The following is a 72,089-nucleotide window of genomic DNA, read 5'->3' as shown; positions in this document are numbered from 1 at the left end:
GAGCTCATCTGTAAACACACCATTAAAAATAAAAAAATAAATAAATTGTCTGCAACAAAAAGACAGATGGAAAAAGTGAATGAATGTGCCATTAACAAACTTAGCTTTGGAAATTTTGGGAAATGCTCTAGGCTAAAAATGGAGTCTCCACAGAGGAAATACAAAAAACTTCCTGCCCTCAAAGCAAAGTTGCTGCAAATAAATCTGATAATGTTGATAACTGTCAACCTGTTCTCTTTAGCAACACATATTTATGCAACTTCCTGTAAAATATAAAAAGAAAAGAGTACTCTGCACTTCCTGTAGTGGAGGCTTCTAAAACTAATTCATCTTTACACCTATTTTGGAGTATGCTTGATATGCTTATCTGCCCTCTTCCTTCCTCCCTTCTCAGTTCTCCTCTGCATAATGACACCTTTACATCCTAATGACTCCTGCTCCTCTTCTGCTTTACTTCCTAGTGTGACACAGCACACAGATATACCACACTATCACCCCCATGATTCAGAAGGCCTACTAAATGACATACAGTAAAACCTTGGTTTGCCAGCAGAACTCGTTCCAGAAATATGCTTGTAATCCAAAGCACTTGTACATCAAAGCATTTTTTTTTAGAGGGTATAAGCGAGAGTCACCTCTAAGTGTAGCAATAAGTTGCTAAATGTTGTACCTTCATTAACCACTTCCAGCCCGGTCAATGGTCAATTGACGTCCGGGAAGTGGTTGTGAAATCCTGACTGGACTTCTATTGACGTCCTGCAGGATTTCATGCCGGCGCGCGCCCGGCGATCGGGATGCGGGGTGTCAGTCTGACACCCTGCATCTTTGATCTCGGTAAAGAGCCTCCGGCGGAGGCTCTTTACCACGTGATCAGCCGTGTCCAATCACGGCTGATCACGATGTAAACAGGAAGAGCAGTTGACAGCTTTTCCTTACTCGCGTCTGACAGACGAGAGTAGAGGAGAGCCGATCAGCGGCTCTCCTGACAAGGGGGGGTTCGCGCTGATTGTTTATGAGCGCAGTCACCCTCGGATCGCCACACTGGACCACCAGGGAGTGCCCCCCGGTGCTCAATAGAGCACAGATTAATAAAAAAAACACAATAAATCAAATAAAACAAAATTGAATACAATCAATGCCAATCAGTGCCCATCAGTGCCACCTCATCGGTGCCCATCAGTGCCACCTCATCGGTGCCCATCAGTGCCCATAATTAAAGAAGAAAACATACTTATTTACAAAAAAAAATTACAAAAAAAAAATATAAAAAAAAATTAATTTTGTTCAACAATTTGCCATTTTTAGTTGTTGCGCAAAAAATAAAAAATAAATCGCAGAGGTGATCAAATACCACCAAAAGAAAGCTCTATTTGTGCAAACAAAATTATAAAAATTTCATTTGGGTACAGTGTAGCATGACTGCGCAATTGTCATTCAAATTGCGACAGTGCTGAAAGCTGAAAATTGGCTTGGGCGGGAAGGTGCGTAAGTGCCTGGTATGGAAGTGGTTACATGTAACCATATTGCTACACTTAGAGGCTCCTCATCTTTTTTTATACTCAGTTGTGACATGACGCTACTCTTATATCAAGGCACAATGTATTAAAACATGCAAAACGCTCTCAAACCAAGTTACTCTCAAACCAAGGTTTTACTCAACTAATGACAAATGTAAATAAAATACATTCCATTTTGAATTCGCTGTTCAAGAACTATGGTCTTCTGAATGAAAATAAAAATATGGCATTTGGGCAAACACTAACTAGGAGATGAGCTTTTGCAGTGCCTTGCCAATGTCACTCATGACTCCAGTCTACAAATACTGCACTACGAAAGCCTGATACAATATTCATTTTCCACCCCTTTTCACACAATTCAGTGCCTGAACAGCCAAGAATCAGACCAGAGTTCTCTACTTTTAAAGTGGTTCTAAAGTCTAAGCAGTTTTCACCTTAATGCATTCTAAGGTGAAAGGAAGGGAATAGTGGAGAGTGCTGGTGGGGGGACTTCAGAACAGGAAAGAATGGACCATTGTGTGAAACACCTTAATGTGGTGGATGGGTTGGGGAGTGAACCTACCTTTATGTAAATAACTTTCTCAAAAAACACACATAGGATTTAAGGACTGTTACAGCAGCAGAATGGTTGAGTTTACAAAATAGAGGCAGGTATGGAAAGTTTCACTGTTAATCTTTGCTTTGTATAGCGTAATTTTAAAAAGCAATTGCAGGAAAATAAAATCGGTGATCTGCTAAAATTGTTGGAAAACACTGCAACTGAGCGAAAATTTGAAAGCTTGGTTAACCGTAAAGTAATACCAACATTTTTTTTTTTACTTAAGGTGGATTTAAACCAGATTCATGAAATTTGAGCTTGGCACATATATCCGCAGTGTTTTGTTATCTCTCTTCAAAGCACTATGTGCCATAGCTTTCCACCCTGCTCTGTTCCTTCTGCTATCAGCCTGATAACTCCTGACAAATTCTTCATCAAATATGATAAAAGCAGCCTGAATTTTGTGTTCGGGAAGATGCTATAAATAGAGCAACAGAGCCCTGAACTATTCAATGATCAACGCTAAAAGTCGCTACCTATGAGAGGGGGTGTGTGCCTCTCCGCCAATCAGCTGTCTTGACTATATGCACAGACTTCATTTAAGTGTTGAACAGAAAGAGAAAATTTCCCAATACATCTGAACTTTCTAAACTATATATAAAGCGGATATACATGCAAAACTTATGTAGGAAGATTAATTCACTGGGTATATGTGAGGGTTTACATTCACTTTCCTGCTCTGTGCAGTGCTTTTGCACAGAGCAGACCCACCTGATCTAAGGTTGACTGCCAACGCTCCTGGCCCCTCCCTCCTGTCGAGTGCCCCCCACAAACGAGTAGCTTGCAATGGGAGGCACCCGAGCAGAGCTGCTGCTCTGTGTGTCCATTCAAACACGGAGCTGCGGTTTGGCCCTGCCCCTCTCTCTCCTGATTGGCTCACTGAATTTTATTGACAGCAGTGGGCGCCAATGGAGGCCCTACTGCTGTCTCAGCCAATGAGGAGGGAGAGTACTGGCAGCCGAGACTTTCTTGCATCACTAGATTGAGATGGAGCTCAGGTAAGTATTAGGGGGCTGATGCACAAAGTTTTTTTTTACCTCAATGCATAGGGTACATTAACCTAAAAGACCTTCTGACTTTAGAACCACTTTAAAGCAAACCGGCCTGAAACTTCGGCAATAAACTAAGCATATGATCAAAAAAGCATGCGTAAGGAGAGGTTACCTTCAGTTTACAACAGATCAGGAACACTAGCAGTAGATACAGATATATAAGCAGATGAAGTTATGTGCAAACTTTTCTTGTACAAATCTGCTTAACCTTGACCTCTTTAACCTTACCATAGCTCCTTTAATGTGATAGACCGCTTTGTTATAGGGATACTAAAAGGCACAACCAAGCTTGACAGGATTTGATGTTTGACTGTCTATAATGATAATGTGTGTGGGTATATATTTTTTTTTCTCTCTTTCTCTTCATTAAGCTTTCTGTAAGTGAGAAACACCAAGAGCCTCAAGTGCTTGCGAATAGTAAAAGGAATACAGTTTATTTATTGCTGAACTGAAATCCAGGACAAAATACCACTGTACCAATGTATTCAGATAGTTAAATAAGGGAGTTGTGTTTTAATGTAAAAAAATATATATATAAAACAAGTAGATACACGTCAGACAAACCCGACATGTCTCTATGTATAGATCAACAAAAATACCTTAATGAAACAAACCAATTAACTGTAATGGATCTTCAGAGTTTATTGTCACAGATGAAAAGTAAAAAGGGAGACAGCATGCTTTCTAAGGATATCAGACCTTCATGGGACTCTCCGTTCCTCTTTTCTTGCATGGCAGCTTCAAAGTTTAACTGCAGGATTTTGTTAAGCGTGTTGATCCAGTCCTCCATTTCAGCATCGCTGTCTGCAGCCAGAAGATAACTGCTCTTGTCTTGCATCTTCAGCTCAAAGGCAAGGCGTCTTACTTTGTTGTTCTAAAAGCAGTTAAACAGTTTAAATAAATCACTGAACATTTTAAACGTGCAAAATTTACATTATGAAACCTCTATAAAGCTCTGGTGGGCGGGCTGATACTCAAAAAAAAATGGTGAAGATGTGGGCTAAGGTCATAGGAAAAATGTATTCCTTGCAATCACTACTCCATATAACTGTTTTAGTATGTAACACGTGATGGAATATGTATACGTATCAGTTCACCAAGTTATAATGGCTGTGCTATTTGATGTAACAATCCTAATTTTCAGGCATCTGATTGTCCTCTTCGATCTCATTGCTGAAAATGTTCTCTATGGCAACTAATATTCATATCAATCTAATCAAGCAAAGTTTATGTAAAGCAAAGATCATTCCAGACAGAGCCGGTTAAGGCCCATGTAAACTTTATTTTCCTGTCTGCCACATTTGGGAAATTTCTCGACTCCCCAAAGTGAGGTCAAGTCACAAATCGGATTTTTTAAAGCAGCTTACAAAACACAGAAGTTTAACTAAAGCAGTATGACACTACAAAAACTCTGCTGCATTCCAATAAGATTCTAAACAAACCAACACTTAGACCCCTTTTCACACTGGTGCCTCCCCATAGCGTTCCGTCGGATTTGCGGTGCATTTCAGCCACTAGCGGGGTGCTTTTAACCCCCGCTAGCAGCTGAGAAAGGGTTAATAACGCCCGCAATGCTCTGCTACAGCGGCATACTGCCGGAGGTAGGGCGGCGCTGCCCATTGATTTCAATGGGCAGGAGCACATTAGGAGCTGTGAGTTTACCGCTCCTAATGCGCTCCAAAGAAGCTGCTGGCAGGACTTTTTCTGATGCCCTGCCAGCGCACCGCTCCAGTGTGAAAGACCTCAGGCTTTCACACTGGAGTGAATAGAGCATCTGTTTAAGGGCGGATTGCAGGTGCCATTTTCAACGCTATAGCGACTGCAAAACGCCCTCAGTGTGAAAGGGGTCTTAAACCCTTTGCTCTCTATTCTACTACTGACCACCTCTATGATAAAGTCTCACCGCTGTACTGTCCCAACCTGGCTACCTCTGTCTACAACAGTTTACTCTCATCCTCACTGAATGCAAATGCTCCTCAAACTACATGCAGAACCAAGCCCCAAATGTTACAACCTCTGCAAACTGAGGACACCAGAAATCAAGAGACCTAGCTGTGCTCTTGAAGAACTGTGCCATTAAACTAAAGCCCTGCAGGCAGATGCACTCCTAAAATACAGTTCCTGCCTCCATGCTGCCAAACAAACCTACTTTCTGACTCCTATTAAAACCTTATCCAGTCCTCATCGGCCATTCTCTTCCTTGTCCCCCACCACCCCACAAATCTCACTCACTGCCCAAGAGATTGCAGCAATCTGTTTTTTGAAGTGACTAGCAATTCATAAGAACATTCCCACTGTACAGATATCTTTCCCACTTAACATACCCTGTCTAACATCACATTCGATACTTTCCTCTTTTGACTGGGCTACTACTGAAGGAGGTTACCAAACTTTTCTCAGATGCCCAACCTAACCAATTGATCCCTGGAAACGAATGTAGTGACCCATTCCTCCCTCTTTAATGGCACGTTTCCTTCCCCTATAAAACATGCACAGATCACCTTCATACTTAAAAAGCACTCACTGGACCCCCACCAACCTGAACTTAAGACCTACCTCCTTGTTCCCATTCCCCTTAAAACACTTACTGCCCTACTAAAACTCACTGACCATTTACTAACTACTAAAACCAATGGCCACTACTCCATATTCTTACCATTCCCACCATTCTGTGACCACCGGCTCCTCCACCTCAGTACTCCTATGGCCTCCAAGATGCTGCCCTTTCCTGGTTCTTCAACTTTCTCTTTCTGTAAGGGTTCCCCTAAGGTTCTGGTTTTGGACACCTTCTTTTCTCTAGCTATACATTCTCTCTTGGTCCCTTGAAAACATCCCACGGCTTTCAATACCATTTCTACACTGATGACACCCAAATCTTTCGCTCTACTCTCCTCACCTCACTGGCTTGTAATATTCCTCCCTGACTTCTCCATAAACATGAATTAAACCATTAGTCCATTTCCCAGCCCCCCCCACCCCCCTCCCGGCCAGGTTACTAGGTGCAATCCTAGATTCTGACCTGTCCTTTCACCTCCCATCTCTGTCTAAAGCGTGTAGACTTCACCTCCATAACTTCTCTAAAATTTGCCCCTTTTTGACGAAACCACATCTCTTGCCTTGACTATTGGAACTCCCTTCTCATAGGTCTACCTATACATACATAGGTTATCCTCTCTTCAGTCTATCATGAATGCTGCTGCCAGACTCATCTACCCAAGACCCCTTTTACACCGAGGCACTTAAAAACTGCCTATAGAAAAAAGCCAGACACTTTTCAAGCGCTTTTGAGGCATTAACAGTGCACTTTTTTTTGAAGATCACATGACTCAAAATAATAAATTTTGAGGCTCCTTTGAAGCACTTTTTGTGCGCTTTCCATTCATTTCAATGGATAGGGGCGTTTTTAGTGCTCCAAACATGCCCCTTGCAGGAGATTTTTCACCGCCCCGCCAGCCCCCACCCCAGTGTGAAAGCATTCTTGATTTGAATCTTAATAGGTTTTTGTGAGCTTTTCAGGCACTTTTTTTTAACGCAAAAGTGCTTTAGTGTGAAAGGGATCTTACTAACCGCTCCGTCTCTGCCACCCCTCCCTGCCATTCACCCCACTGGCTTTCAATTACCCATGGAACAAATTAAAAAAATGAACAAGTAATAACATACAAAAGCCATTCACAACTCTGCCCCAAGCTACATCATCAATCTTTTCTCCCAAAAAAAACACCCAAAACCATCCTCTCAGGTCCTCCCAAGACCTCCTACACTCTAGCTTTATTTTCTAATCCTATGCTTATCTCCAGGACTACTCCAAAGCCTCTCCCACCCTCTGGAACGCTACCTAGATTTTTTAACGCATACTCCTGCCACCTTTAGGCAATCCCTGAAAACTCATCTCTTCAGAGAAGCCTATCCCACCTACAATTAACAAGTGAACCTTTAACTTGGCCATCTGTTCATCCCCCACAGCTGTTACACTTTGTATCACTTGCCTCACCCTATTAAAAATTGGAAGCTCCTACAAGCAGGGCTCTCTTAACCCTCTTGCATTTTACTGCATTGTAACTGTACTGTCTCCCTTTATATTGTAAAGTGCTGTGCAAACTCTTGGTGCTATATAAAAATCCTGTATAATAATAATAATAATAATAATAATAATAATAATGGTTTATAGTTCACAGTGTGCATTTGATGAAGAAAGATTTAGGTTAAAGGGCACTGAAGATAAAGCAAGATCTTTTTAACTTTAATTTTAAAATGCATTTGCTTTTACTTATTTTTTCACTTGAATGTATAAAGCACTTTATTGGGAGCATTGATTGAGACTTTACACACAAGGATACTGCTTGATAGGCTTTCTATACATTTTATTTATTTTTGTGGAAACTGACAAAGCATAACACGTGTTGATTTTAGCGCAGCACTTATTTAAATTTCAGTTATGAAAAACTGAACACCTTTTTTGCTTACTCCAATAAGTGGAGAAGTTATACAATTATCTTTACTACAAAAGGTTTGGAAGGCCTGGAAGATTCACCTCATGCTCTGACACATTTTGCATTTCCTATCACTACTTTTTACAAGAGAAAATGGTCACAAAGACCAACAGGGAGAATGACCATAGTATGGAGATAGACAGCAAAAGAAACCCGACAGAGGTTGCAATATTCCATATTCTATGCAAAAAACAAAGAAAATGCTCTGGCTTTACATGCACTTTAATACTGATTGGTGCAAGTCTGTGCAGACCTTACATAGTTAAAAAATATATACTTCTCCATATTCTAGACCAAAACTGTCTATATGATTTAATAATCATAATTATTGCTTCCCCCTGCAGACTCACACCAGTATACAATGGGTGTATGCTAATGTTCGAACCAATGCATTGATTTAAAAAAGTGGTGGATGTAAAAACGCTACATATTTTCATGTGAATAAACCTTTTAGTATTCTGTACAGATCTGAAAAGGCTTGGATTTTAAAAACCACTTAACAGCACTATGTGTGTACTTATCAGATCTTAACTCCCACACAGGCAGCTAAACACAATCCTAACCAATGGCAAATAATATTTTAATCTGGGAGTGTAGTGTAAAGTATATTTTGATAGTTTGTTTTTTTGTTTTTTTTAATACAGCAAGAAAAAGAGTTAAGAAAAACAGAAAACCCTTCATGCACTGAACGCGATGTCATGGAAATACAACACTCCCAGTCCCAAGAGAATTGCTTTCTTTCTCCAATACTGAAATGGATGCCAGACTCCTAACAGCAGTACTGGAACTATCAGCACCTTCCTTCACCTCAGTTCATTTCTCAACCATACAATCATCTCTTCAAACGTATCCTTTGTTTTGATCGTTGCACAAGAACAATATCTACAACTGTGTAGTTATTAAAGTGGAAATTTATCTAAATAAAAAAATGCAAACGGGCAGGACTTTTAATGCGGAACAGACATGCCTCTTTTTCATTAAAGTTACTTACCTGCCTGTCTGCACTGAACACAGAGCAGGGGAAATTTACACCAATCACGAGCAACTCAGTGTAAGAATTATAGCAACGCTGAAATGAATGAACTCCCGAGAAAGTAGCGTCATCTTGGCCTGGATAATACAAACGGCCCACATCTTATAACTGGAAGCTACCTGGCTGAAGATGTCTAGGGGCGGCACACTGCTCTGGGGGATCACTGCGCTGGAGAACAGGTAAGTATAGTTCTTCTTTAAAGTGGTTCCAAAACGCTTTTTACCTTAAAACAGAAGTATGGGTTTCGTTTTTTCCCCAAATCATACTTACCTAGATGGATGCAGTATCAGCCCAATTCTGCAACTATCCCCCGGCAGTTCAGCACTGAGAAACGATCGATCGAATACCGTCAATCGATTTGTTCTGACAGCTCCCCAAGCAGAGAGCTGCTTTTTGTCCGTCACAGCTCTCTGCTCCCTCCTTGCTCACTGGAGCTCTGAGCTGTGGAGGGGGTGGGGGCATAGCACCTCACTGAGAGGCTGAGCTGGGTGTTGGTCCAGGCACCTGGCGGATCACAACTTCCATTGTTGTGATGACGCAGTGCCTGGACTGACTTCTGCAACATCAGCCAAGAGCGGACTTCAGCCCACTGTCTGCTGAAAATGGGTCACAGGAGTGCAAAACGAACTGCACTTTTGTGATCCATAGGATAAGGACACCCAAACGAGATTTGGCTATACTTCTTTAAAAACAGCAAGAAGCAATTATATCATGGGGAAAAGGCTGCTCCACCCCTAATAAACTTTTGGAAAGATATCTCCCACAATTTCACAAAAAAATTGAAAATCTCATTAAAACAGCAGGTTAAAAATGAACTGGTCTAGACAATTCATGTCCTAATCAGCACATGTGAAGCATGGATACATAAGATTAAAATAAATTGCATATCCCCAAATCCAACGCATTTCAACTTATGCCAAGTCTTCATCAGGAGTGGAAGTAATCCTACATACATACATGTTTTTTCATACACCATTCATAAATAGTATAATACATTTACTAGGATATGGACATGATCGAGTGTCCAGACCAACAGGAAATGGCTTTATATAGCTTACCTTCTTTGTCCGATTATAGGGCTTTTTCAGGAGGGTGTTTCCTCCTTGTTGCTGCAGTATATTACTCAGCTTATAATTTCTGTGGTCTCACTTTTTAAACAGGTATGTTTCTTTCATGTACTGCCATGTCTAAATATATACTTAATCAGATGATTTTTCTTAAATATATACAATGTTGTGTGAAGAAATTTGAGAAAATCTAGGCGGGTTGGTTGGATGTCCCGGGGTTGGCCCTGGTTGATTTAATTATGGACCGACTGCTATTCTAGGGAGGGATAGGAGAAAAAGGGGTGGAGCGGGGCAAGGATGGTATTAATTCCCTGTAATGGTATGCTGATGGAGAAGATGATGTAATTTTTAATGCAGTGTGATAGATTTCACAGATGTAGTTTGGCCAATTGAGCCTCTCTTGTGGAGTACAATGTTGTGTGGTGCTGAGTGAAGTTTTTGCTCTGTATCAATGGAATGATGATGCAAGGCCGAGTCGATCAAGCACAATGTTTGGGTGTACTGTACTGCAGTTATTCAATGTATTCTATTTATGGTTGTTCACTAAAAACCCTTTTGGATAAAAAACCCCCAAAAAACAAACATATACAATGTTACATTCATCCTGATCTCTAGAACCATTAAATCTATATATAGATTTATATATAAAATATTTCTAAACACGTCATTGATTAAAGAGTGTCCCTATGCTTTGATTTAATTTAGTGAATGCTATAGCAAGCCACCTCTGTTGCCCCTCTCTGGGGCTTGGAGCCTGGTTTGGGGCTGAGACCCGTACGGTCTGCACCACTGAGCCATTTCCTGTTGGTCTGGACACTCGGTCACGTCCACATCCTTGTAAATGTAATATATTCTTTATGAATGTGGTATGAAACAAAATGATGCATAACTCTGTAAAGTTCATAAAAATGTCACTGTGCACTTTTTCTTGTTATTTCGATGTATGTAGGATTGCTTCTGCTTCTTTCTCCCCTGATGAAGACTTGGCATAAGTTGAAACTCATTGGGTTGATTTGGCGGATGTGCAATTAATTTAAATTTCATGTATCTCTGCGTCACATGTGCTGAATAGGAATGTCCTCAAGATTAGGATGTGAATTGTCTACAACAGCTAATTTTTAACCTGCTGTTTAACCTGCTGTTTTTCTATTTTTATATACAACTAAAAGTGTGCGATTTCTATGTCTGCAACAAAGTCCCATTACTTGCATTAAGGGGGAAAAAAAAAGAAACTTCCACCCCCCTCCTAAATACTGACCTGCAAGTCCTGTGATGATCCAGTGCCGATCCTATCTGCAGCAGTGCTGATTCTCTCCCTCCCCTTTCTCAAAGGCTTAGAGACAATCAAAAGCTGTGAGGAGAGAGCAGGGGGTTGGGCCACACCATGCTGTTTATATCTTTAGACACGTATAGCCCTGCTCAGAAGCAAGCCCGCAGGTGCACCACCATAGCAAAAGGCATCCAATGAGGGCAAATACAGAAGAGTCGTCGTCAATATCACCGGCAGGGGACCCCAGAAGTATGCGATTCAGGGCCACCCTGCACAATACTTTTGCACAGAGAAAGCAAGTATAACAAGTTAAAAAAAAATGGCTTTGCAACCACTATAAGGATAGACTTCAGCTTTGAAAAGTCAAAATTTACAGCACAGTTGTATACTAAAACGTAAGCTGGAAAGTCAAAGATTTTCTACAATGCTCTAACGGTGTAAGCAAAGTTCCTACAGAGTAACAAACTATGAAGTATTATACAGTGCAAAAAGAGTTGGGAAATGTATTACCTGTACAACACCCATGCAGGAATCAAGGAATATTGACCCCTTAGGTTCTTTGGAAATTTTTTCATCTTTGTAGAAGTTTAGGTTGTATGAGCCATCACCAAGTTGAATAAGGTGGAAAAATCTTCTTTTGAAAGACTAAAAGAAAAAAAGAAGGTACAGTGATCAAATAAATGTGCATTTTTAGAGATTTGGGGCCTGGGAGATCAACAGTGTGCAATAACTAGCTATACGTTAAACCACTTCAATACTGGGCACTTTCCCCTTCCGCCTTCCTGCCTAGACCAATTTTCAGCTTTCAGCGCTGTCACATTTTGAATGATTGTGCGGTCATGTAACACTGTACCCAAAACAAAATTGTTATCATTTTGTTCCCACAGAGTGCTTTCTTTTGGTGGTATATGATCACTACTAGGGGTTTTTGACCCTCTGTCTGGACAGTGCCGATTGGCCCTGTGCTGATCACATGTACCCTCCCAAGAAAAAGAAAAACTGAGAATGTGCAGAGAGCCCCCAAGGCTTTGTACTTTCAGCAGATGAAATGTGGACTGTGTAAGAAGGGGAGGATCAGAGAAGACAGGACCAAACAGCCTTTTTAAACAATGTGAAGAATTAACCCATTATATGTTCCACAGAGTACAACAAGCATGCTTTACATCATATACAGATCTTACTGTTGTGGGTTTAATAACACTTTAACATTTGTTTTACCCTTCGACACAAAGGGGTTAAGATTGAGTTCTGTGTTCCTGTTAGTGCTCCCTATACCCTAGGGGACTGGGCTATACATAGGGCTTCAATTTCTCTCCAAGTAGAGATAAAGCCTCCACCCTCCTGGCACTAACACTACTACTTATCATTCCACAGTCCATTGTCACAGCCTTGGCAAGTAGCAGAGGCTCTTGTATTTGACAGCTGAAGGGCAGGAGGTGAGGCTTAGCATCAAGAGGGGTGGGGTTCATTCTAAACTTGCAGAAAAAAAACCTGTGTACAACCAAATCTGTTACTATTTGCAGAAGATAAGTAGGAATGGCAACCTCTTTACTATAGGTTTCCTTTAGGCCCCTTTCACACTGAGGAGTTTTTTTTAGGCGGTACAGCGCTAAAAATAGCGCTGCTATCCCGCCTGAAAAACTCCTTCACTGCAGACTCACTGTGAAAGCCGGAGGGCTTTAACACTGAGGTGATGCGCTGGCGGGACACAAAAAAAATCTCCTGTCAGCAGCATCTTTGGAGCGGTGAGAGGAGCGGTGTGTATACCGCTCCTTCCCATTGAAAACAATGGGAAACCGCGGCAATACCGCCCGTCATGCGCCTCTATAGAGGCGTATGGCGAGTGGTATTAACCCTTTATCGGGCGCTAGCGGGGGTTAATACCGCACCGCTATGGGCTGATTCCCGCGGCAATCCCGGTATAGCGTCGCTATTTTTAGCGGCGTTATACAGACCCCGCGGCTCCCCCCCAGTCTGAAAGGGGCCTTATAGATCAAGTCTCTACAATATATGGAAAAACAATGCTCTACACAAAGCAATGGATGATAACTAAAACATTGTAGCCACTAATTGGCTGCATACACTGAAAGAAACACTATTTACAGTAACATGATTAAAGTTTACTGGAGTGTGATACTTACCCTCATGGTGACGCTTATTGCACTGTTCATGTTTCCCTTATACAGCCAGCCATGTTTAGTGATTCCCCCTTTCTGTGACCCGAGGGATGCTGCATCCTGCATACAAAACACAATGTTTATTGTACTATAGTTTTTAGTAAACCACATTACAACAGTATGTCAAACAACAGTCAACAACAAGAGAACAGATGTAAAGTGCTGCGCAAACTGTTGGCGCTATATAAAGCCTTTATTATATTATCTATAATCAGAACTGCTGCAAATGCAAATCATTTGAATATGCTGCAAGCCCAATTAAGTCCAGAATCTGTAAACGCCATCTGTAAATGCAAGCATTTATTTTAAACCAAGTCAAGCTGGTTATTGCAATAGTATGTATTCTTGCCTTGTGCATGACACATTCATTTTTAATGATCCATTTTACAGGAAGCAATTATACTATTGCGGTCAATCCCATAAAGGTCACCGATATGTTTCACTGGTAAACCTGACACGTGTTGTGCACAAAGAAATGGATCGCTGAAACCTAACAGTCTATTTGCTATCCAGCAAAACAATAAAATAGGCTTAAAAAAAAGGGAACGCCACTTTTGTGGGGGAAAAAAATGCAAATAGAAAAATATTATAACATATACAATTGTGACAAGTCATGTTGTGATTGAATGTTCTTAAACATCTTTCCTTTTTAACCTACATCGCTGTAATTTTCTGTAAAATGCAAAGCAATATGGATACCTGGAGGTGTTCTGTACACTTATGGCGAACAAAACACCCCCAGAAATGTCATGTCCACCTTGCGCGATTGGCCGATTTTCCCGGAAGTCTGCACCAAGATACAAATCAGATTTTGAGCATCCCCTGCAACCAAAATTACATTTTTGTTGCCACATTCCTAGAGGGAAATCACGTCTAAAGGGATGCAGACCACGCAACTTTCCTCAGAACCCTGTGGGTGCAGCAGCCGATTGATAATAAACTACTCCTATACAGATTCATTAAGGACACAAACAGTGGCTTCTCAGAACAAAAAGGTAGCAATCTGCATCCCTACAATGTGCATAGATCACCCTGAGGGTAGTGTTTTTTTCTCAACAAAAGGTGGAGATACTTTTTAATAAAGGGAAGTCATATTAAAGAGTTAATGTTGTATCCCTGTTCTCCTTGCGCTGCTCTACCTTAACATTTTGAAAGCTCTACTCGGTTGTTTATTCCTGGCTTGCGCAGACATGCCACAGAGGTCTCTGTTAGGTCTATGGGACCTGCAGAGCTTTTTAGCATGTCTATATATGCATGGAAAGGGGTTTCCATACATGCACAGACATGTCACAAAGTTCTGCCAAGTCCTAAAATCCTAACAGACGTGTAGCATATCTGTGCATTTGTCGTTGGAACCTGGCAGACACCTTCAGTGTGTTTGTGCATGCATAGAATAGAAACATTGCTTTCTGGGATGTACAATGTGGGCGATCAATGTCATTTTCGTCTAGGTGAGGAATAAGTGGTGTTCTGCACTAAGAATAAAAAAAAGGTATTTACCAGGAAAAAATCCTTTACTCCTCTCGACCCAAAAAGCAGATTTCTGACTACTTACTAGAGCTGTGTGTGAAAGACCATCCTAGATACAGTCAATCTCAACTGAAGTGGACTTCACCAATCTGAGTCAGATTGGTGAATTTGAACATTATTATAACCGTTCTAGCCTCCAAAGATTATTATTCAGGCAAGTCCTCACGCGGCTACCTCTGCACATCCAGGAATTGGATTACACACAGTCTCTAAATTAAATACCCCATTGTTACCTTTGGCAGTTATTGGTAACATCTATTTTGTTCTGCTGGATAATTTGTGTATTGTATACTTAATAGTATGTAGGCGGTGTCAATGTTGTATTGATGGTTTTCTTTTTCTTCACCCTCTTTGTTTAACCCTTCTGGGGGGGGGGTGTTATTATTATTATCCAATTATTATTTTATATTAAAAAAATCTAAACGCATATGGTTGCAATAATTTTTTAATTATGTACAGTTGTACTCATAAGTTAACATACCTTGGCAGAATTTATGATTTCTTATTCATATTCTATGAAGAATGGCCAACACAAAAACATTTTTTCACTCATGGTTAGTGTTTGGCTGAAGCCATTTATTATCAATTAACTGTTTACTCCTTTTAAAATCATAATATCAAACAGAAACTACCCAAATAACCCTGATCATAAGTTTACATACCCTGGTGATTTTGGCCTGATAACATGCACACAAGTTGACAAAAAGGGGTTTGAATGGCTATTAAAGGTAACCATCCTCACCCGTGATCCGTTTGCTTGTAGACGATGTGTATGTGTGTGTGTGAATGAATGAATGAATGAAAAACGTATATAGCGCGACGCATGCGAACTGAATCGCCTCTGGGCGCTGTGTAAAATGTCAATGAGTTTCTGGACTCCTGACAGACCCTTGCATCTTTCATCCAGGGCTGCACTGTCAAAGGATCTGCGGGAAAAGCTGGTTGAACTGTATAAAACAGGAAAGGGATATAAAAAGATATCCAAGGAATTGAGAATGCCAATCAGCAGTGTTCAAACTAAATCAAGAAGTGGAAAATGAGGGGTTCTGTTGAAACCAAACGACGGTCAGGTAGACCAACTAAAATTTCAGCCACAACTACCAGGAAAATTGTTCGGGATGCAAAGAAAACCCCACAAATAACTTCAGGTGAAATACAAGACTCTCTGAAAACATGTGGTGTGGCTGTTTCAAGATGCACAATAAGGAGGCACTTGAAGAAAGATGGGCTGCATTGTCGAGTCGCCAGAAGAAAGCCATTACTACGCAAATGCCACAAAGTATCCTGCTTACAAAATACCAAACAGCACAGACAAGTCTCAACCCTTCTGGCACAAAGTCATTTGGAGAGAGGAGTCCAAAATTGAGCTTTTTGGCCACAACCATAAATGCTTCATTTGGAGTCAAAAAGACCCATGATGAAAGGTACACCATTCCTACTATAAAACACAGAGCTGGATCGCTGATGTTTTGGGGATGTGTGATCTACAAAGGCAAAGGAAATTTGGTCAAAATTGATGGCAAGATGAAGGCAGTATGTTATCAAAAAATACTGGAGGAACATTTGCATTCATTAGCCAGGAAGCTGCGCATGGGACGTACTTGGGACATTCCAACATGACAATGATCCAAAACACAAGGCCAAGTCGACCTGTTATTGGCTACAGCAGAATAAAGTGAAGGTTCTGGAGTGGCCATCTGTCTCCTGACCTCATATCATTAAGCCACTCTGGGGAGATCACAAATGTGCAGTTCATGCAAGACCGTCCAAGAATTTACAGGAACTGGAGGCTTTTTGCCAAGAGAAATGGGCAGCTTTACCATCTGAGAAGAAAAAGAACCTCATCTAAAAATACAAAAAAAAAAAAAGCTGTCATTGATGGTAAAGGAACTGGGGGAATGTAAACTTTTGATCAGGGTAATTTGGCTAGTTTTTGTTGTCATGATGATATAAAAAGAGTAAACACAGTTGATTGATAATAAATTGTTTCAGCCAAACACTAACCACAAGGAAAAGAAATGTTTTTTTATCATAATTCAAATCCTCTGAGAAATGGCCAAGAAATCAAATTCTGCCACGGTATGTAAACTTATGAGCACAACTGTATGTAGCCAAGTCCTGAGCCTCTCCAGGCCCAACGGTGACCTCCAGAGTTAGGAACAGCTGACATCCTTCTGTGTAGAGTGGGTTATGAGGCATGGTGGGTGTAATGTAAGGTAGGATAATGGGTGCCAGACACTTCTTGAATGCACAGATTTATTTTCTCTTGAACAGAACTGTGGGAGAGAGGGTTGGGGGCCAGGACAACCTTTTGTAGTTGAAATGTTGATTAGCAGACTCCGAGACTTCTATAGGTAGACAGCCATGCAGGGAAAGGCACCTAGCCGGACACCACGTCTGCATGTGTATAAACACTGTCTCCTATGGCAACAAACAGTTTCGAACAAAAGTTGTAATGAACTCACTTCCTCCACAATCTTCACTCAACTGAGCATCCCAGTCTATCACTTAGACCCGCTAATCCACTGCCACTGGATCTCCTGAGCTCTTCCAATCTTCACACTCTGTATCTTCAAGCGCCACCCCTACAGGGTCCCTAGCTTGGCACTCACTCTTGAAGCTTCACCCCACTGGCCTTACTAGATTCCTGGCTTGGCACACAATATTGCTCTCTAAGCATCACCTCCACTGGCTGGGTCCCTGGCTTGACATCTGCTGAAGTAGCCCAATTCTTCACCGTCCCTGGTTGGTGAAAATACTGCTCAGGTACTTGCTTCAGCCACTCACTGTGGTTCCTGGTAACAAGGTGTATGGTCCCTTAGTGGTGACAGCTTCCCCTCTACCTCCTACCACGTCAGGTTCTCCAGCCGGCAGAACCATCACTTATGGTTGGACTGCAAGCCACAGTCCCAACCCTACGCTGCTCTCTTGCTTATGAATAGGCCCTCAGATAGCCTAGCAGCCAGATGCCCCCAGGATAGGGCAGGACTCTGGCTTAGCAGTCCGTGGGCAATACGACACACATCCACCCAGACAGCTGGCAAGGTGGCACCAAACACTGATCACCTGACTCCACCCAAATAAATAGGTTCTCCCAGCAGGCCAAGGGACCCAAGAAAAAGTGTACCTATTGGCTGAGACACCCCATTCACTCCTAGTCTGTCCCTACAATGCCCTGTCTTAGCCAATGTCACCAGATACCAGGCCACCTAGAGACAGAAGAGAGAAGTGCAGCAATACCAGAAATGGGGTGAAATCAATTGACCAAGGCAACTATCACTCTGCACATAAATTTAAGAGCAACACTGCATAAACATCAGGGGGCTACATGTAAATGGAAAAGCTTTCGGAATAAGGCTCTGTTCACACTGCTGCGACAGGAGATCTGAGTTGTGAGACACGCAAGTCGCATAATATGTTAAATTCAATGTTTTCCAATTTACATATAACAGCCGTTTTAACTGATACTACACACGGTCGCTCAGAATTTAAAAAAAAGGTTCCTGCACTACTTTGGTCTGACTTGGGTGCGATTTCAGCCGTTGGATAGGCTTCTAAATAGCATTCAAGTCAGATAAAGTTCAAAGGAAGTTGCCAGGCAAAAGGTGTACAACTTTGCTGTCGCAGCAGTGTGAACTGAGCCCAAAGAATAGCGAGTGCCATTTATTTGTGTCAGTCTGTACTTATTTAATGGAAAATTTGAGATTTTCACCCGTTTTAGGCTCCATGCACATTAGCGTTTTTTTTTTTAGCTAAAAACTACTGCAAAAATCACTGGCTGAAGAACACTGGTAATAGCTTTTTGTAGTAGCGTTTAGAAGCATTAGCACTTTATTATTGGCATTTTTGCAATAAAAGGAAAAAACAAAAGCTGAAAAAACGCTATTGGTAGCATTTCTGCTGAAAAAACGCTCCAAGAAACTCTACAAAAAAAATTTCTTTCTGCTCCTAGATGCTAAAGCTCAAAAAACACCAATAGACTAAGTAGTGTGCACATCGGGTAACACCATTTAGTTTCTAGGTGCAGAAAAAAAAGCTAGTGTGCATGGAGCCTAAATAAACATACCTGTTTGATAAGCAGGCATTTGTACTCAATAAAACACAAATTGCAGGACATGCCAAATAATTGACATGAAGATTTAAAGGACCATATTACCCAAGCAGCATTCTAGCCAATTCATTTACATGTTTTCTAAAAGTACCTTTAAGAATAAATTGACTAGTAAATAGGTTGTGGTAACGTATGCTCAAGAAAAAGAAACTAAAACAAAAAGGAAAAGAGCAAAAAGCCATGTTCAATATATTATTTTAAAATAAATGACATTCAAAAATGTAGGAGAGGCATATGACCAGAGGTGAAAATTCCATATGCAGATAAAAAATGAGAAATTGTAACTATGGTAAGCCTGACCCAAAACTGTGCACATTTGTTTTATAATGCAGGGCAAAGAACCTAATCTTCAGGACAAGGTAGCATATTTGATTGACAGTACATTTTTACTGGAATTCCACTTTAAAAACAACATTAATTGGCATTAGTGCACATAGAACTCAAAAATTGCCTGAAGGAAATTGTTCATACTAATTATGGAATCTCCTGGTTACACCACACAAAGCATGTACATGTGAGGGCTAGTAAAACCATTGAATCAGCAAGTGGAGGTAAGGTCAGCAGCAAATTCACATCCTATGCATGTGTAGAATTCAATCAGTCAGCACAGAAAAAAAAAAAAAAACCTGGCTAAATCGCGATCGTATTTTAAAATGTAAAAAATTAATTTCATGCAGCAGAAACAAAAGGCAAAAAAAGTATTACAATCGGGATAAGCAACAAGATAAAAAACAAGACATTGAGGTAAACCTGCCAGACAGCACCGACAGGTCCACAACCGTTTTACCCACTACTATAGATTGCAGCTAAGTAGTACAGTCTATTCTGTGATTACCCCAGCCTATAAATACACAATATAGGAGCAGTCTCCCCAGATCCAAACCTATTACCTGCTATAGGAAAACAGCATTGTGCTGTGCTAGTAAGGCACAACAGACCGAGCATTGCTCAGTTGCACTCTGGACTTTAATTTAGGTATGAAATACAGGGGAGCGCAAATACAGACCCAGCACAGGTTTCAAATAATGGCATTTAGGCTGGATTGCTGGCTGTCAGTGAGAGATGTGGTTTAGCACCAAGAGAAGGAGCTGAATCGATGAACGCCAGGGCTTACTATCCTACTACAGAGAGCTCTAGGAGAATGCTCTGTAGCAGAGAAATGTAACACAATGCTCATTATTGCATGTAGAGAGAGATAAAGTGGGGAAATGACTGCCACTTCTTGTGTTGCGAAAGGGCAGAGCTGTAAATCTAGTGAGCAGCAGATCACTAATTAAAGTGACTTGTTGCTAGATAGGAGCATGATGGCATGTATAAAAGTCTTCCATGGCATGACTTAGCCCCCATGAAGAAAAAAGAAAAAAAAATCATCAAATAATAAAATTGATGATTTATTAATTGTATTAATAAAAAAAAAATCCCCATCAATACCTAGGGTGATTTGGAAATTTGCATTTATTGCTTTAAGTCTAAGTTTAGCTAAAAAAAAAGTAGAAATCTTCTCCTGTCTTACCCCCCATGCAGCTGTAAGTTAATACAACCAAGGGCTCTCAGGAGCTCACATCAAGAGAGCTGGGATATGCCAGCCCTTTCCTGTTAAATCCAACATTTACTGGTATAGTCCCATCCACAAAATTGCCAATATCAAGGTATGTTTCAGAAAGATACATGTATATCTTTCATTTGCATTATGCAGAATGGACTCACCTCATCTTTGTCCGCTTCTTCATCTACTTCATACACATGCACTGGGAGCTTTTCTGGTTTGGTTCCTTTGCTGTAGAATTTAATGATTACAGAATTATTATACATGTCCAAAGAAAAAAACAAAAACAAAATTTCAAGTCAATAAAATCACAAATGATAGTAGAAAAAATACAGATCAAGAATAAGTCTGATTTTATTTATTTCAAGTCTATTCAACCATTCATTCTTTTTACACATTTTTCAGTGTGAAACAGATTTCCCAGGAAGAAAAATTAACTTAAAAGTAGAACTACACTGTATCTGAGCAAACTTCCCCATCCATCCATCCAGGTCTCCATGCTTTATTTTCCTGACAAATCACTTTGAAAAACACCCCCCAGAATTTCTGGGCAGTAAGGGCAGATTATTCATCTATCATTTACTTCCTGGAAGCCATCTGTTCTTAGCTCAGGCATGCATGTAGGAGGGTGTGCTTAGCTGATTAAACTCCTCCCATCTGAAGACTCCTGGGATGACATTTGTCTAGGCCTAGAAACCAGGAAGTAACTGACGATAATAATAAAAAAAAAAAAAAAAAACACTACAAAAAAAACACACCACATTTAAATATGATATAGTTTCCTGTTTATTTACTAATAGCAGCATAGGGCATAAAAATTGTCAATGTTGGTTGAGAGAGTGAAGTTAAACTTTAAAGCAAAATTAGCTTATGGATGAATTCACACTGAACAGATAACTGCCAGAGATGTAAACCATAGCACTTTACCCTACAGCTGCTGTCTATTCTGACTTAGGTAGGGGGCGGTGTAGTGCACAAATAAGCACATCACTCAGCTCCCTTCTGTTTTTGTTGAAACTACAGTGGGGATCGAAAGTTTGGGCACCCCAGGTAAAAATTTGTATTTATGTGCATAACAAAGCCAAGGAAAGATGGAAAAATCTCCAAAAGGCATCAGATTAGACATTCTTAGATGTCAAAAAAAGTAAGATTTTATTTCCATCATTTACACTTTCAAAATTACAGAAAACAAAAAAAATGGCGTCTGCAAAAGTTTGGGCACCCTGCAGAGTTACTATCTTGTACTGCCCCCTTTGGCAAGTATCACAGCTTGTAAATGCTGTTTGTAGCCAGCCAAGAGTCTTTCAATTCTTGTTTGAGGTATCTTTGCCCATTCTTCCTTACAAAAGTCTTCCAGTTCTTTGAGATCTCTGGGCTGTCTGTCACGCACTGCTCTTTTAAGGTCTAACCATAGATTTTCAATTATGTTGAGGTCAGGAGATTGTGAAGGCCATGGCAAAACCTTTAGTTTACGCCTCTTGATGTAATCCCCCGTGGATTTTGAGGTGTGTTTAGGATCATTATCCATTTGTAGAAGCCATCCTCTCTTTAACTTCAGCTTTTTTACAGATGGCATCAAGTTACCATCCAGAATTTGCTGAAATTTTATTGAATCCATTTTTCCTTCTACTCGTGAAATGTTCCCTGTGCCACTGGCTGCAATACAACCCCAAAGCATGATTGATCCACCCCCATGCTTAACAGTTGGACAGAGGTTCTTTTCATTAAATTCTGTGCCCTTTCTTCTCCAAACGTACCTTTGCTCATTCCGGCCAAAAAGTTATTTTAACCTCATCGGCCCACAGAACTTGTTTCCAAAATGCATCAGGCTTGTCTATGTGTTCATTTGCAAAGTTCAAACGCTGATTTTTGTGGTGAGGACGTAGAAGAGGTTTTCTTCTGATGACTCTTCCACGAAGACCATATTGGTACAAGTATCTCTTTATAGTGTAATAGTGTACCACAACTCCAGTGTCTGCCAGATCTTTCTGGAGGTATCGTGCAGTCAAACATGGGTTTTGAATTGCTTTTCTCACAATCCTGCGAGCTGTTCTGTCTGATATTTTTCTTGGTCTTCCAGATCTTGCTTTAACCAGTTCCCAACCCCCGCATGTACATATACGTCCACAATATGGCACGTACAGGCACATGGGCGTACATGTACGTCCTTGCCTATTAGCGGGGGGGGGTCCGATCGGGACCCCGCTACATGCGGAGGTCGGGTCCGCTCGGGAGCGATCCGGGACCACGGCGCGGCTATTTGTTTATAGCCGCTCCGTCGCGATCGCTCCCCGGAGCTGAAGAACGGGGAGAGCCGTATGTAAACACGGCTTCCCCGTGCTTCACTATGGCGGCGCATCGATCGCATCATTCCCTTTATAGGGAAGACACGATCGATGACGTCATTCCTACAGCCACACCCCCCTACAGTTGTAAACACATACTAGGTGCACCCTAACTCCTACAGCGCCACCTGTGGTTAACTCCCAAACTGCAACTGTCATTTTCACAATAAAGAATGCAATTTTAATGCATTTTTTGCTGTGAAAATGACAATGGTCCCAAAAATGTGTCAAAATTGTCCGAAGTGTCCGCCATAATGTCGCAGTCACGAAAAAAATTGCTGATCGCCGCCATTAGTAGTAAAAAAAAAATTTTTTTATAAAAATGCAATAAAACTATCCCCTATTTTGTAAACGCTATAAATTTTGCGCAAACCAATCGATAAACGCTTATTGCGATTTTTTTTACTAAAAATAGGTAGAAGAATACGTATCGGCCTAAACTGAGGAAAAAATATGTTTTTATATATGTTTTTGGGGGATATTTATTACAGCAAAAAGTAAAAAATATTGCATTTTTTTCAAAATTGTCGCTCTATTTTTGTTTATAGCGCAAAAACTAAAAACCGCAGATGTGATCAAATACCACCAAAAGAAAGCTCTATTTGTGGGGGAAAAAGGACGCCAATTTTGTTTGGGAGCCACGTCGCACGACCGCGCAATTGTCTGTTAAAGCGACGCAGTCCCGAACTGTAAAAACACCTTGGGTCTTTAGGCTGCATATTGGTCCGGGGCTTAACTGGTTAACTTCCACTGTTCCCGATGACTGCCATTTCTTAATTACATTCCGAACAGAGGATATTGACATCTGAAAACGCTTTGCTATCTTCTTATACAGTAGCCTTCTCCAGCTTTGGGAGCGTCAACTATTTTCAGTTTCAACTGCTTAGAAGAACCCATGGTGCCGATTGTTGGGGCAAGGTCAGATGAGTTTGGGCATTTAAAACCTTTGAGATTGACATCACCTGGTCTTCCCAGACGATGATTGAGAACAATCCATGACACTGGCAGGTCTCAGCTTTGCAAAGGGGGCAGTACACGCTATAAATTCTGCAGGGTGCCCAAACCTTTGCAGACGCCATTTTTTTGTTTTCTGTAGTTTTGAAAGTGTAAATGATGGAAATAAAATCTAACTTTTTTTTTTACATATTATAAGAATGTCTAATCTGTAATATGATGCTATTTGGAGATTTTTCCATCTTTCCTTGTCTTCGTTATGCACATTAATTCAAATTTTTACCTGGGGTGCTCAAACTTTCGATCCCCACAATGTTTAAAGTCCACAAAAGTGATAATTCATGTCGCTGTACAGTAGTATGTGCTACAGTGAATCTAAAGCACACCTGTCTCTGAAAGGACTTTAAAAAAAAGGTAGAAACCTCACTTAAGTACCATCCTAAGCACCCCAATCCACAAATGTATTTAAAAAATACATACATAAATAAATAAATAAATAAATACATACATACATACATACATACATACATACAACTGCTACTGCAACGCTCTGTTGGCGATTTAAGATTATGGTCAGCCTGGGTGTTTAATAGGAAATTGCATAGGACAGACCTTGCCTTTTACCAAGGGTTCTCCTGGGTTTTTGAGCTCTATGCAGTGTCATATTCTGCTCCCTATCACAGAATGCAGCCTAAGTCACGTGGCGGCAAACTGCGCATGCGCAATGCGTTCCAATGCCAAATGTGATGCGTTCCAGGGGATTCACGACACTACCCCTCAGTGAACCCATCACAATTTGTCACGGAAGTGACGAGCAACCATAACGAGGAGGCATACACAGAGCGGGGGGGCGGGACAGAACATGCAGATCCAATGAGAAACCTACATAGAAGCGGGGGGGAGGGGGGAGGGGAAAGAGACATGCAGATACATTAGGCTGCAATTCTGTGATAGGAGCAAACGGTGACACAGCCCCGCCTCCAGCCCCGCCCCCAAAGCAGAGGCTTATTGAGGTCCGTAAAAAACATAGACTCTCTGGCTTTTAAGCATCCCCCATGTATAATAAAATGTCACATTGTTTTTGGTGTGCGCAATAAAGACTGTGAAGAAAATGTGTATGTAGGAGGAGAGCTTCTGAATACCAACAAACACATTTCCATTTTATTCCTCATTTCAATGGGAAAGTTTAAGGTGGAACTTTAGGTTTGATTTATCTTTGAAGTGAAATGTTACCCAAAAAGTAAAGTTCCGCTCTTCTGTATTTTTTTAGGCTCCATGTACACGGGACCATCCTCACCCCCCCCCCCCCCCCCACCGCCATCCTCCCAGCTGTGCGAATACCCCACCGCCATCCTCCCAGCTGTACGAATCCCCCACCGCCATCCTCCCAGCTGTACGAATCCCCCACCGCCATCCTCCCAGCTGTACGAATCCCCCCCCCCCACCCCATCCTCCCAGCTGTACGAATCCCCCCCCCCCCCACCGCCATCCTCCCAGCTGTACGAATCCCCCACCGCCATCCTCCCAGCTGTACGAATCCCCCACCGCCATCCTCCCAGCTGTACGAATCCCCCCCGCCATCCTCCCAGCTGTACGAATCCCCCCCCCCACCGCCATCCTCCCAGCTGTACGAATCCCCCCCCCCCCACCGCCATCCTCCCAGCTGTACGAATCCCCCACCGCCATCCTCCCAGCTGTACGAATCCCCCCCCCCCACCGCCATCCTCCCAGCTGTACGAATCCCCCCCGCCATCCTCCCAGCTGTACGAATCCCCCACCGCCATCCTCCCAGCTGTACGAATCCCCCCCCCCCCACCGCCATCCTCCCAGCTGTACGAATCCCCCCCCCCCACCGCCATCCTCCCAGCTGTACGAATCCCCCACCGCCATCCTCCCAGCTGTACGAATCCCCCCCCCCCCCCCCTCCCCCCAGCTGTACGAATCCCCCCCCCCCCACCGCCATCCTCCCAGCTGTACGAATCCCCCCCCCCACCGCCATCCTCCCAGCTGTACGAATCCCCCACCGCCATCCTCCCAGCTGTACGAATCCCCCCCCCCCCACCGCCATCCTCCCAGCTGTACGAATCCCCCACCGCCATCCTCCCAGCTGTACGAATCCCCCCCCCCCCACCGCCATCCTCCCAGCTGTACGAATCCCCCACCGCCATCCTCCCAGCTGTACGAATCCCCCACCCCATCCCCCCAGCTGTACGAATCCCCCCCCCCCCACCGCCATCCTCCCAGCTGTACGAATCCCCCCCCCCCCACCGCCATCCTCCCAGCTGTACGAATCCCCCACCGCCATCCTCCCAGCTGTACGAATCCCCCCCCCCCCACCGCCATCCCCCCAGCTGTACGAATCCCCCACCGCCATCCTCCCAGCTGTACGAAATCCCCCCCCCCCACCGCCATCCTCCCAGCTGTACGAATCCCCCCCCCCCCCCCACCGCCATCCTCCCAGCTGTACGAATCACCCCCCCCCCCCCCACCGCCATCCTCCCAGCTCGTACGAATCCCCCACCGCCATCCTCCCAGCTGTACGAACCCCCCCCCCCCCACCGCCATCCTCCCAGCTGTACGAATCCCCCACCGCCATCCTCCCAGCTGTACGAATCCCCCCCCCCCCCCACCGCCATCCTCCCAGCTGTACGAATCCCCCACCGCCATCCTCCCAGCTGTACGAATCCCCCCCCCCCCACCGCCATCCTCCCAGCTGTACGAATCCCCCACCGCCATCCTCCCAGCTGTACGAATCCCCCCCCCCCACCGCCATCCTCCCAGCTGTAGGGATCACCCCCCCCCCACACCATCCTCCCAGCTGTACAAATCACCCCCCCCTCCCAACACCATCCTCCCAGCTGTACAAATCACCCCCCCCCCCACCGCCATCCTCCCAGCTGTAGGGATCACCCCCCCCCCAACACCATCCTCCCAGCTGTACAAATCACCCCCCCCTCCCAACACCATCCTCCCAGCTGTACAAATCACCCCCCCCCCACCGCCATCCTCCCAGCTGTACAAATCACCCCACCCCCCACCGCCATCCTCCCAGCTGTATGAATCACCCCCCCCCCGCCCCCCCCCATCATCCCAGCTGTACGAATCACCCCCCCCCACCGCCATCCTCCCAGCTGTACGAATCACCCCCCCCCCCACCGCCATCCTCCCAGCTGTACGAATCACCCCCCCCCCACCGCCATCCTCCCAGCTGTACAAATCACCCCACCCCCCCACCGCCATCCTCCCAGCTGTATGAATCACCCCCCCCCCGCCCCCCCCATCATCCCAGCTGTACGAATCACCCCCCCCCCACCGCCATCCTCCCAGCTGTACGAATCACCCCCCCCCCACCGCCATCCTCCCAGCTGTATGAATCACCCCCCCCCACCGCCATCCTCCCAGCTGTACGAATCACCCCCCCCCACCGCCATCCTCCCAGCTGTACGAATCACCCCCCCCCCAACACCATCCTCCCAGCTGTACGAATCACCCCCCCCCACCGCCACCCTCCCAGCTGTACGAATCACCCCCCCCCCACCGCCATCCTCCCAGCTGTACAAATCACCCCCCCCAACACCATCCTCCCAGCTGTACGAATCACCCCCCCCCAACACCATCCTCCCAGCTGTACGAATCACCCCCCCCCCCCCACCGCCATCCTCCCAGCTGTACGAATCACCCCCCCCACCGCCATCCTCCCAGCTGTACGAATCACCCCCCCCCCCCCCCATCCTCCCAGCTGTACGAATCACCCCCCCCCCCCACCGCCATCCTCCCAGCTGTACGAATCCCCCCCCCCCCCACCACCATCCTCCCAGCTGTACGAATCACCCCCCCCCCCCACCGCCATCCTCCCAGCTGTAAGAATCACCCCCCCCCACCACCATCCTCCCAGCTGTACGAATCACCCCCCCCCCCCACCGCCATCCTCCCAGCTGTACGAATCACCCCCCCCCACACCACCATCCTCCCAGCTCTACGAATCACCCCCCCCCCCACCGCCATCCTCCCAGCTGTGCGAATCACCCCCCCCCCCCAACCGCCATCCTCCCAGCTGTACGAATCACCCCCCGCCCCACCGCCATCCTCCCAGCTGTAGGGATCAGATCTGTAGTAAAAAATCCTCGGACCTGTGAAAAAATCGTACCGCGTCACTTCCAGTGCTCGTATGCCAGGAGCACAGCTGATCGCGGGTCCACGGCGCATGCGCAGCTGCTTTTTCTTTGGTCCGTGAATATCCTAGACTGGGGTAGGTCACTTGTGCCCGTCATACGCAGCCAGTGTGCCCACTATTTGCAGCCACTTGTGCCCATCATACGCAGCCATTGTGCCCACCATATGCAGCTACTTGTGCCCATCATACGCAGCTATTGTGCCCACTATATGCAGCCACTTGTGCCCATCATACACAGCCAGTGTGCCCACTATTTGCAGCTACTTGTGCCCATCATACGCAGCCATTGTGCCCACTATTTGCAGCCACTTGTGCCCATCATACGCAGCCAGTGTGCCCACTATTTGCAGCTACTTGTGCCCATCATACGCAGACATTGTGCCCACTATATGCAGCCACTTGTGCCCATCATATGCAGCCATTGTGCCCACTATATGCAGCCACTTGTGCCCATCATACGCAGCCAGTGTGCCCACTATATGCAGCCACGTGTGCCCATCATACGCAGCCATTGTGCCCACTATATGCAGTCACTTGTACCCGTCATACGCGTCACTTCCTTCTTCTTCTGTAGCGGCGGCTGTGGCTCCTGTGTCCGCTTGGCTCCTCAGGCTTCCTCCGTCATGTCTCCTTTTCCGCCAATGCGTTAGGCATCCAATAGGATCGCCTAAAGCTTTGGCCAATCGGGAGACAGGTTTTACTGACCTGCCTGCTGATTGGCAAGGAGGAACTTTAGTGTGAAAATAGCTTCTGGCTCTTATCACGTGCTTCGAAATACACACCCCGCCTATTCCCGCCATAGTATTTCATGTGTCCGGCATCCTAAAAGGGGCCAGGCACATGAATAGGGAGGGCGGCAGAGGTGACGGGGGCGGTGCCCATGCATTGTGGGCCCACCATGCAACCATGCAGGGGCCACCACTGGTCTTTGATCTCTGTCAAGTGCTGGGGTCTGGATCGTCTCCGCTGCTTTTCCTCCAATCGGGCCAAAGAAGCTGAGTGCGAGTTTACCTATAGCCCTCACACTGGAGACTTGCACACCATCATCATGGCATCCCAGGACGGTGGGTATCAGGTCACAGGAGGGCAGAGCGCATGTGTGTCCCGCTTTGGGGTCACTGGTGGCTTAGGGAGAAGGAGAGGGCCCCTGGGTGTCCGTGGCAGAAGGAGAGGGCACCCCTATCTCCCCCGGAGGACGGGGACACCCTTCTCTCCCCCGGAGGACGGGGACACCATTCTCTCCCCCGGAGGACGGGGACACCATTCTCTCCCCCGGAGGACGGGGACACCATTCTCTCCCCCGGAGGACGGGGACACCCTTCTCTCCCCCGAGGACGGGGACACCATTCTCTCCCCCAGAGGATGGGGACAACATTCTCTCCCCCGAGGACGAGGACACCCTTCTCTCCCCCAGAGGACGAGGACACCCTTCTCTCCCCCAGAGGACGAGGACACCATTCTCTCCCCCAAAGGACGGGGACACCATTCTCTCCCCCAGAGGATGGGGACACCATTCTCTCCCCCGAGGACGAGGACACCATTCTCTCCCCCGAGGACGAGGACACCATTCTCTCCCCCCGGAGGACGAGGACACCCTTCTCTCCCCCGGAGGACACCCTTCTCTCCCCCGGAGGACACCATTCTCTCCCCCGAGGACGAGGACACCATTCTCTCTCCTGGAGGACAGGGACACCAGGGCTGGACTGGGACAAAAATATTGCCCTGGACTTCATAAACTTTGACAAGTCTCTCCCATGGCGGCCGGCCCCCATGCGCCTCTGTCCCCCTCTCTGCTCCTCTGGTTCTCCCCCTGCTTCTCTGTTCCCCCACATGCTTCTCTATCCCCCCCCCATGCTCCTCTTACCCTCATGCTTCTCTGGTCCCCCCTGTGCTCCACTGATACCCCCCCCCCCCTGCTTCTCTGTTCCCACACATGCTTCTCTGTTCCTCTCCTGCTCCTCTATCCCCCGTCCCTCATGATGCTCTGTTTCCCCGCAGCGCTCACCTCTTCTCCTTGTCCAGCCCTGGTGTCCTCGTCCTCCGTGGGAGAGAATGGTGTCCTCGTCCTCCAGGGGAGAGAATGGTGTCCTCGTCCTCCGGGGGAGAGAACGGTGTCCCCGTCCTCCGAGGGAAGAATGGTGTCCCCGTCCTCCGGGGGAGAGAACGGTGTCCTCCTCCTCCGGGGAGAGAATGGTGTCCCCGTCCTCCGGGGGAGAGAACGGTGTCCCCGTCCTCCGGGAGAGAGAATGGTGTCCCCGTCCTCCGGGGGAGAGAATGGTGTCCCCGTCCTCCGGGGGAGAGAAGGGTGTCCCCGTCCTCCGGGGGAGAGAACGGTGTCCCCGTCCTCCGGGAGAGAGAATGGTGTCCCCGTCCTCCGGGGGAGAGAATGGTGTCCCCGTCCTCCGGGGGAGAGAAGGGTGTCACCGTCCTCCGGGGGAGAGAAGGGTGTCCCCGTCCTCCGGGGGAGAGAAGGGTGTCCCCGTCCTCCGGGGGAGAGAATGGTGTCCCCGTCCTCCGGGGGAGAGAACGGTGTCCTCCTCCTCCGGGGAGAGAATGGTGTCCCCGTCCTCCGGGGGAGAGAACGGTGTCCCCGTCCTCCGGGGGAGATAGGGGTGCCCTCTCCTTCTGCCACGGACACCCAGGGGCCCTCTCCTTCTCCCTAAGCCACCAGTGACCCCAAAGCGGGACACACATGCGCTCTGCCCTCCTGTGACCTGATACCCACCGTCCTGGGATGCCATGATGATGGTGTGCAAGTCTCCAGTGTGAGGGCTATAGGTAAACTCGCACTCAGCTTCTTTGGCCCGATTGGAGGAAAAGCAGCGGAGACGATCCAGACCCCAGCACTTGACAGAGATCAAAGACCAGTGGTGGCCCCTGCATGGTTGCATGGTGGGCCCACAATGCATGGGCACCGCCCCCGTCACCTCTGCCGCCCTCCCTATTCATGTGCCTGGCCCCTTTTAGGATGCCGGACACATGAAATACTATGGCGGGAATAGGCGGGGTGTGTATTTCGAAGCACGTGATAAGAGCCAGAAGCTATTTTCACACTAAAGTTCCTCCTTGCCAATCAGCAGGCAGGTCAGTAAAACCTGTCTCCCGATTGGCCAAAGCTTTAGGCGATCCTATTGGATGCCTAACGCATTGGCGGAAAAGGAGACATGACGGAGGAAGCCTGAGGAGCCAAGCGGACACAGGAGCCACAGCCGCCGCTACAGAAGAAGAAGGAAGTGACGCGTATGACGGGTACAAGTGACTGCATATAGTGGGCACAATGGCTGCGTATGATGGGCACACGTGGCTGCAAATAGTGGGCACACTGGCTGCGTATGATGGGCACAAGTGGCTGCATATAGTGGGCACAATGGCTGCATATGATGGGCACAAGTGGCTGCATATAGTGGGCACAATGGCTGCGTATGACGGGCACAAGTGGCTGCAAATAGTGGGCACAATGTCTGCGTATGATGGGCACAAGTAGCTGCAAATAGTGGGCACACTGGCTGCGTATGATGGGCACAAGTGGCTGCAAATAGTGGGCACAATGGCTGCGTATGATGGGCACAAGTAGCTGCAAATAGTGGGCACACTGGCTGCTTATGATGGGCACAAGTGGCTGCATATAGTGGGCACAATAGCTACGTATGATGGGCACAAGTAGCTGCATATGGTGGGCACAATGGCTGCGTATGATGGGCACAAGTGGCTGCAAATAGTGGGCACACTGGCTGCGTATGACGGGCACAAGTGACCTACCCCAGTCTAGGATATTCACGGACCAAAGAAAAAGCAGCTGCGCATGCGCCGTGGACCCGCGATCAGCTGTGCTCCTGGCATACGAGCACTGGAAGTGACGCGGTACGATTTTTTCACAGGTCCGAGGATTTTTTACTACAGATCTGATCCCTACAGCTGGAAGGATGGCGGTGGGGGGGGGGGGGATGATCCCTGCAGCTGGGAGGATGGCGGTGGGGCGGGGGGTGATTCGTACAGCTGGGAGGATGGTGTTGGGGGGGGGGGGGTGATTTGTACAGCTGGGAGGATGGCGGTGGGGGGGGGGTGATTCGTACAGCTGGGAGGATGGTGTTGGGAGGGGGGGTGATTCGTACAGCTGGGAGGATGGTGTTGGGGGGGGGGGTGATTCGTACAGCTGGGAGGATGGCGGTGGGGGGGGGGGATTCGTACAGCTGGGAGGATGGCGGTGGGGGGGGGGGATTCGTACAGCTGGGAGGATGGCGGTGGGGGGGGGGGGGATTCGTACAGCTGGGAGGATGGCGGTGGGGGATTCGTACAGCTGGGAGGATGGCGGTGGGGGGGGGGTGATTCGCACAGCTGGGAGGATGGCGGTGGGGGGGGGGGGGGGGTGAGGATGGTCCCGTGTACATGGAGCCTAAAAAAATACAGAAGAGCGGAACTTTACTTTTTGGGTAACATTTCACTTCAAAGATAAATCAAACCTAAAGTTCCACCTTAAACTTTCCCATTGAAATGAGGAATAAAATGGAAATGTGTTTGTTGGTATTCAGAAGCTCTCCTCCTACATACACATTTTCTTCACAGTCTTTATTGCGCACACCAAAACAATGTGACATTTTATTATACATGGGTGATGCTTTAAAAGCCAGAGAGTCTATGTTTTTTACGGACCTCAATAAGCCTCTGCTTTGGGGGCGGGGCTGGAGGCGGGGCTGTGTCACCGTTTGCTCCCTATCACAGAATGCAGCCTAATGTATCTGCATGTCTCTTTCCCCTCCCCCCTCCCCCCCGCTCTTTGTAGGTTTCTCATTGGATCTGCATGTTCTGTCCCGCCCCCCCGCTCTGTGTATGCCTCCTCGTTATGGTTGCTCGTCACTTCCGTGACAAATTGTGATGGGTTCACTGAGGGGTAGTGTCGTGAATCCCCTGGAACGCATCACATTTGGCATTGGAACGCATTGCGCATGCGCAGTTCGCCGCCACGTGACTTAGGCTGCATTCTGTGATAGGGAGCAGAATATGACACTGCACCGCCCCGCACGTTACCCAGAGTGATAGGGACGCAGCTGAGTGCGCAGGCGCAGATAGTTAGCAATTATGCTTGACCGCCCAATTCCCGTTTATTCATTGCACCGCCCGTAATGTAAACAATATCTCTACTTACATACAGGATATTAGATATCGGCTCAGCAACACAATCTCTGTATTCACAAAAAACAAAGCGGTGGTGAAATCCAACGTGCGACTGTCCCGTGGTGGAACGCATGTGCGTGTCAGACGCAGAGTAGTGACATCAGCGGGGGGAGGGATCGAGTTTAAAAATTTACCGGTTACAGCGTATTTACACAGATTGTCTGTGCGCCAGAAAAGCAGCGATATAACGTGAGTACCGAAGACTGGCACCGCATAGCAGCGATTATTAATTATTGCACGGATCTCTGGGTGTAGAGTGGCGGTGTCCGGTTCGTGCGATGTTTGCGTTCATTGTACAGCTGACAGCACGGGAGAACAATATTACAGGAGTTATCTATAGGAAGGACCAATGAGCACTATGCATGTGATAAACAATCTGATTGTACGACCTGCTTTATGGTGACCATACAATCTGATTGTACGACCTGCTTTATGGTGACCATACACTATGCAATCTGCTTTATAGTGACCATACACTCTGTATGATCTGCTTTATAGTGACTATACAATCACTCACACTTTGTAATGATCTGCTTTGCATTTACCAACTTGTATGTAGTGCAGGGAGCTGTCAGGCTGGATACAAATAGATTGGACAGTTTAGGACTTGATTGTATGGTCAGGTTGTAATGTGTATGGCGGGGCCTTCCTCCATGTTGGAGGATGGTGTACTCCTCGGTACAAGGACGGCCACCCCCTCTTCATTTTTGAAAAGATTAAGTTATTGGATTCAAATCCTGTAGCTCCTGACTTTTAAGACCGGGCTGGAGAAATCCTAGGTTGCCATGGCGACTAGGAATCGCATCCTGCTGCCTGGGCTTTTGCCTGCCTATTCACTATAGAGGGATGTACAATGTGTATCGCCTGACACCCAGGACATGCAGTCCCGGGCAGTGAGCAGCTCTTTTCTACGTTAGCCTGCTGCGGGCAAGCAGTAACGCTCACTTCTCAGGTGCTGCCACCTGCTTTACTTCCATCGCACATGGGTAAAGCGGCCCCCATCTCATTGGTACCCTTTTTCAGCACGCTCTGTGATCAGCTGAGTCCTCTGGACTCGGCTATCGTGGGTCAGGCTAAAGGGCCAATCACAGCAGCCCTTTACCATGTGATAAGCTGTCAGCCAAAGTCAACTGATCACAGGATGTAAACACAAGCTGGTTATTGGCTTTTCTTTTCTCACACCCCAGATGATGTGTGAATAACACGAAACGCCGTCGGGTCGCCTCCACTGCCGCCTCATACTATAGAATATGCAAGTTTTATCCAGATACATGTGAGTGCACTTGCTATCTTTTTACAATAAATACCCAGTTTTATACCGGTTTACACTATGTGGCCCTTCTCTTTCCATTTTCTTTCAACTATTTAACCCCTTGCTGAGCTGCAAAGATCCAAGGTTATCCATTTATGATCATACACTGATTGATTACTTCTAGCAAGTTTCTTGGTGATTGCTACTTTGTGTACCCTGTCTGGTACTTGAAGCTTGTTATGACTTGATTGACGTACGTCATTTCAGGTCCACCATCTTCGGTAAGCCTCCATTTACTACCACTGGTGGCGGTGATCACTCACTACACAATTTGTCTCGATGGGATTCTAATCAAGTTCCCTCATTTTGCACGTGGTGTCTACAGATATATGGACTTTGTGTTTACAACCATTGGACTTTATCTTTCACGAGAACTTTTTTTTATTGCATTTGTTACTTTATTTATGTTCCCATTGTTCCCATGAGGAACTACCATTATAGATATTAATTTGCCATAGCGCTACACAATTTTGTTCCTTTTCTTTTCTCACACTGAGGCTGCATTCACACCTGAGCGTCGGGTGTTTTTTTCCAGCGTTTTGTCGCGCGTATTCATGCTTATTTGCATACAGCGTCGTCCGACGTTTTTGTACTCCGACGTTTTTGTACTCCGACGTTTTTGTACTCCGACGTTTTTGTACTCCGACGTTTTTGTACTCCGACGTTTTTGTACTCCGACGTTTTTGTACTCCGACGTTTTTGTACTCCGACGTTTTTGTACTCCGACGTTTTTTATTTTAGCCAATAGGAAAAATGATCATCTTTTCATCACTTGTTGGTAGATTTTTTTTTAATCTTCTGCCTGGGTGAAAAGTTCTATTGATTAAAGCGACGAAACGCCCGTAGAAAACGCTCGTTGTCGCGCAAGACGCTTGAATCGAGCATTTCCATTACTTTCTATGGGAAATAGAAACACTCAAATACGCCCAAACCGCCCGATGCGCGCGACAAAAAAGGGTCCGGAACTTGTTTGAGCTTCAGTCGTTCGGTGTCAGGCGTATCGGCGTGCAGATGTGAACCATCTCCATAGGGTATAATGTGTTTTTTTTCCTCTCTAGCGTATTTGAGCGTCGCGCTTCAGGCGACAAAACGCTCAGATGTGAATGCAGCCTGATAGAAGAAAGCCGATAACCAGCTTCTGTTAACCACTTCAGCCCCAGAAGATTTGCCCTCCTTAATGATTAGCATTTTTTGCGATACGGCAATTGACAATTGTGTCTTTCGCCCCCCACAGATGGCGCTTTCTTTTGGTGGTATTTGATCACCTCTGCCGTTTTTATTTTTTGCACTAGAAACAAAAAAATAAGCAACAATTTTGAAGGGGGGGGGTGTGTGTGTATGTGTGTGTGTGTGTGTGTGTGTGTGTGTGTATATATATATATATAAAATTTATTTATTTTGTCTACAAACCACAGAATCTATATTAGGGACTTTTTATAAAAAAATGTTTTTTTACTGGTAATGGTGGCCAAATGATTTTTTTTTTTTTCCCCTCTCTTTGCGGGACTGCAAAATTGCGTGGACAAATCTAACCCCTATTTGCACTTTTTGATTATAAAAATGCACTGATCGATGTAAAAATGACACTGGCAGGGTAGGGGGGTTAAACACTAGGGGGCAATCAAGGTGTTAAATGTGTTCCCTCAGCGTGTTCTAACGGTGGGGGGGGGGGGGTTACTGGAACGTGACAGATCACTGGGAACAGAAGATCCCTGTCATGTTGCTAGGCAGAACGGGAAAATGTACTTGTTTACATAGGCAGTTCCCCGTTCTGCCTCTCCTCAACACTATCACGGACATCGAGTCTGCGGGTACACTATCCTGCTTTTACGGACTGACATACGGGCACATTTAAACACCTGTATTTTAACGCACTGTTGGACAGGTGAATTTGGTTGGTTGCCGATTGGTTGGCAAGTTGTGCTTGGCAATTCTGTGTTTTTTTTACATGCGTTTGCCCCTTCCAGTGCTCCTGGCTGTGAAGACCAGTCATAGGTAGGGGCAGTGATGGCTTGTTATTTTTACAGGTACATCAGTTTGCGCAGAAGGGGCATTCTGCTGATGTATATCGGCGTGAGTCGGTCGGCAAGTGGTTGAAGGGATATCTGTCCCATTGGTGTCCATCAGTGCTACCTATCAGTGAAGGAGAAAAATTGCCTGTACGTTTCTTTAACCACTTGATCACTGGGCACGTAAACCCCCTTAATAACCAGACCAATTTTCAGCTTTCGGTGCTCTCACAATTTGAATGACAATTACTTAGTCATACAACACTGTACCCAAATGAAATTTTCGTCCTTTTTTTTCACACAAATAGAGCTTTTTTTTTGGTGGTATTTAATCACCGTTGGGTTTTTTATTTTTTGCGCTATAAGAGAAAAAAGACTGAAAATTCTGTAAAAAAAAATTGTCTTTGTTTCTGTTATAAAATTTAGCAAATTTAGTATTTTTTCTTCATTCTTTTGCATAAATGTGAAAGATGAAGTTACGCCGAGTAAATAGATACCCAACATGTCACCCTTCAAAATTGCACACGCTCGTGGAATGGCGCCAAACTTTGCTACTTAAAAATCCCCATAGGCAACGTTGCAGGGTATTGTGGGGTATTGCTGGTATTGCACAGGGAGGGATGGCTGGATCTGTGACTGCATTTGTCACAGATCCAGCCCACAGCAGCTGCTGCTGCTGCTTCCGCTCTCTCCCCTCTCCTCTCACACTGTACCGTTCGGTACAGAGAGGAGAGGGAGGAACCGGCGTCATCACATGACGCCGGTTTGTTTACAAGTGATCGCTCCGTCATTGGAAGAAGCGATCACGTGGTAAACCGCCGGGTACGGAGGCGCGCGGGAGTGCGATTCTGGGAGGACGTCCATGGACATCCTCCCAGAGTTGAGCAACCGCCTTGTAGACATATTTCGTCTATAGGGCGGTTGTTAACTGGTTAAAAAAAAAAAAACTATGAAAAATGTTTATTTTTTTTGTTTACCAAAAAATAACCAAGTGGTGATTAAATACCACCAAAAGAAAGCTATTTGTGGTAAAAAATCAAACAATTTAATTTGGGTACAGTTTGCATGACTGTGCAATTGTCATTCAAAGTGTAGGAGCGCTGAAAATTGGCCTGCGCAGGAAGGGGGTGAACATGTAGGCAAGTGTTTAATATGACATTTTTATATATACATACATACATAATGTGTGTGTGCAAATTTTCCAGAGATGGTTTGATGTTGTGTCTCTTCTAGGTGTCTCCCAGCCTTTCTTGCCTTAACTCACCATGTCTAATCCGGACAAGTTGACATTTCCGAGGTTTTCGGTTGTAGATCTGGTTAATTTTTTCAGACAAAATATTCTTACTGCCGCTGAAGCTAAAAATTTCACCAAGGCTGACATCTATCCAAACCCCAAGGTAAGATTCTGCCCAGCCTGTTTGATTTAGTATTTTTATTTAAGTTTTTCAATTTTTTTGGTTAGAAGTTGGAACCCCAGAAGTACATTGTCATTACCAGCCCCAGTTAAAATAACACTCACAATAGGGATCCTGCCCATCAATGCACCATATAAGTGACAGAATCAGAACCCCAGTACCGGAGGGGCCGGTGAATGTGTTCTCGCCTAGTCCTGGGTAGGGCTGCACGATTCTGGTCAAAACGAGAATCGCGATTCTTTTGCTTAGACTAAAGATCACGATTCTCAAAAAATGTATGCCAGAACCCCCCCCCCCCCCCCCCCCCCCCAAAAAAAATAATAATAAATAAACCTGTGATTTATCTGAAAAGTATGAATATATATAAAAAAGAGACCAGTGATATGTCTATAATGTTAAAGATCATATAACTCCTATGAAAAAAGCTGAATCAAACTTTGATTCTGCTTTTTTCATAGGAGTTATATGGTCTTTAACATTAGACATATCACTGGTCTGTTTTTTTTTTTTCTTTATATATACATCAGAAGCAGTACTGCCAGCAACCATTGGGTGGCCCATTGATACACACAGTTGTACAGAACTGTGAGAAGGATTAATACATCAGAAGCAGTACCGCCGGCAACCACTGGGTGGCGCATGGATACAAACTACTGTTGTACAGAACTGTGAGACTTGAAGCTCAGGAATCTATCCAGCGGCGCAGGCTGCTGACGTCGGTTACGTGGAACCAGCGGTGAAAACAGAAGAATCGCGGGTCATCCCGCTGGGAGAATCGAAATTGCGATTCTCTCCGCGATTAATCGCGCAGCTCTAGTCCTGGGTCTCGTCACTTCCGGTTGCCGTACAACCTTCTGACGCGCTTCGTCAAAGGTTTATAGGCCATGTTTACTCAAAAGTGTCACAGGTTACGCAGATATTTTTCTTTATCTGTACACAACAAGAGCAACTGTATTCCAGAAACTTCAGATATTTTTTTATCTTTGCACAGAAATACATATTTTTAAAAGGAAACTAAAATAGTTTTTGGTGAATATTATTTTAAAAGTATACTACCCTGCGTGTGAAATGGGTCCTGCCATTGTAGACAATGCTAGTTTCATGCCTGTTCGGCAATCAGTCTGGTCTTTGGTGTGCTTTTTTAATCATTGGAAGAGGGGAGGGTGTTTTCTTCTGAGGGGGAAAAAAAAATGCCATGGGGACAGACCGACGTGCACACAGGCTTTTTTTATATAGACCCCTCTCATACTGGGGCTGCTGTGCGTTAGCGGTAAAGCGCGGCTGGTTTTGGCGGCACTTTACCACTGTCTAAGTGTTTTGGGAAATGTTTTAAAAATTGTCTAATAGCTGGCTTCTTATTTACAGTTAGAATGGGTTCAGAAGATCTACATGAGAATACTGCAGCAAGTGTTCAGCGTTCGAGTGGAACATTTTTATATGGTATGGATCTGTTTTGTTAATGTTTTTGGAGTGTTTTTTTTTTTTTTTTTTTTTTTAAATACTCTATATGTAAACCCTAATGCCGCGTACGTACAGACGGTCGTTTTTTGCGATGGAAAAAAGACGTTTTATGTGATGTAATAAACGAAGTTTTTGAAACTTCATTTTCAAAAACGACGTAGCATACAGACCATCGTTTTTTCACAATGCTCTAGCAAAGCGAGGTTACGTTTCACCACTTTTTTCCATTGAAGCTCACTTCATAACTAACTTCTGGGCATGCGTCGTTTTATACGTCGTTTTTTGCTACACACGGTCAATTTCTGTGAAACAAAAACGACGTTTTGAAAAACGACACAAAAAATTCGAGCATGTTCGAATTTTTTTTGGTCGTTTTTTTTGAAGACATAAAACGACGTTTTGCCCACACACGATCATTTTAAATGACGTTTTTTAAAACGTCGTTTTTTTTCATCACAAAAAACGACCGTCTGTACGCGGCATAACAGTTCAATTTTCTTCTGTTTGAATGGCTAACTGCGCAGTTTCACATACATTCTTTTTCTCGGAGTCCTGTCTAATCTCATACACTACAATTCACAGTGGCATTGCACTTGAACCACTGAATGAAATCGCATGTGTGAACCGAGGTATCTGTTTTAGTATCAAAGCATTTGCATGAGTACAAGCAGGGCTTTTTTTCAGGGGGAACTTGGGGGAACTCGGTTCCACCACCTTTGGCTCAGACCCTTTGGTGCCCGCTCACCACAATCACTTGTAAACACAGAAGTTTGGTTTCTGTGTTTACAAGTGACAGCTCTGCACTCTGTGTGTAACCCCCTGAACTCTGCACTCTGTATGTAATGCAATTCTGGTATTTAATGCCCCTTTAAGACCCTTCTACTGTTTATGAAATCTGAACGGGGTCGTGGTTGAGTTCCTGCACCTATTTTCTGAGAAAAAAAGCTCTGAGTACAAGTAACTAAATTATTGTCTGATAAATTTTGTTTATTTTATAACCTTTATTAAAGAGGGTTGTAAAGGAACTTTTTTTTTTTTTTTTTCCCTAAATAGCTTCCTTTACCTTAGTACAGTCCTCCTTCACTTACCTCATCCTTCCATTTTGCTTTTAAATGTCCTTATTTCTTCTGAGAAATCCTCACTTCCTGTTCTTCTGTCTGTAACTCCACACAGTAATGCAAGGCTTTCTCCCTGGTGTGGAGAAAGCCTCTTGAGGGGGACGAGCAGGAGTGTCAGGATGCCCACTAACACACAGCTCCTTTCTCTATCTGCAAAGTAAAGTGTCCTGACTTGCCTGCTTGCCCCCTCAAGAGGCTTTCTCCACACCAGGGAGAAAGCCTTGCATTACTGTGTGGAGTTACAAACGGAAGAACAGGAAGTGAGGATTTCTCAGAAGAAATAAGGACATTTTAAAGCAAAATGGAAGGATGAGGTAACGAAAGGTGGACTGCACTAAGGTAAAGGAAGCTATTTTTTTTCCTTTACAACCCCTTTAAAGTTCTCCCTTATCACAGCATAATGTTTACTTGTCTTGGTCAGTAAATAGTGTGTGTTTTTTATTTTTTATTTTTTTCTTGGAGTCCATTGAACGGCACAAGTGCTTTCCCATCCGTGTTTATGATCATGGTCTTGGTACTCCTTTTGCTACAAGACCAAGGCATGCTGGTAGCAGTCTGGGTTATCCTGTGCTGGCCTACAGTGCTTTTGTTTGCCAGTGTCCCATCCACCTGTAGATGGCAGTAAAATCTGGGCATTTAAAGTAATACTAAACCAAGGAGCCTGCATTCACTATATCTGGTCTCCCACAGTAAACACATTTTTGTTACTATAAACTGCTAAATACCTTTTTTTTTCTCATTGGCAGTTTTGTGACTTCTATCAGTGTCCGGCTGAGCACTGACTGTCCTATGAGGCTGTATGACTCCTGACCCTCTGTCTGGACAGTGCTGATTGGTCCTGTGCTGATTACATGCACACCAAGCCGAGCATGTGCAGACGGACTCCAAAGGCTCTGTACTATCAAGAGCTGGATTGGGGACAGTAAAAGAAGGGGAGGATTAGAGAAGACATGATCAAACTGCCTTTTTAGACAATGAAGGATTAACCCTTTAGGTTCTACAGTGAATATAACCAGCATGCTCCACTAAATATACAGACTTGTTTTTACTGTTGTGTTTTATTAACACTTTAAGGCTTCCTGTGTTCCCCAATGGACTCAAAGAAAAGGCTTTTATGTTGAGTACAAAAAGATATACATCTTTTTCAAATGGGCACAATTCTTTATGGAACATTTTACAGTCTACATAACCATATTTTCAAGTAGTTGCAAATTTTGGGTTTCCTGACTAATGGGTGTGTGTGTGTGTGTGTATATGTTTCAGGTACCTGTGACTCTGGATATTCCGTACCCTCATCTTGTTGAAGGCTTTTCACCACTGGCCTATATTGTATCTTACATGTATGTATTTTTGCTTGTTACATTTTCAATGATGGTAGCTTTGCACTGCGGTCAAATCGATGCAGGGGGGGGGAATAATAATTTGATTTTATACTTTGATTTTTTATAATTAGATTATTATTTTTTTTCTTGCCCATTTGTTTTATACAGTGGCTGCAACTCTTAATATGTATGATGTTTTTGCTCCTACATGTGAAGTTACAATACAGGGTAACTTTTTACCTGTCATTTGCTCAGACGTTTACACTAGATTAAAAAAAAAAAAAAAAAAAAAAGGGGGTGGGGGGGACAGATCTATATTATTATTTTTTTTTTTTTTTTAATATATATATATATATATTTCAGACTACAGAAATGCTTGATTAGTGGTATGGTGGCCATCTGTCACTGTGATGGGCCAGCAGTGAGCCACAGGAGAGGAAAAGAAAACCTCTTGGAAAGTGATCACCCAAATAGGTGTTTCCATTCCTTTTTTTGGGGAGAAACCAAAATTTCGAATGTTCTTCTGATTTTTACTTTCAGTGATGATGGTAAATGAGACAAATGGAGAGGGTGAATCTTTACAATGGGCACAGACCGCAATAAAAACTGACTGGTGCTCTAATCCCTCTGAACTCTATCCAAAAAAAAAAAATTGTGTTTTTAGCCCCCATTCACACCTAGGCGTTTTGTCGCATGTAGTGTGACGCCGCAGCAGCCCCGAGACGCCAGAGGGATGATTTAACATGCACCTCTATGGAGATGGTTCACATCTCCACGCCGAACGCCTGCCGCCTGAAAAAAGTCCCGGACCTTTTTTTCAGGCAGCTTTTGGCGTTTGGCATAGGAGATGGGAACCATCTCCATAGAAGGGGGTCAAGGGGGGGCAAATCGCGGTACAAAACGCCGCAATTTGTCGCCGCAATTCGCAGGACAAAACGCCTTAGTGAGTTGAATGTTGTAAACAGAGATGCAGAGATCGATAAAAGTCTAATCGAGGGTTTAAACCCCCCCCCCTTTTTTTTTTTTTTTTGTGGGGAAGGATTAGAACATCTGTTGGGGCTATTAAATTTATAGCTGAACTACAAATTATCAATCCCATGCATAGATCATACCTCTGTACCATGTTGCTCTGTCTGCAGATCCCCTAATATTCTGGGTTTAGTTGTGGCTTTGTATCCTGTGACACTCTGTATATCCTGCTAGTCTGTAACGCTCCCCTTTGTAGTCCTTCAAATGTAACTCCCTTTACAGCTCTTGTGCCTCGTACACACGACCGGTTTTCCTGTCGGGAAAACTGCCATGACAGCTTTTGGCCGAGAAAACCAGCTGTGTTGTACGCTCCATGGTGGTTTTTAACCTGGCAGTTTTTCTATGGGGAAAGCCTGCTGTGGAGCATACACATGGCCGGGTTTCCTGACCAAAGCTCTCATGGCAGTTTTCCTGCCAGGAAAACCCGGAAGTGTGTGGGGGGAAGCTACCGAGCAGGTTCTCGGGTTTTCCCAGAGGACTTTTTACCACTGGGAAAACTGATCGTGTGTGTGTGTATAAGGCATTAGGCTACTTTCACACTGGGGTGGAGGTGCATTAGCAGTAAAGCATTAGTTTTGGCGGGGTTTTAGCAGCGCTTTTCAGCTACTAGTGGGGGTTAAAAGCCCCTGCTAATGGCTGAAGAAAGGGTTAAAAGCACCCAAGTTGCAGGCGCTGCCTATTAATTTCGTATACACCGCCCCAAAGATGCTGCTTGCAGGACTTTTTTTTTTTTTTTTTTTTTTTTTCTTCCAAGCGCACCGCCCCAGTATGAAAGCAAAGGAAAGGCATGAGAGGCGCTGTTTTTAGCACTAAAACGCCTGAAAAGCGCCTCAGTGTTAAAGGGGTCTAATGGGTAGAATTGAATATATCCTAATTGGCATTCAATCCCACCCAGCCACACCTACAAGAAGAGTCCAAACCTTCCAAGTCCTGCCTCGCACATCACAGCTTTTTTTTCTGAGAAGGAAACTCCTTCGTACATGGCCTGTTCTGAAAGCTAGCTGTGCTGCTGTTGGGCAGGATTACATGGATCACTATTAGAATTCAATGCTGACCAGTGTGAACAGGCAGAGCCCTGCTCTCTGAACTGATTCATTTACATATCAAGGAAACCTCATAATAACCTCCCATAGCCCTTCCTCTGTAGTATTGCAGTAAGCCATTTATCTTTGGCATTCTGCAAGACCGAAATTACACCGACGGTATGACGCCTTTCACCACACACATGGAGGCCCAGACCCATGCACATCAACTCCCAGAATTGATACAAGTGACTCCCATAGCCTGCCCCGAAACTAGAGGCTCAAAGGATCATGGGTGATGTAGTATCCAGGCTGGAAAAGGAAAGACAGGAAGTCAGAGAACGTTGAAATTCAGCCGGGAGGAGTGACATCCCGGACACAGAAACCTGTTTTATACAGCTAAAGGAGGGAAGTTGCACACAAAGTGGGATTGTGATTAACTTGCATGCACAATGCACCTGTTTTGGGGGGAGGGAGCTGGAGTTCTTCTTTAGGCCTTTTTTTTTTTTTTTTTTTTTTTTTGCATGCTTTAACCACTTGACAACCGGGCCTATTTTGGCACTTCTCTCCTTCATGTAAAAATCACAATTTATTTGCTAGAAAATTAATCAGAACCCCCAAACATTATATATATTTTTTTTAGCAGTCATTGCAATACTTTTTGTCACACCATATTTCCGCAGCGGTCTTGCAAATGCACTTTTTTTGGGAAAAAAATCTTTTTTTTTAATAAAAAAATAAGACAATAATTTTTGCCCAATTTTTTTATATATTGTGAAAGATAATGTTACGCCGAGTAAAATGATACCCAACATGACACGCTTAAAAATTGCGCCCGCTCGTGGCATGGCGTCAAACTTTTACCCTTAAAAATCTCAATAGGGGACGTTTAAAAAATCCTACAGGTTGCATTTTTTGAGCTACAGAGTAGGTCTAGGGCTAGAATTATTGCTCTCACTCTAACAATCGCGGCGATACCTCACTTGTGTGGTTTGAACACCGTTGTCATATGCGGGCGCTACTCGCGTATGCGTTCACTTCTGTGCGCAAGCTCGACGGGGCGTTTTAAAAAAATAAATATTTTTGTTTTCTTTATTTTTATTTATTTTTATAATTTTTTACACTGAAATAAAAAAATTATCACTTTTATTCCTATTATAAGGAATGTAAACATCCCTTGTAATAGAAAAAAGCATGACAGGTCCTCTTAAATATGAGATCTGGGGTCAAAAAGACCTCAGATCTCATATTTAGGCTTAAATGCAAAAAAAGTTAAACTGTCATTTTTTTAAATGACAGAAAAAAAAATGTTGCTTTAAGACGCTGGGCGGGACTGACATTTTGACGTCACTTCCGCCCAGCAGAGATATGGGGATGGGTGGGGGCGATTTTTTTCCCTCGGTCGCATCCCCACACAGGTGCCGAACGGACCCGATCGCCTCCGCCGCTACCGACGGCTCCGGTAAGCGCGGGAGGGGGGGCCCCTCTCCCGCCACCGATGACGGCGATCTTGCGGCGAATCCACCGCGGATACCGCCGTTATCGTTTACAGGACCGTTGCCACTAAAGATGGATACCTCGGTTGTGGCAGCAGCTGCTGCCATTACCGAGATATCCATCTTTAAAGTGCCGCCGTTAATAGACGTAAGGCGGTTGTTAAGTGGTTAAATAAATTCTTCTCTTTTCATTAAGGGGACGCCTGCTGCCGATATGTCGCGTATATGAGTTTCAACCGTCTGATGTTCTGAATCCCAGTAAGTATATTGTGGTAGTAAACATTTCTGACCAAATATAAATCATGTTTTTCCTTGACAACCCCCCCCATTTATTTTTCCTCCATCTTTAGAAGGGAAACATATTATCACCTTGCTTAGTGGGATTGTCAACTTCCTCCACTTCAGGAATACCCGGTTGGACACCTACAATGAATTCACTCTTAGATATGTAAGAAAAAATCATTCTTTGTGTTTTCACTGCTTTTGTTTTTATTTTATTCTTTTTGGCCTATTGCTACGGGTTTCTTTCATACTGGAATGTTGAATTATTGCTTGCAGAAATCTGCCTTGGATATCATGAACCAGCAGCAGAAGGTCATTCGGGAGTTGGAAGCTAAAAAAGAAAAACTTATGTAAGTTTTGCTGGATCCCATATAATTTGCCTCTTAGTATGCGACTTTTGATCCACTGAGCACAAAGAGGAACCATGTAAATAAGGTACCCCAGATTGACCCTTGCAGGGAGACTGGATGTCCACCAATCATCATTGTGGAACAATCTTGTACATCAACCATATCGCTGCCTCCTTGCCACCTTGTTGTGGATGAATGGCTTGTGTCGCCATGCCCCATAGTAAAGACTATTGTTAACAGGGATATCAAAAGGCCGAGATGAGACTAAGCCCCCTTTCACACTGAGGCGGGAGCAGCGGTGGCGGTATACTGCCGGATTTGCCGCGGGATTCGGCCGCTAGCGGTGTGGTATTTACCCCCGCTAGCGGCCGATAAAGGGTTAATACTAGAGGTCGACCGATATGGGTTTTTCTCTGGCCGATGCCGATATTTGGAAATCGGGGCGGCCGATGGCCGATATGTGTTGCCGACTTTTTTTTTTTTTTCCCCCTCATCTCAAAAAACCTAGGGTGGAGAGGAGATAATTGTTTAGGGTGGAGAGGTGGGGTGCAGCCCGTCAGTGCCCACCAGTGCAGCCTATCAGTGTCCATCAGTGCAGCCTATCAGTGTCCATCAGTGCCACCTCATTGGTGTCTATCGGTGCCCACCAGTGCCACCTCATCAGTGCACCAGTGCAGCCCATCCGTGCCACCTCATCAATGCCCACCAATGCACCAGTGCATCCCATCATTGCCCACCAGTGCATCTCACCAGCGCATATCGCCAGTGCATCACATTAGTGCCAACCTGACCATTATGAATGTTTTCACCAAACATAGGGAAATGGGTCTCCCCAGGAACCTTTAGAAATGTCTGCAATCCCCAGCTTTGCAGATGGACCTCTGTCTTCCGCTCTCACTCGGCTCAAAATGGTTTCTCCCTTATACATATGGACTGTGCATTTGGGACTCGTCAGTTTTCCTTTTTCAGTCTTTTTTCACATACAATTTTTTACTGTATTAGCGCTGCACTTTATTTTAATCTAGTTTGTATCTGACTTGAAGGTGCTAGCAGCTGTAGTCTGTATTCTATATTTCCAGTGCAGCATTAGCCTTTGGGCTATTATTTCTTGCCCTTGACACGTAAACAAATCTTAACCTCCCTGGCCCTGACGTGCTGCCCCGCCTCTGCCTACAATCCCCAGAATGCAGAGCGGGCCTGTAACAGCCAATCGGCGGCGGCCGCTGCCGACATCCTCCACTCTGAAAAAATGTCCCCTAATGTGCTGCGCGGGCCGGCAGTTACCGGCCCACGCTGCATTCTGGAGTTTGTAGGCAGAGGCAGGGCGTGTAGCACGTCGGGGGCCTTTTTTATTTTCAGAGTGAAGGATGTCGGCAGCGGTGGCCACCGATTGGCTATTACAGGTCCGCTGGTTGGCTGCCGCACTGGGTGTACCAAGATGGCCGCGGCTCCGGAGCTAGGCTGAAGCCGCGGCCGTTCCTGATGCTGTGACCGCGGCGGCAATCTGCGGATTGCCGCCGCGGTCACAGCATCAGGAAAGGCCGCGGCTTCAGCCTAGCTCCGGAGCCGTGGCACCGCTAGCGGCCATGTTAAATATCGGCCTAATTTTGCATAAAAATCGGCCGATGCCGATTTCTCCAAAACTGCCAAATATCGGCCGATATATCGGTCGACCTCTAGTTAATACCTCCGGCTTTCACATTGAGGTTGCTGGGCAGGAGTTTTTCAGGCGGTATAGCCGCGCTATTTTTAGCGCTGTACCACCTGAAAAACTCCTCAGTGTGAAAGGGGTCTAAAGGTGTTCTACTAGGTTTGAGGGTTTAACATCCTTAATTGGAAAAAGCAGAAGAATCTTCCCTAACTGTGCACCAAGCCTTATTCAGAAACTTTTATGACTGGTGGTAAAAAGCCAGTGAGGAAGTCCTAATAACTAGACAGATGTCTTTCTTTCCCCGCTCTTTAAAAAAAAAATGAGTCCTGGAATTTGGTTGACGTGCAGTCCAGATCCATACAGGAGTAATATATTGTGTCTGTTCTCACTGGAAGTCTTGATGATTAATACATTTTATTGTTTTAGAACTATCCCACCTGAACAACAAGCAGAATTCAAAGCTCTTTCCAGTGATATCAAAGACTTGCAGCAGAATATAAATCTGGAATATCACGCAAAAGATGTAAGTAACCAGAGATCTCCCTCTCCCAGGTCCATAGATGTCCTGCAAGAACCCCACCACTTGGGCTTGCCCTGTGTCAAAAACGGACACGACTGATCACAGATCGGGTCTAAAGGGCCAGTCACAGCAGCCCTTTATCATGTGATCAGCTGATCAAATGTAAACAGACTTGGCAGTCCTTTCCTCATTCACTGTCTGCATGAGGAAAAGAGTGGCAATAACAAGCAAGGCTGTCGGCACACTGAGCTGAAAGCTGAAAATCAGCCTGGGCAGGAAGGGGGATGAAAGTGCCCAGTATTGTGGTTAATATTCAAACAAAGCCCCAAAAAGTCCCGATTTATAGCTTTCTGATGAGTAGTTAGCTGAACCTAGGAGCTGTTGCTCTTTTTACCTCTTGTGCTCCTCGGTTTTCTTTCACTCTGCCCCATGCATGAAGTCTTGATTACCATGAAAAATAATGGGGCTGTTTCCAAGAAATGAAGAGCTTTCGGTTTACTTATTTTCTTTGGAAATTGACTCTGCATGTGTGGGGCATAAGGACATAGGGCCAGATTCACATACATTTGCGGCCGTGTAACGTAACCCGTTTACGTTACACCGCCGCAAGTTTCCAGTTTTAGTGCCCGATCCACAAAGCACTTACCTGAAAACTTGCGGCGGTGTATCGTAAATACGTCCGGCGCAAGGCGGGCCAATTCAAATGGGCGTGTGCCATTTAAATTGGGCACGCTCCGACCTACTGCGCATGCTCCGTTTCGCAATTCCCGTCGTGCTTTGCGCGCAGTGATGTCATTTTTCGAACGGCGACGCGCGTAGCGTAATTCCGTATTCCCGGAAGGCTTACGCAAACGACGTTCATTTTTAAATTTCGACGCGGGAACGACGGCCATACTTTATACAGCAATACGATTGCTGTGTAAAGTTAAGGCACCAAAAACGACGACTAACTTTGCGACGGGAAACTAGACTAGCGGCGACGTAGCGAACGCGAATATCCGTTGTGGATGGCCGTAACTCCTAATTTTCATACCCGACTCTGGTTTACGACGCAAACTCCCCCCAGCGGCGGCCGCGGTACTGCATCCTAAGATCCGACAGTGTAAAACAATTACACCTGTCGGATCTTGGGGATATCTAAGCGTAACTGATTCTATGAATCAGTCGCATAGATAGAAACGGAGATACGACGGCGTATCAGGAGATACGCCGTCGTATCTCTTTTGTGAATCTGGCCCATAAATCCTAGAGCAGAGGGTGTAATTGGTGCAGCAGCTCACAGAAGAGTCTACCTGCCAGCCGTAGAGGAGTTTTTGTCTGAGATCTGTGCATGACAACTAATTTAATACTTATGTAATATGTTTATCACTTCATCATTGCACAAGAGTAACGCATGTTTGAATAATATGCCACTTTGTGAGTGCCAACACCTTTTACGTGTGTGTGTCCTAAAATTAGAGTATCAAAAAGTTAACCTTTTTTATTTCAGTGAGTCAATTCATGAATTAAATGAAACTCATGTATTTTAATATATATGTGTGATACTGAGTGATATTTCAAGCATTTCTTTCTTTTAATTTTGATTATGGATTACAGCTATTGAAAACCCAAAATTCAGTCCCTCGGAAAGTTAGAATATTACATAAGATCAATAAATAAGAAGTTTAAGTTTATTTTTTTTATACAGGAATGTTGACTTGCTGAAAAGTATGTCCTTGTACAATATAATGTGCAATTAATAATTGGCCCATTGCATCAATGTGGCATGGAGGCAATCGGCCTGTGGCACTGCTGAGGTATTAAGCAAGCCCAGGTTGCTTTGATGGCGGCCTTCATCTCGTCTGCATTGTTGGGACTGGTGTCTCATATTCCTCTTGACAATACCCCACAGATTTTCAATGTTGCAGGTGAGTTTGCTTGCCAAACAAGCAAATTGATTGGTACTTTTGGCAATGTGGACAGGTGCCAAGTCCTGCTGGAAAAATGAAATTGGCATCTCCATAAAGCTGGTTAGCAGAGGGAAGCATGAAGTGCTCTAGAATTTTCCTGGTAGACGGCTGCACCGACTGAGTTTTGATAAAGCAGTGGACCAGCAGATGACAAGGCTCCCTAAATCATCACTGACTGTGGAAAATTCACACTGGACCTCATGTAACTTGGATTCTGTGCCTCTCCACTCTTCTACAGGCTCTCGGACCTTCATTTCCAAACAAAATGCAAAAATGTCCATGATTTGGGGATCCATGTCATCTGGTGGTGTTGGGCCGCTATCTTATTAAGTCTAAAGTCGACACAGCCCTAATCTAATTTTCTGAGATACTAAATTCTGAGTTTTCAACCATAAGGCCAGGTTCACACCTATGCGAATTGAGTGTGGCTTAAACCGCATCCAATTCGCAGAACATTTTAAAATACATGGTTTTCAATGAGGCTGGTTCACATATGTGCGATGCATTCGCACTGCGCATTGCCGCCAAACCATGTGCATCTTTTAGGCATTGCAGTGCGGCTCAGGTGCGAATTTAAGCCCATTATCTTCTATGGGTACGCAGCTGATTCGCAGATGTGTTCAGTTCTCTTCAGGAATTTCTCTCATTCAGCTCAATACACTTCTCCCCCACTCTCCTCTCACCCGTAACTTCTCCCAGGTCTCCAAATTTGCATCTAAAAGCTAATCTGCTGAACACTTCTCTTATCTCTCTGCAGAGATAAGAGAGCTGAAATTCGCACCGCACTAATGTGATTCCGGCCTAAAAGAAAAATGCTTGAAATGGGGGATCGACCGATTAACGGTAAGGCCGATTTTTTGCAGACTGGTATCTGCATTTTTCGAAATATCGGTCACAAACTAGACCGATTTATTATTGGTCTCCACAGGCCTTGGCCATCTTTTTGGGGCAAAGAAGCTTGCAGACACGGTTACTGGTTCACAGGGGCTCGCAGGACGCACAACGTCGTTACGCCTCCGTGCACTGGGCCTAATGTTCTGAGTCTGACAGGCCTCCCTCACCTCGAACATACACGCCAGCAGCCACCCAGCCACAGCAAGGTGCCAGCAAGCCTACCCACAGCAGGGAGCCAGCCACCCGTAGCGGGGTTCAGTTTACACCAGATTTGTGCATAAAATTGGCGTTATTTTTGAATGTACATAATATTAGCTATCGGCAGGAGAGGTGGTCGAAACATCGGTATTGTATCAGCACCAACAAAATTATATCAGTTGATCCTAAGCTTGAAATCTATCACTCTGTGTATAACGCATCTATATAAAATGAGTTAAATAAACTTTTTGATGATATGCTACATTTATGAGGTCTGTGTGTGGCTGTCTTGTTTGTTTTTCCATTCACTTACATGGTAAGGGGATTATGTTCTCCCTGACTATGGAACTGAGAGGGAGGGGGGGTGAAGCAGAGACGCACAGGGGAAAGCTGTTATGATGGAGGCACATAAACTGACCCGGCGGGGGTCAGGATCAAAAAGGTACTGTAGAAGATAGAAAGAAGCAATTGAAGGCAAGGCCTGATATCGCACCCAAGTCAGAAGGTTGCAGGCAAAGTCATACACCGTTTTTGTTTTATCCAGCTGTATTTATTTAGTGCAACTTATAACCTCCAAGTGTCAGGGGGGAAAAAACTGAATTGCTGAGTTGGAAAAGGATCACCCCCTTGTCGGTATTTTGTTGAACCACCTTGTGCTTTAATTACAGCCTTTTAATCTGTTGGGATTACACAAAGATAACCAGAGTAAATACAAAATTCAGTTTTTGAATGATAGTTTCATTTAATAAGGGGGAAAAAAGCTGTCCAAACCTGCCTGGTTTTATGTGAAAAAGTAATTGCCCCTTAAACCTAATAACTGGTTGTACTACCCTTGGCGGGCAACAACTGCAATCAAGTGTTTGCTATAACTGGCAATGAGTCTTTCCCATTGCTGTGGAGCAATTTTAGCCCACTCTCCACAGAATTGTTTCAATTCAGCCACATTGGAGGGTTTTCCAGCATGAACGGCCTGTGTAAGGTCATGATACAGCATCTCAATTGGATTTAAGTCCGAGCTTTGACTAGGCCACTCCAAAACCTAAGTTCTATTTTTTTTTTTTTTTTTTTTTTTCACCATTTGGAGGTGGACTTTCTGTTGTGTTTAGGATTATTGTCCTGCTGCATAACCCAAGTGCACTTGAGCTTGGTCACAAACTGATGGCCAGACATTCTCCTTTTAGGATTTTCTGGTAGAGCTCAGAATTCATGGTTCCATCAATTATGGTAAGTCGTCCAGGTCCTGAAGCTGCAAAGCAGCACCAGACCATCAGGCTACCACCACCATGTCTGACTGTTGATATGATGTTCTTATGAAATGCTGTATTAGTTTTATGTAACGGGACACACCTTCCAAAAAGTAACATTTGTGTCTCCTCAGTCCACATAATATTTGCCTAAAAGTCTTGGGATAATCAAGATTTTTTTTTTTTTTTTTTTTTTTTTTTTGGTAAATGTAAGATGAGCCTTTGTTTTTGGTCCGCAGTGGCCATTTTTGCCCAGTCTTTCTTATTGTTGAATCATTAACACTGATCTTACCTGAGGCAAGTTGGGTCTGCAGTTCTTTAGATGTTCTTTTTTTTTTTTTTTTTTTTTTTTATGACCTCCTGGAAGAGTCATCGTCATGCTCTTGGAGTAATTTTTGTAGGCCGGCCGCCACTCCTGGGAAGGTTCACCACTGTTCCAAGTTATCTCCATTTGTGGATATTGGTTCTCCCTGTAGTTCACTGGAGTTCCAAAGCCTTATAAATGGCTTTGAAACCCTTCCTAGACCGATACATGTACATTACTCTTTTTCTAATATGTTGTTATTTTTTTTGTTTTTTTTTCATTGTGGCATAACGTGTGGCTTTTTGTGATCTGTTGGCATGCTTCACTTTGTCAGACAACTTTCTATCTATGTGATTTCTTGATTCAACAGGTCTGGCAGTAATTAGGCCTGGGTGTGGCAAGTCAAAAATGTTGTGGTTAATCGCAGTTCGTTCATGTTTTAGAATTGGAGGGGCAATTACTTTTTCACATGCAGGTTTGAACCACTTTTTTTATTTTTTTTCCCCCCTTAAATTAAATATTGCATCTTGGATTTACTCAGGTAATCTTTTCGTAATAAAATTGGTTTGCTCTGAATTATTTAAGTGTGAGAAAGATGAAAAAAAAAAAATTAAAAAGGGGTCAAATACTTTTTCACAACTGTAATTGTGAGGTGGAAGGAAAATGGTTTTCATCAAGCCAGGTTAAAAAAAATTATTTAATGGTACTTTCATTTCCTCTGGTCATCCAAAGAGCATGTTTCTAGTATTCTTCCTTTGTGGAATAATCTTTTGGTTGCAGTAACACATCTAAACATTTGTCTCATGTTTTTGTTTTGCTATTTAAGCCTTGTTCATTTATTGCAGTGTTTTGAACAATATTTATTTCCCTCCCCCCTTTTTTTTTTTTTTTTTTTTTTTTAAATAGAGCGCTTTTCAGGAACAATTGGCACAGAAAAAATTGGTTATTGCAGAAAGAGGAAAAAAACTGGTAAGTTAAAGCTGAACTGCAGGCAAACCTGACAATAAACCCCAAATTTTGCACCATTTAAATGCTATGATGCCTTGTACTGATTCCACCAGCTGGGTCCTCTCTTGACCAACTGAAAGTGGTATTTTCAACTTATTTCCAAGTTGGACTTGTAGTTTATTTAGCCAGAACTATATCACGGGTCACTGTTTATGAACCTTTTTAGATGTTTTTGAGTTGCTGTGTGGGGGATATATTGGATGGGGAGATTTTATTTATTTATTTATATATATATATATATATATATATATATATATATATATATATATATATATATATATATTCTCATAATGCTGGATCAGCCTTTTGGCCTGTTTAAATATACAATTAAGTGTTTTTGTTATGTCTTTGGCAGTGCAACATACTACTTGATTATATGAATAAGCTCCTCTGAAGTATAGTATATAGATACTATATTAAAATTTGAATATAGAGTAATTGGATCTAAGGTCCCCTTTTACTTTTGTACCAGTACCGTAATAGTCCTAATGGTCCTATTTGGTTCTCTGGTTCGGGGACCTTAGATCCAATTACTCTATACTTGTTGATTATATTAGAATTTCAGAGCAGTCCTATGCACTGTTATCTCAAGGAATCAAATTGGACCTCCTAGCTCTTAACTTGGACTAAATCTACAACTATTTATGTTGTGGGGGATGGAGAGGAGGAGGGATTCATTTGTTTCCACAAAATGCTGTTATTGGCTTCAAATTTCCATTTGTGTGCATATACTTCTTTTTTATTGAAGTATGTCGGATTTCTAGCTTGCAGTTTTTGCCACTAGTCATAATTGTGTTGGAGCACCGAAAATTAAGCTATGGCCTGCCTTAATCTGTCCCAACATTGAAACCGGTCACTTGCCTTCTTAGAAATACGGCACACAGGTCTGTAAACCTGTTGCCCAGACTTTGCAGCCTAATTTGCAACCAATTGTGTTGCTAGTTTGCTTAATGTCCCCTATTTTCATTTTGTGCAGCCTGTGAATAAGCAATTTTAAAATTGACTCAAAGCTATTTTTTGTGGCGCAGAACCAGTTAAAGCTTGCTATTGCTACAATGAAGGAGGAGCAGGAGCTCATGAAATCCCAAATTGTGGAATCGCCAGAACAACGTAAAGACAAGACTAAGAGGATGAAGGAAGAGGTCCACAAATTTAAGGGAGCCAAGGTAAGACTGTTAATACATGACTAGGGTGTCTGAAGTACGAGGAGATTTTTTTATATATATATATATATATATATATATATATATATATATATATATATATATATATATATATATATATATATTATATATAATATATAATCTCATCAAGTCAGATTACACCCAGTGCAATTGAAAGTATAAACTTTATTCAAAGAGGTTGTAAAACCATTCTGTATTCCTGAGTGTCTCGTAAACCTGCACGGTTTAGGAGATATTCACACTTCATGCAGCCGGTGATGTCACCGGCGCAATATTCTCTGAAGGGACGGTATACGCGTGCCGTTCCTTCAGTTTCATGTCGCATGGGAGTGACGTCCTTGCGACACGGCCAATCGGAGGACTCGATAGTATTTTATGTGATTCGTACTAGCACATTATGCCTTTTTTACTTTGCAGGTTTTTAAAAAAAAAAAATTAAAGAGAATTTGACATTTACTTCCTCTTTAAGACCCCTTTAACACTAAGCCGCCCATAGCGTCAGCGGTAAAACTCTGCTATTTTTACCGCCGACGCTAAGGGTGGATTTGCGGCGCATTTCGGCCTCTAGCGGGGCGGTTTTACTCCCTGCTAGCGGCTGAGAAAGGGTTAAAACTGCCATCAGTGCAGCAGCGCATTGCCAGCAGTATAGCCACGCTGTCCCATTGAGTGTAAGCACACTTCTCCTTTACTGAATAAAGAATGATGAGCGCAAACTGAAAATCTAAAAGTGAATATAAAGACAGTCCATAGGGGACTGATAACAATCAATAAAGATATGCAGTGAATTCAAAATTAGTGAAATAACCCAAAACTGATAATAAATCCAAAAATAAAAGTCCAAATATATAAATCAAAGTTTGGATAAGTCAATCTAGTGTGCCAGTGATAAACAAAACTTCTGCACTTCGGGCATCAATGTGGACAATCTTGATAACTCTTTGCTTCTTTACTGCTCCAAAGATGCGGCTAGCAGGACTTTTTTTACCGTCCTGCTCGGGCTTTCGCACTGGAGTGAATGTGACGGCTGTTTAACCCCTTCAATACATGGCTTTTATACCCACCTCCATACCGGGCCTATTCTGACACTTCTCTCCTACATGTACAAATCATCCTTTTGCTAGAAAATTACTCTGAACCCCCAAACGTTATATGTTTTAGCAGACGCCCTAGGGAATAAAATGGTGGTCATTGCAACTTTTTATCTAGCACAGTATTTGCACAATAACTTTTCAAACGCCTTAATTTTTTTCCAAAAAAAAGTTTCATGAATTAAAAAAAATAACAAAATGGTAAAGTTGGCACAATTTTTTTGTAAAAGATGTTACGCCAAGTAAATACCTAACATGTCACGCTTTTAAAATTGCGCACACTCATGGAATGGCGCCAAACTTTGTTACTTAAAAATCTCTCTAGGCGACGCTTTGAAAATGTTTACAGGTTGCCAGTTTAGAGTTGGAGGCGGTCTAGTGCTAGAATTGTTGCACACGCTCTAACGCACGCAGCGATACCTCACATATGTGGTTTGAACAGTGTTTACATATGTGGGCGGGACTTGCGTGTGTGTGTTTACTGAGCGTGAGCTACCGGAGACTGGCTTTTTTTTTTTTTTTATATCACTTTTGTTCCTATTACAAGGAATCTAACCTCCCTTGTAATAGGAATAGTGTGTGTGACACGTCCTCTTTATGAAGATATGTGGGGTCAATAAGACCCCACATCTCTCCTCTAGGCTGGAAAGCATGAGATCGTGGAAAAAAAATTCACCAATCTCATGCTTACTAGCCGCAATCGTGGCCTTGTTTACTTCCGGGTACCCGGGCGTGACGTCATCACATCGCGCCCGGGCCTCCGGTCATAGAGATGACTGGTGGTCATCTCTGTGCTTCCCATCCGGCGCTGGACGATTTTCTCCGGGCCCCCGATGACACGGGGGGGGGGGGTGTCCCCTCCCGCCGCCTGTAGGAACGATCAAGTGGCGGAACTGCCGCTTTGATCGTTATTATGGTGCACAGAATCGCCGTCGCAAAACAATATCTGAATGATGCTTCTAGCTGCAGGCATCATTTAGATATCACTGCACAAAGCCCAGGACGTCATATAACGTCCACCCGGGATGGGAGATCCCCCTCTGTGGACGTCATATGACTATGGGCCGGTAAGGAAGTAGTTAAGGGTGGCTTGCAGGCGCTGTTAACGCTATAGCGTTGCAACATGCTCCAGTGGGAAAGGGGTCTAAATGTCAATTTTGGCTGCTTTTTGACTGAGTTCTATCATTTTACTATTGCAAATGTACGCTTTTTCTGCACAATGTGTATGTATGTAAATACAATTTTTTTTTTTTCATGGTTATCTCAGGTCAAAGTTCAGTCTCGAAAACGTATCTTTTTTTATATAAAAGTGCTCCCACAATCAGTTTCTACCACAAGCCAGGCTTGTGACTGTAGAACCATCCATTTCATATTCTCCCTATTGGGGGGGCATAGAGAAATTATTTATTAGATGTTACAATAAGCTCTGAACAAGGTGTGTTTTTTTTTTTTTTTTTCCCTTGTATACAGGTAGAGACACTAGAGAAGTATGACCATTACCGGGAGAGGGTGAACCTGGCTTCTTTGTGGCTAGTAGATGTACAAGCTTATAACAAGAAGCTGCATAGCATGGAGGCCAACATGGAAATGTTTAAGAAGATTCGGGAAGAGGTACCTTATACTTGTAAAACTTGTATGTCATTGGTTTAAAATCTCTGTATCCCCTTTTCTTAATAGCTTACAGGAGTTCTTGTTCATATTTTCCAGATTAGACAAGAGGAAGAACACATTTTAAAAGAAAAGCTTGATCAGAAGTCCATAACTTCAGAAGAGACACAATTAAAAAGGACTAGTGTCATGAAAAAGGAGAAGCTTTCAAAAATGGATATTAAAAACCTAAACAATCAAGAGAACTTTGAGCAGCAAAAGAAGGATATTTCAGAGTAAGTTTATTTTTTTGGCTTTTATCCAGTGAGCTGGAAACAAAGCCTAAAATATTATTCATTTTTAATGGCTTTCATGTGTCTTCAAAGTGCACCTAGGTATTACTAATACATATACTGCTGTGAATCGGGATGATGGGAGCTAGACGCTGCCCTTTGTTCCTCTAGCGATGAGGGTTTTAGTATATTTTTGATGTGTCATGTTTAAAGGGAAATGCTAATGGTTTTGGGTCTCTTTTTTTTTTTTTTTTTTTTCTTTTTTTTCTCTATGGTTTGTTAAAGGTATAATTGTATTATCCGTTTATAGATGGAAGGTTTGAGTCACTAATCGGGCTTGTGCGTGCACATATTTATTTTTGAGCTTGAGTTATTGGGATATGTAAACAGGCTTTTTAAAACTGTACCAGCAGACTGGAAAATGTTCCACCTCCTTTTGGTTTGTAGCTATTTGCAGGAGTTCAGCTTAATTTTCTCTTGTATAAAAATGCCGGACCTGTTTGTCTCCTTTTTAACACAGGACCTGTAGTCGCATTCAAGAAAAGAGACAGGCTATGGGTGGACGCGTGTCACATGTTCTTCAAGAAATACAGCAGAATAACTGTAAAAAAGAACAGGTTCTTGAAAGAGCAGAAAAAGTAAAGAGGACCTGTGAGGTATGTTGTAGCCTTGCTGTGCATGTCATCGCCCTGCTGGGGTGGCAATGTTGACTTCAGTTTTATGGCACCTTATAAATGTAGTTTTACTTCTACAGCTTTATTGATTTATTGTACCAGTAATGACCCATGCTGTGCAGACTGCTGGATTCTGTAGAAATCCTCTTTGCAGGGATTCCAGTGCTGATATACGTAATGGCTTCTGCCTAGAACTGCAGTAAAGAAGCTCCTGATGGGGGGAGACCCACCCCCTCCTCTTGGCATTGAGAAGTTATTTTATTTTCATAGTTAAAACCGCCGCTACAGTGTCATTTTGTCGGCGGTACAGCGGCGCTGCCTATTGATTTCAATGGGCAGGAGCGGTGAGTTCACTGCTCCTAATGCACTCCAAAGAAGCTGCTGGCAAAACTTTTTCTGATGCCCTGCCAGCGCACCGCTTTAGTGTGAGAGCCCTCTGGGTTGTTGATCATAACTATTTTACCACTGAAAATGGGGTTAAACGTTGAAAGTTGTGTCCAAAAAAAAATGTGTTACTTTGTCCTCTGTACCAGTTTAGCATCCAGGCTTCCAGCAGCTGATGCCTTGTTCCACAATGTGTACGGAGGTGGCCATCTTGGTAGCGGTACAAGGTGTTAATTCATATCCCAAATGAAGTGGGTTTGCATACAGTCAGGTTATGTCCCTTCTCGGCTCTGTATGTGTTGGTAATGAAGACGATTGTGCAATGGTCCTAAAGACTTTATAATATTCTCCTTGTTCCCCTTTGGTGCCAATGGTAAGTGTTAGGGATGCACCAATATTTATTATTGTATCAATGAGTGTGAGGACTGACACTTTCAATCAAGTACTCGCCGATACCTTTTGCGGTAGATTTCCACCCGTACAAAATTAATGAGCTCAAATTGCACTGCAAAGAATTGCACTCAATTTGAACAGCAATGTGGTGCAATTCCTGTCCGAATCGCATGCAGTTTCCCACACCTCTCCTGTGTGAACCCAGGCTGAAGTTACTATGACCAGCCTGAGTTCAGAGGAGCAGTGTGGGAAACTGCATGCGATTCAGGCAGGAATTGCATCACGTGTGTGTGTGTGTTCAAATTTGCACCACAAAGGTATCAGTTTCAGGTATCTGAGGATTTGCTTAACCACTTCCCTACCGGCCCATAGTAAAATGACGTCCACAAAGAACCTCTGCCGTTCAGAGTGGACGTCATATGACGTCCTGGGCTTTGCGGGTGGATATCTGAATGATGCCTGCAGCTAGAGGCATCATTCAGATATCCTTCTCTTGTGCCGGCGATTCTGCACAACGTAAGAACGATCATAGCGGCCGTTCCGCCGCTAGATCGTTCTTACAGGTGGCGGGAGGGGACACCCCCCCCCCCCCTCCCGCCGCCATCCGGTGCTTCTCCGGGCTCTCCCGTGCCATCGGGGGCCCGGAGAACGAATCGTCCGGCGCTCGCAGGAAGCATAGAGATGACTGGTGACCAGATGGTCACCAGTCATCTCTATGACCGTCGGAGGACCCGGGCGCGATGTGATGACGTCACGCCCGGGTCCCCGTAAGTAAACAAAGCCGCGATTGCGGCTGCTAAGCAACAGTAAGCATGAGATCGGTGAATTTTTTTTCACCGATTTCATGCTTTCCAGCCTGGAGGAGAGATGTGGGGTCTTATTGACCCCGCATCTCTCCATAAAGAGTACCTGTCACACACATTCCTATTACAAGGGATGTTTACATTCCTTGTAATAGGAATAAAAGTGATCAAAAAAAAAAAAAATTTAAAAAAAAGTGTAAAAAAAGAAATAAATATATAAAAAAAAAGAAATAAAATGTATTTTTTTAACGCCCCTGTCCCCGGGAAGCTTGCGCGCAGAAGCGAACGCACACGCAAGTCCCGCCGACATATGTAAACGCCGTTTAAACCACATGTGAGGTATCGCCGCGTGCGTTAGAGTGCCAGCAACAATTTTAGCACTAGACCTCCTCTGTAAATCTAATCTGGTAACCTGTAAAAATTTTCAAATCGTTGCCTATGGAGATTTTTAAGTACCGAAGTTTGGCGCCATTCCATGAGTGTGCGCAATTTTAAAGCGTGACATGTTAGGTATCTATTTACTCGGTGTAACATCATCTTTCCTATTTTACAAAAAAATTGGGCTAACTTTACTGTTTTTTTTTATTTTTTTAATTCATGAAACAATTTTTTTCCAAAAAAAAGGCGTTTGAAAAATTATTGCGCAAATACCGTGCAAGATAAAAGGTTTCAATGACCGTCGTTTTATTCCCTAGGGTGTCTGCTAAAAAAACATATATAATGTTTGGGGGTTCTGCGTAATTTTCTAGCAAAAAAATTATGATTTGTACATGTAGGAGAGAAGTGCCAGGATAGGCCTGGTATGGAAGTGTGTATAACTGCCCTGTATGGAAGAGGTTAAATAGGAGAATATCTAACTTTTTCCTATCTAGCCTGCCTCTTCCAGACAACATGTGTAGGTGTAAAAGAGGAGGAAGGTGCAAGCTGGAACAGAGGACCTTGATTTGTAGCACTGCATAATTTCTATCATTACTACCAGCTTTTCAATACATCTACTTATTAGCTAGCAGTTCATGAATGATAAACACGACCTAGCTGGAGCCAGACGATCCTGGTGTCATTGATATGGGATAACCTTAATAAATAGTCTTGAGCCTGCAGCATATTTAAGAAACCTATTTGCCATCTCAAATATAAATGAACAGCTTAATGAAATCTTAAACTGTTAATAACAGTGAGAAAGCTTGCTGTGCTATAGAAAGTGAACACTGAGGGAAGCGGCTCATCAAGCTGTACATAAGAGCCATTCAGGTTCTAAAGTGACATGAGGTAAACAAGAGTGCCTGTGGGAAATATGACAGGAGCAGGGAAGTTGGAGTTCTTGCCAAATGCTGACTGAGGCTTCTTAAGGGGAACACAGATAATGAGAACATGATTTTCATTATAGTTTTCCTTTTTAAACCTCTGAAATTACTGCTATCCTCCTCTCCTGGATGAATCTCATTCTAAACCTTTAGACATTCTTGTTGGTGGCTTCAAGCACACCATCTATAGTTATCACAGAGATTCACTGAATCCAGTGGCAAGTAATCCTAAAAGACCTTTCTTTTTTTTTCTTTTTTTTTTTTTTCATTCATTCATTCATTCATGTCCCAGCGAGAATACCTCGTTCCTGTATTGGAAATGGCCTTTAGCGCTCCCTGTGAGGTCATCACCATTCTTGTAATTTTTTTTTGCAGGGCAGCAGTATTTCTAAGAGCCTGAGCCAGCCACTTCCACAGCCCAGCGCTCCAGTGATAGTGGTGGGGGGAGAATAGAGAGCTGGTGATTGAGAGTCACCAGCTCTCTGGACATGGGGCTGTGAGAACCGAGCAATCGGCTGTGTTCGCACTGTTCTCAGTGTTGGAGCCAGCGGGGGACAGATGTAGCATCAAACCGATGCTATGCGCCCCCCCACTGTAAGAGTTTGTTTTTATTTAATTTCAAAAATTGCCTAGGCTGGGTAGAGGAAAAGGGAGGAATGCCTTAGACCCCTTTCACACTGAGGAGTTTTTCAGGCGGTACAGTGCTAAAAATAGCGCTGCTATACCGCCTGGAAAAACTCCTGCACTGCATACTCAATGTGAAAGCCCGAGGGCTTTCACACTGAGGCGATGCGCTGGCCAGAGACAAAAAAAAAAAAAATCCTGTCAGCAGCATCTTTGGAGCGGCGTGTATACCGCTCCTTCCCATTTAAAACAATGGGAACCGCAGCAATACGCCTCTGCAGAGGCGCATTGCGGGCGGTATTAACCCTTTATCGGCCGCTAGCAGGTGTTAATACCGCACCGCTAGCGGCCGACTCCCGCGGCGAATCCAACGGTATAGCGCCAATATACCGCCACCGCGGCTCCCGCCCCAGTCTGAAAGGGGCCTTATTCCAGACTCCTCCCAATGCTGGAATTCTTCTGTCTGGTGCTTCAGGTTGTGCGCAGGCCCTCTCTTCACATCAAATTCAGGATTATTGCTTCTGCATTTTATACGATGACATCAAGAGTGCAACCCTCTGCCAGAGCACCTTTAGAGAAGAGGCTTTGGGGACCGGTTAGAACTGCAGAGGAAGATTGCTGGGGCGAGGAATAAATTACTGCTTATTAAGCCCCTTCCACACGGGGACGGATCTGTCAGATCTCAACTGACGCTCCATAGACTTGTATGGAGCGCCCGTTCAGGTCCGCCAAATAAACTGACGGGGACCTGAGCGGTCCGCCCGTGTGAAAGGGGCCATAGACTATAAGTTTGTGTGTGTGTATGTGTTTTTTTTTTTTTTTTTTCCTCTCTCAATGCCCTGATTTGGACTTTGAAGTTGACCTGAACTCCAATGTTAAAGCAAAACATTTTAAGGGGAGAATCTGGTGCAGCTGTGCATAGTAGCTAATCGGCTTTCAGGTTTTATCCCTCGTTCACAACGAACACAGCTTTGAAATCGTGGGAGTTCATCTAAACTTAAAAGGCATCTGTATGGGTTCATGCACATATTTCTATTGAAATCGCCCCCAAAGTAACCAAAAGTAGTGCAGGAACTACTTTTGAAAATCGGTGCGGTGCCGCACCGATTGGGACGTTCCTATTGCTGGCAATAAGCTCTGATTTAAATCGTGCCACTGTGAACGGGGGCTAATTGTCAAAGCTTAAACAAGCTACAGGTAGAAGCTGGCTACCATGCACAGCTGTACCAGATTCTGTGTGCCCCAGTTTTAATAAATCTCCCCCTTTTTGGAGATGTGAATTGTGTATTTTGTCTTGCTCTGAAAAATAGCTTTGCACTTCCTGCTGTGAGGCATGCCTAGGCACTTCTGTGCCTACAGCCTCATAGCTGTATATCGGAAGTGTGAGATGTAAGGACTTGCTCTCTCTGACCTAATAGTCTTCATAGAGTTAATATCGCTACTGTGCTGCTTACTGTTCTTCCTGCTGTAGCCTATCACATGAGGAAGCAAAACCCAGCCTCTACCAAACTGGCCACCTCCATATAGACTCACTGTAGAACAAGTCAACAGTGGGGGGAATATTGGTTACTGAAAGACCACAATCGGTGCTTTGGATTGGTACTGCACCACCACCTTTCGTGTGTGTGTCCCAAACCAAATTTTTACGTAAAGGAGGTAAACTGACTATGCATCTGCTTTCATTATGGTTTAGATAAAAACCGATGGCATAACAGCCAACCAACAGCCTTGGTGGGGAGCCTGTTTGCTGTATGTAATGGCTTTATCTTTGTTTTCTTTGGTTTTTAAGAAATAATTGCTTGTATGTTTCTTATATTGGTGTGTGCTGCATACCTCACTTGCATTGCTATTGGCTGTTTGTGTTTTTGTGTTTTATCTTTAATCTTCTTTTTACTGGCTTCCTCAGGATGTTGTGGCAAATTTCAGAGCTGCACTGGAGATATACCATGGCAACCTGCAAAAGACACTTGATCGCAGTGCTGAGCGAAGACGAGAAAAGCTGGATGAGCTGAAAAGGTTGAGCCGAAGATAAATTTGCACTAATTGCACAACTCCTTTGTGTCGTTTTTTTTTTTTTTTAATTTGTGTGTAAATGTGTGTGGTGTCTTTTTTTACATTACTAAGAATAAATTTGGACTGAAAAACCAGTAACATGTCATATCTGAGTCTACTTGTAGCTGATGGCTTCCAATGACCTCAAAATGTATCTCTACCCTTCAGCTCACTCCATCCGTCTCCTCGCGTAACGCTAGTTTACTAACAGGATGGCACAACTATCGGCCCATGCCCAGGTTCTAGGTGTAATGCTAGTCTCTGAGCTATCCTTTCAGCCCCACATCCAATTACTGTCCAAAATACGCCTGGTCCACAGCCAGCTCTATAATAACCCAGCGGATATTGGGCTCCCTGATCGCACGGGAGAGCCTGGTAAAACTCTCCCACTGTCTGTAATTGGCTGCTAGGTTGGCTTTTTACAACATGGTGTTGGTGTTTGGCTTTAATTTGTTGGTTTATCTAAATCTGCTAGTACATTTAACACTCCCCTCCTCCCAGAGTGAGACTGCTACTGTTCAGAGATGCTGCTTCATACAGAGAGGAGAGCACTTTAATCCTAGGAGATGTGTTACTGACCAGATCACCAAAAAAAGCCTGCAGCCACCACTTCTAACAACTGGTAAGCTGCAATATAGTGCATTCTTGGTTTTGGGTTTAACACTGTTAATGCCTAGCAGCGCTGGGGTTGTCGGGTTTGAATCCCAACCACAGCACTACCTGCCTGGAGTTTGCATCTCCCTGTGCGTTTTTTTTTGCCTGGTACTCTACCTGGTTTGCTCCATACACTGCAAAGACAATGCTGGTAGGTTAAATGGCTCCTGTCTAAATTGGCCCTAGTATGTGTATGCGGGGCTGACCCCCCCCCCCCCAAGTGGAACTCTGTTCCACCACCTCTGACTCGAACCCTTTGGCGCCTGCTCACCCCAATCGATTGTAAACACAGACGTCTAGTTTCTGTGTTTACAAGTGACAGCTCTGCACTGTGTGCAACCCCCCTGAACTCTGCACACTGTATGTAATGCAATCCTAATATTTAATGCCCCTCCTACTGGTCATGAAATTTGACTGATCACACCCACTATTTGATGTGATTTGGAGGGTATGTAGGGGGAGGGGTTTTGTGGGATCGTGGTTAAGTTCCAGCACCTGTTGGTTGAGAAAAAAATTCCCTGTGTACGAAAGAGTTTGGGACCTTTTTTAGCTTTTAAGCTCCTTGAAGGCAATTAGATGTGAATGCCCAATATAAATGTGTAAAGCGCCATGTAAATTGATGGCGCTATACAAATATTCTGTTCCTCTCCTTGTACTCAAAAAATGCTTCCAGCAATGTTGAGTCATGTTTCACATTATAGCCACTTCCAGGAATATCAACCCTATTGCACACCTCCCATCAGCAATAAGACCCACCTTAGGCCAGTTTCACGCTGAGGTGGTTTTCAGGCATTTTTGAGCTAGAAATGGCTTTTAAATAAGGCCTGAAAACCGCTTTCCATTTATTGCAGTGTGACTTCTGTTAGTATCCCCAGACTGACGATGATGATGTCCAAATGTGTCGGCTGCTTCATCCAGAGTGTAAGCACTCTATTACAAGAGGTGTGTTACTGGCCAGATCACCAGGTGAAAACAAATGGAGGGGGTTTAAAAACATAAAACTAATGCAGCCACCAGATCTAATGATTACCTGTAATATATCCCATTTTTGGTTTGGGTTTAATACCTCTTCAAGGCTGGGGGGGGGATGACGACTTTATGCAACATACACAATACAGCAGAACCTTGGCTTGCGCGCATAATTCGTTCTGGAAACGTGCTTGTAATCCAAAGTGTGTGTGTATATATAAAATAGGCACATCTAAGTATGCAGGCATCCGAGGTAAAGCTGTCCACATAGACCTGGGATATGCAATTGGCGGACCTCCAGCTGTTGCAGAACTACAAGTCCCATGAGGCATAGGAATGACTCTGACAGCCACAAGCATGACACCCAGAGACAGAAGCATGATGGGACTTTTAGTTTTGCAACAGCTGGAGGTCCGCTAATTGCATATCGCTGATATCGACTATCCTTCACCGCTGTTGGTCTGCAATCTTGACTGGAAAGACTACCCTGCAGTAGAGCAATCTGAAAGTGAGGCGTGGAGCGATGGCGGTGGACGGTCTATGTGGACAGCTTTACCCTAGATGCCTGCATACTTGGATATGCCTCTTTTAAGCATGCGAGTTTCTAAATGTTGTACCATCATTAAATGCAACTACAGTGAGGAAAATAAGTATTTGAACACCCTGCTATTTTGCAAGTTCTCCCACTTGGAAATCATGGAGGGGTCTGAAATTGTCATTGTAGGTGCATGTCCACTGTGAGAGACATAATCAAAACATTTTTTCCCAGAAATCACAATTTATGATTTTTTAACTATTTATTTGTATGATACAGCTGCAAATAAGTATTTGAACACCTGTCTATCAGCTAGAATTCTGACCCTCAAAGACCTGTTAGTCTGCCTTTAAAATGTCCACCTCCACTCCATTTATTATCCTAAATTAGATGCACCTGTTTGGGGTCATTAGCTGCATAAAGACACCTGTCCACCCCATACAATCAGTAAGAATCCAACTACTAACATGGCCAAGACCAAAGAGCTGTCCAAAGACACTAGAGACAAAATTGTACACCTCCACAAGGCTGGAAAGGGCTACAGGGAAATTGCAAAACAAGTTGGTGAAAAAAGGTCCACTGTTGGAGCAATCATTAGAAAATTGAAGAAGTTAAACATGACTGTCCATCTCCCTCGGACTGGGGCTCCATGCAAAATCTCACCTCGTGGGGTCTCAATGATCCTAAGAAAGGTGAGAAATCAGCCCAGGACTACACGGGAGGAGCTGGTCAATGACCTGGGACCACCGTTTCCAAGGTTACTGTTGGTAATACACTAAGACGTCATGGTTTGAAATCATGCATGGCACGGAAGGTTCCCCTGCTTAAACCAGCACATGTCAAGGCCAGTCTTAAGTTTGCCAATGACCATTTGGATGATCCAGCGGAGTCATGGGAGAAAGTCATGTGGTCAGATGAGACCAAAATATAACTTTTTGGTCATAATTCCACTAACCGTGTTTGGAGGAAGAAGAATGATGAGTACCATCCCAAGAACACCACCCCTACTGTGAAGCATGGGGGTGGTAGCATCATGCTTTGGGGGTGTTTTTCTGCACATGGGACAGGGTGACTGCACTGTATTAAGGAGAGGATGACCGGGGCCATGTATTGCGAGATTTTGGGCAACAACCTCCTTCCCTCAGTTAGAGCTTTGAAGATGGGTCGAGACTGGGTCTTCCAACATGACAATGACCCGAAGCACACAGCCAGGATAACCAAGGATTGGCTCTGTAAGAAGCATATCAAGGTTCTGGCGTGGCCTAGCCAGTCTCCAGACCTAAACCCAATAGAGAATCTTTGGAGGGAGCTCAAACTCCGTGTTTCTCAGCGACAGCCCAGAAACCTGACTGATCTAGAGAAGATCTGTGTGGAGGAGTGGGCCAAAATCCCTCCTCCAGTGTGTGCAAACCTGGTGAAAAACTACAAGAAACGTTTGACCTCTGTAATTGCAAACAAAGGCTAATGTACCAAATATTAACATTGTTTTTCTCAGGTGTTCAAATACTTATTTGCAGCTGTATCATACAAATAAATAGTTTAAAAAAATCATACATTGTGATTTCTGGATTTTTTTTTTTTTATTATGTCTCTCACAGTGGACATGCACCTACGATAACAATTTCAGACCCCTCCATGATTTCCAAGTGGGAGAACTTGCAAAATAGCAGGGTGTTCAAATACTTATTTTCATCACTGTATATTGCTACACATGGAGGTGCTGCTTATTTTTTTTTTATTATACTTGGTTGTGACATGAAGCGGCTTGTATATCAAGTCAAAAATGTATTAAAAAAAATGTTGCCTGTCTTGCAATACTCTTTTTAGACCAAGTTGCTCACAATCCAAGGTTTTACTGTATTAGGTTTTTATCACCATACCCCCTTTAGGGAGAGTCACCCTCTTTTTGTCCTGTTTACCATTATTATCGAAAGTGAAATTAAAAAAACAACCCAAATTTTGAGTTGTTCCCAGAAAAGTAATATGGGAGTAATCCTCCAATTGGATCCCTTGTTCTGGTGACCTGGGGGTCCCCAAGAAATTCCCTAAAATTGGAGGGACTTCCTCTCACTTTTTGTTTTGGGACAGGAAGTGAACGTTAATCTTCCTAATGGCAAAAACAAACCAAAAAAAAAATGGGTTTTAACCCTCCCTTGCGCTATCTGAATTTTTTTTTAAGTTTGCTTGGAGTTCTACTTTTAATAATCATAGTGTATATAAAGTATCTCTGGTATAAACGGTGTGGGTTTTTTTTTTTTTGATATATAATTATCTGTGATTAGCTGTTATGAAAGGGTGCATAAAGTACAAGAGTTTATAGACCCTTAGATAAAAATCAATTACAGAAACTTACAATAAGAAGTATTCTTACATCTTCCATGCAATAGTACTTGATATCCAAATTGGTAAACCGTTTAGAAAAAATTTGAAAAATGTATCCAAACTGTTCACTACATGTCGTCTTATTCAAACGTGTCCAAACCTGGATAAGTGTAAAGAAACCCTTTTTTGCCACTAGGGGGAGCCATGGGAGCACAAATGATTTTAGAAAAAGGCCAATTGGAGTTTATGTAAAGAGAGGTGTGAGTGCCTATGAGCATGAGACCTCACCTCGGAGGCAGTTGCAATTTTTTTTTTAAGTCCACATACTACACTTATCAGCTGAGGGTTAACGTTGATTTTCACAAGTAATGTGCATCTTGTAGTGGAGCTTGTAGCAATAAACGAGCTTTAAAACTGAATGAAAGCCTATTTACACAGAAGCATTGTGCATGTGCAATGCATTGTACAGTAGAGCACAATGCTTATAGTATTTTGAAAAATTACCATGCATGTTTTTTCCACTGTTGTAATGGTGTGTTGTCGGCCATAAAATAATGAGCTGCCCTTAATGCAATGTTTGTTAACTCGCCACAATAATCGCTTTTATGTGAATGTTCTGCACTCTATTATTATGGGGCTTGCAGTTGTGGAAACACATGACACTGTGCACTGGAATTAAGAATTTGTGTATAAAAAAAAAAAAAAAAAACTGCTTCCTGTTTGGGACAATCAGTGGCTACCCTACCTGCATGGGAAAAGCACAGGTTTGCTTTAGCCCAGGTTCACACTGGGTACGATTGAGATGCGATTTGCCATGTGAAATCGCATCTCAAATCGGCGACATTTGTCGGCATAGCACCATCTTAATCGGTGCGACGCCGCATCTGCGGCGCTGCACCGATTTCAAAAAAGAGTTCCTGGATTTCGGGCCGCAATTTACATTGAACCCTGCACAGATGTCTCTTAAATCGCGGCCGAAATCGCGGCAAAACCGCAGCCGTAAAATCGCGATTTTACCGTGATTTTGAATTCGCAGCAGTGTGAACCTAGCCTTAAAGGATCACTAAACAAAAACATTTTTTGGGCTAAATAGCTTGCTTTACCTTATAGCAGTCTTGATTTCTTGTCCTCATTGTCCGTTTTTGCTTTGAAGCAGCTGTAATCCTTTGCTGAAATCCTCACTTCCTGGTTCTCTGGCTCCATAGTAAATTTCTCATGGGAGCTTCTCACTGTGGTCTAAGCTGTGTGTCTAAAACTCCTCAGAACCAATCGGATTCATTTTAAAAACAAAACACTGCCCTGGATTTGTTTGTTTTTGTTCTGTGTGTCTCTTTACTTCACATAAACATGAAACCAGTTTAAAAGCGAAAGTGAAACTAGAGGCACATTATATGATAGAATTTAATCTATTTGTCATCATTTTTAAAAGGAATCAGTTAACTTTTATGTCTCAATACCCTGTAAACAGTCATTTCAGCAAAAAAATTTTTTTTCCTTTAGTGACCCTTTAAGGTAGGTGTTTTTACACACGCGTCTTGCCACGATTCTCGCACGACAGTCTCCGATGATCATGGGTAGAATTGAAGAGATTCTGCCTGCAATTCCTAATGGCACAAGTGGGAATGGGCCCCAAACTGCGTGCCAAACCACATACTTTTCTCTTCTAGTTTTGGAAAGAGTGGGGAAGGATTAGAACTCCCGTTAGAAAGCTGGGGCTCTGTTAAAGATTTCACCAGGCAGGAAGTGAGGGGTACAGGCACCACCCAGAGTGGGGGCAGAATTCAAGCTTTGGAACTGCAAAATTGCTGGAAAAATTTAAACCTTACATGTGGTTGGAAAATTATTTTACGTGTGTGTGTATATAAAATTGTTATACAAGTGATTTTCTTATGTATTTAACACAAATGCATATAAATGGCACCCTCCTGATTAGGCTGTTAGCTAAACTTTATTATTTTTTTTGTCTATTTCTGTAATCAAGGTACCAGAGATTGTTTGCCTGGTCTTTTCAGGGTCTAACAGGCTGGGAGTTTGATTGCTTCCCTTTGTCTCTTGACGTAACTTCTAGAGCAGGGGTCTCCAAACTGCGGCCCGAGGGCCACATGTGGCCCTTTGCTAGCCTTGATGCGGCCCTTGGGGCACAATTTCTTCCACTCATATGAGGCACTATTCCTCCCACTGACACCAACAATAGGACACTATATCTTCCACGGATACCAATGATGGCATACTACTACTTATAGGGGGAATTCTCCTATTGACCACCAACTCTGTGGTCATATTTATTCTCACTGATGTTGGGCCCGTGACATTTTCTGCCCCTGCTGGCCACAATCCGGCCCTTCTAAAGTCTAAAAGACAATAAAGTGGCCCTTTGTTTAAAAAGTTTGGAGACCCCTGTTCTAGAGCATAGGGAGGGAGAATTCAAACCGCCGGTCTGAATATTGATCAGGGCCTAGCCAATCCCAGATGGTGGTTGAGCAGCTGTTAAATAGTCTTTAACCATGAAGAGATTGTCTTTCTGAAAAGAAAAGTCCCCAAAAATATTAAATACGACTAAAACTAAAACCATTGCAGAAGTCTAAAACTAAAATGACATTTTAGTCCTAATGCCTCGTACAAACGTTTTTCCCGACATGATTCCTCTCCAGCCTGACTTGCATACACACGTTCATGCAAAAAACAGTCCGACCAAAGCATGGTGACATATAACACGTACGATGGGACTATAAAGGGGAAGTATTTTTAACTTTTTAATTACTTTTTTATTTTATTAATTTAATTATTATTATTTTTTTTTTATTTTTTTTATCAATTTGATTTTCCCCTCCCCAGCCAGAGAGCTGTAGGAGGCACATTGCATGGTATCAGGAGTAGGGGGGCTGTATGGAGAGCACTGTATTCCAGTGGCATCAGGATCATCTCACCTCTTTGGGGGATCGTAGGCCTGTTTTATGGATCATATTTGTTGGACCATTATTTTTCTCCTCTTGGCACATGGACTTTGTCTCTATTTAAGCGCCATTTGTTGGATTCTAAGTATCCTGCTCCCTATGGGATATAGAGACGAGGAGGACTCGCTCATCCATGCCTTTTATGGACCTTGCTTTGTGTACTGGTCCAAATCATTTTGTGGAGGGGAAATGTGGTGAGCGCTTGTTTTTTAGGGGTGGGCTTGGCCTCTTAGATACATGAAGGGAACTCTTAAGGCGTCGGCATTCAAATAAATTTTGGACAATTTCATGCTTCCTACTATTTGGGAACAGTTTGGGGATGGCCCCTTGTTGTCCCAACATGACTGCGCATCAATGCACAAAGCAAGGTCCATCTCTATATTGAACCCTACGGACTAAAACTGGGATGCCATTAAAGTTCATGTGAATCATGTAAAGGAAGGTGTCCCAATACTTTTGACAATATAGTGGATCAGTCAACAACAATATATACAAAATTCCAGAATCCTCACTAGGTCTGGTACAAGTGACAATATTATCCCCTTTCTGTAGTCCTTGCATGGGCTACCTGTCAGGTATTGCATAGACTTGCACTGCGGCAAGGCGGCTTGACTGCGCGAAGTGACGTACGTCGGTCCATGCATGTGAT

At 44.0% G+C, this 72,089-nt stretch overlaps 2 protein-coding genes across 2 annotated transcripts; one reads left to right on the top strand and one right to left on the bottom strand.

Moving 5' to 3' along the window:
* Positions 1 to 3,784: 3,784 nt before the first annotated feature.
* Positions 3,785 to 20,657, bottom strand: LOC120946222 (dedicator of cytokinesis protein 9-like). Its single transcript, XM_040361044.1, has 4 exons — positions 20,553 to 20,657; positions 13,169 to 13,264; positions 11,538 to 11,672; positions 3,785 to 4,041 (listed from the first exon to the last, which is right to left on the bottom strand). The coding sequence occupies exons 1-4, from the start codon at positions 20,655 to 20,657 to the stop codon at positions 3,802 to 3,804; spliced, it is 576 nt and encodes a 191-aa protein (XP_040216978.1). The 3' UTR covers positions 3,785 to 3,801.
* A 12,466-nt stretch (positions 20,658 to 33,123) lies between these two features.
* Positions 33,124 to 64,005, top strand: NUF2 (NUF2 component of NDC80 kinetochore complex). The gene is made up of 14 exons (XM_040360166.1): positions 33,124 to 33,225; positions 37,591 to 37,754; positions 39,138 to 39,212; positions 41,615 to 41,691; positions 45,417 to 45,478; positions 45,571 to 45,668; positions 45,779 to 45,852; positions 47,930 to 48,026; positions 53,519 to 53,581; positions 54,649 to 54,786; positions 57,363 to 57,503; positions 57,600 to 57,775; positions 58,293 to 58,428; positions 63,861 to 64,005. The coding sequence occupies exons 2-14, from the start codon at positions 37,623 to 37,625 to the stop codon at positions 63,984 to 63,986; spliced, it is 1,395 nt and encodes a 464-aa protein (XP_040216100.1). The 5' UTR covers positions 33,124 to 33,225; positions 37,591 to 37,622; the 3' UTR covers positions 63,987 to 64,005.
* The last annotated feature ends 8,084 nt before the right edge of the window (positions 64,006 to 72,089 follow it).

This window comes from Rana temporaria, chromosome 7 (assembly GCF_905171775.1).
Source record: "Rana temporaria chromosome 7, aRanTem1.1, whole genome shotgun sequence".
NCBI classification, from domain to species: Eukaryota; Metazoa; Chordata; class Amphibia; order Anura; family Ranidae; genus Rana; species Rana temporaria.
This window is presented reverse-complemented; position numbering and strand designations above follow the sequence as displayed.

Excerpts from the sequence above, each read along its gene's own strand:
- NUF2 (XM_040360166.1), top strand. The coding sequence starts at position 37,623 with ATGTCTAATCCGGACAAGTTGACATTTCCGAGGTTTTCGGTTGTAGAT. Across the intron at positions 45,669-45,778 it reads ATGAATTCACTCTTAGATAT|AAATCTGCCTTGGATATCAT; the intron begins GTAAGAAAAAAT and ends TATTGCTTGCAG. Across the intron at positions 57,504-57,599 it reads TTAAGAAGATTCGGGAAGAG|ATTAGACAAGAGGAAGAACA; the intron begins GTACCTTATACT and ends CATATTTTCCAG.
- LOC120946222 (XM_040361044.1), bottom strand. The coding sequence starts at position 20,657 with ATGTATAATAATTCTGTAATCATTAAATTCTACAGCAAAGGAACCAAA. Across the intron at positions 11,673-13,168 it reads CAATAAGCGTCACCATGAGG|TCTTTCAAAAGAAGATTTTT; the intron begins GTAAGTATCACA and ends TTTTTCTTTTAG. Across the intron at positions 4,042-11,537 it reads CCTGCATGGGTGTTGTACAG|AACAACAAAGTAAGACGCCT; the intron begins GTAATACATTTC and ends AACTGCTTTTAG.